The following is a 71,383-nucleotide window of genomic DNA, read 5'->3' as shown; positions in this document are numbered from 1 at the left end:
GACATACAGCACATACATGAATATGTTCTAGAATTTCATGCCGCATCTCTGAATGCTACCACCTTCAGAGTCGGACAGCCTCCTGGGCAGATGACTTGCTTTCCTGCCCAGAGGATGAACCAGGCATTTCCCAGGGGAAAGGAAAAGGCTTGGGCAGTTTGTTGAAGAAACAGTTTGTTCTGCGCATGTAACCTAATGCTGTTCAAGAGAGAAATCTTTAGGGACCTGGAAAAGCTGGAGGGTTATATCTTTCTTTCCTGTAAATAAAGAGAAAGAGCAAGGTGAAGCCAGCCTCACTCTGACACACCAAGGCTTTCACATTCACACGCTCCATATTATCTATTGAAATGCAGCTATTTTCAGCTAAAATGTTTTTAACTCCATATGTTTGTTTTGTTCAAATTATACTGTGTTGTTGAAGAAACATAATGCCTACACACCTTGTTTTAATTAAATAAAGCTTAAATATTTGTTGTATTGGGTGATGTTTGTTGGTAATGTTTGCTGTTTCTTAGTACAATGTGACAAAACAGAATCCACTTAAATATTTATGATTAATGCTAAAATTAGGTATGATACTGTCCAATGACTTCACAAATACTGGTTTCTCTTAGCTTGGATTTTTAAAAATTTTATGGTAAAGTACACATAATATAAAATTGGCCATTTTAAAGTGTACAGTGGCATTCAACAGATTAACAATGTTGTCAACCATCTAGTTCCAGAATTTTTTCATCATCGCCAAATCCATTAAGCAGTCGTTCTCTGTTCTCTGTCTTCCCATATATTCATTGTATGATTCCATTTTAATGAAATATCCAGAAGAGACAAATCCATAGAGACAGAAATCAGATTTTTCGTTGCCTGAGGCTAGAGAGCTGATTGTCAGGGAGAAACAGGGAGTGACTGTCAATAGGTATGGATTTTTTTTCTTAGTGGTAACAAAAATGTTCTAAAATTGATTATGGCGGTAGTGCACAGATTTGTGAATATACTAAAAACCATTGAATTTTAAATTTAGGTAGGTGAATTGTATGATATGTGAATTATATCTCAATATATGCTTTTAAATAAACAACAACAAAACAAGTATCAAACTGAGTCTGAATAAGCCTCAGTTGTGATAGTTATTGTTTTAATTTTTTTAATTTAAAATTTTTTAATCAAGATGCAATTGACATATAACACAGTGTAAGTCTGAAACGTTCCATGTTTTGATTCGGCCCTTGAACAACCCAGGAGTCAATCTCAACCCCTCCACTTCCCGTTTGCAACTGAAAATCTGCTAATCCAAGTATAACACTACAGCTGGCTCTTTGAATCCCTGGTTCTGTCTTCGGATTCAGTCAACCTTGGATTGTGTAGCACGTATTTCTTGGAGAACACCCCCGTATCAGTGACCTGCATAGTTTAAGCTTCTCCAAGGGTCACCTGTACCACGCTTTTTCTTATACTAATGGTGGCTCAGATGGTAAAGCGTCTGCCCACCATGCAGGAGACCTGGGTTCAATCCCTGGGTTGGGAAGATCCCCTGGAGAAGGGAATGGCAACCCACTCCAGTATTCTTGCCTGGAGAATCCCATGGACAGAGGACCCTAGTAGGCTACAGTCCATGGGGTCGCAAAGAGTCAGACACCACTGAGCAACTTCACTTTCACTTTCAATGGGGGATAGGGGTGGATACAGCACAGATACACAGGACAAAGCGATGATTCACGCCCTAGGAGGGATGAGATTGCTCAGAATGGCACCTAATGAAAAACTTGTGAACTGTTTATTTCTGAAAATTTCCATTTCCAGTCATGGTTGACCAAGGGTAACAGAAACCGTGGAAAGCAAAACTGAAGATAAGGGGGGACAACTCTATTGTTTTCTTAATCATTATTCTTATGATTTGGGAGAAAATGGTTGTTTTTTAAAAAGATTATTCAAATGTCAAGTTATCACCTTCTTATGCCACCCTAGCTCTCCAAATTTAGACCAATACACGAATGAAGAGCAATTGATTTGGGGGTGATCTTTCTCTTGCATAAGACCCCAGAGGAGGCTGGGCTGGTGACCTGACTTCATTAGAAAGCAGGTTTTTTTTCAGGCAAGTCTTTATCACGGTCCCTGCTGCAGCATCAGGTACTGAGAACAAGCAACAGGTTCCCTTGCTCACTTGCTCCCCGGGGTGAGGAGTGGTGAGCTTGTTTCTTGCGTGGGGTGGTGGTAGGGGCATCCAGGGATCAGGCCAGAAGTGTGGCTTAGGTGGTTCGCCTGCCCCTCTGGTGGTGTTGAATGCAGGGGGCATGCGCAGTACTCTGCTTTTCTCTCGACACCCTGGTTTTACATTAGCAGGCAGTTTTAACAGCAGGGCCTGGTGCTTGTTTTCTCAGTAAAAGGCTACAAGAGGATGTGTAAAGTCCACCTACTTTCCCTATTTATTTGGGACTCTTGCTGGGACTAATGCAGTAGTTCTAGTTTGATGTTTAATCACGGCTCAGAAATTCTGTTGCCATAGATACAGAGGACCAGGATGATGTCACTGTTGCCATTTGCCTCATGAGCTGGTTAAAACTGGCCTTTAAAACTTAAACTTAGTTATCTTTACTGCCAGAATAGGCCCCTAGGGAATATACCTTAATAAAGTCATATTTTGACAATCATTTCCTCTTTCCTCCTCATTAAAACTGATTTTCTGGGTCTGCCACTGAATTCACATGGGACCTCTTTGAATCACACATTTTCTGAATCCACATTAAGATAAAAATCCTATGTGTGCCCTGCCTTCTCCCTGGAGAGGAAGGAGTAACAGGAGATCCTGGGAGGATCGTGACCTAATTCCTTCTCTTGGTCCTTCCATTCTCTGCATCAGTGGGATTACCCTTCAGGAGCGAAATCAGAGGGTGGGGCGGAGATTGTGCTGATCCAAGGCACACCCGCCCTTCCTCCTGTCTCTCTCACTCAACACAGCACTATCTTGTTTTGTAAATGCTCTGGAAAATAAATTCTCTAATGAAACTCACTGTGGTTTGATTTAAATAAAACTATCCTCACAAATCATGCAAAGTATCATCTCTGCTTCCACAACACAGACCCACGTGCACGGCTGCAAAGCCCGCAGCCCGCAGCTTCTGCTGGTCCCACACTGCTGAACACACATCTTCACTCATTCCTTCTTTGGACAAATGTCCTAGAAACTGGGGAGCCAGCAGTGAATGAAAACGACAAGGAAATAGCTTCGTTGAGCTACGTTAGGTGTTGAAGACTAAAGACTAAAGTGAATACTCTCAGAAGTCACACTACACGCTCTTCGGTGTCAGGTGCTGGGAGGGTGCTCTGAGTACCTGTTTCTGATCTGTGGCTTGGTGTAGGGAGGGAAGTTTTGACAAAATGTTCCCAGCTTTTGAATGGATCTCTTACCCATAAATGGATTTAGAAAAAAATAAATTGGTTCATTGAGTTGTGTAGATTTTCCATGTTTCCATTATGTAGAATTTTAAAATCATGCTTTTTAATATTACCACCAATCCCACCAGAAAAGTGTTGGAAAACTGCCAAGTTCACAGTGGTCAATGCAATTTTTCCAAATGGTAATTTTCACTTGCAAGCTCAAATTTTATCATTGCCAATAAATATTTCAGTTATTTTCATTGAAATGACAGTTTCACTTCATTTATTTTCAAGAAAATGTCTGTCAAATACTCAAGTTTGAATGACCATAGTTTGTAAGTCATACTTTCGAGTAAAAACAATGTTCCATAATGAAGGGGGCTTGTTTGACTGGCAACTCAGTCACAAAGTGCTTTTCCTTGAGGTAACCATCATCCTTCAGTTTGCAAAAGAAGCGTTTTATGCTTACTTCCTGTTTCATTATGCAGAGTATTTAAAAAGCATGTACTCTAAAGTCATGGTTTAATATAATTACTGACTTGAATGACTTCTTCAAAGATGTTATTAAGTGAAAATGTTTTTCCCCCGTGAATGTATGATAGTGAGAAACCAGTCCAAGGTCATATCTAGGACTATAGAGACACATGACATGTACTTTGGAGATCTCACGTTTCCACAGAGACGACACACATGTCCACAAACAATTCTCATGCCTCAGTGGATAAGAGCCAGGACTTTGAATGACAGAGACCTGGGTTCAGAGCCTCAGTCTTAAGCTTTCTGAGTCTGTTTCCTCCCTGTAAGACAGCAATAATATTACTACCCTCAAGTTTATCGTGAGCATTAAATAAGCAAATAATATAGTAAACACATCTCACATATTATTAATAGCAGCTGTTTTAAGTGGGGAAGGTGGACTTTGAGTCTTAAGGACTATATCTATGAATGATGCAGAGTTTATCAGAGTCAGGGAGAGAGGCTGGGGGCAGGGGTAGGGAGATTTCCAGGAAGAGGGTAAAAAGTTGAAAGTCACTCAGTTGTGCATGACTCTTTGTGACCCCATGGACTGTAGCTCCACCAGGCTCCTCCGTCCATGGAATTCTCCAGGCAGGAATACTGGAGTGGGTTGCCATTTCTTTCTCCAGGGGATTTTCCCGACCCAGGGATTGAACCCAGGTCTCCCGCATTGCAGGCAGACTCGTTACCAACTGAGCCACCAGGGAACCAGGGAGACTTCCAGAAGAGGGTAGGTGGGATCGTGCCTGGGCACTGCTAACTGATGTGGTGAGATTTGGTGAGCTGGGTGCTCTAGAAGAAGGGAAGGGATGAGGCTCAGGGGTTGGCAGGAATCAGGTGTGTCTGTGGCCATGCTGGGGCTTCTTTTCTGTGGGAGAAGAGATCTAGGCAAAGCTGCCTGGAGGAAGGTGACTGGCAGCAGAGTGGAGGGTGGGTTGGAGGTGGGGAGAGCAGTGAGGGGGCAGGACCCACAGGAAGTAGTGGAAGGGCAGGGGCAGTGGTGAGAAGCAGACAAAGATGCTGGGGAAAAGCCTGTATTGGGGAGGACATCAAGAGCCACGCTGAGAACTTGAGGCACCATTATGACACTCTTCTTTTTTTCCCCCATCTCACGCAATGGTCAGTCGAGGTATTTTTTGCCCCAGATTTCTCTGTCTCGGTAAGCTGATGTGGATGAATCTAGGATGTCTATTCCTGCAGTGAGTCTGAGTATCTTAACTGCAAGACAGATGGGTCCCCAGTCTCTTCAAGTGTCCTGTTTTATAGTGAGGGACACCTGGAGTCCTTTCTTAATTAGCTGGCGGATTTAGAGCAGAGTGAAAAAGTTGGCTTAAAGCTCAACATTCAGAAAAAGAAGATCATGGCATCTGGTCCCATCACTTCATGGGAAATAGATGGAGAAACAGTGTCAGACTTTTTTTGGGGGGGCTCCAAAATCCCTGCAGATGGTGATTGCAGCCATGAAATTAAAAGACGCTTACTCCTTGGAAGGAAAGTTATGACCAACCTAGATAGCATATTCAAAAGCAGAGACATTACTTTGCCAACAAAGGTCCATCTAGTCAAGGCTATGGTTTTTCCAGTAGTCATGTATGGATGTGAGAGTTGGACTGTGAAGAAAGCTGAGTGCCGAAGAATTGATGCTTTTGAACTGTGGTGTTGGAGAAGACTCTTGAGAGTCCCTTGGACTGTAAGGAGATCCAACCATTCCATCCTAAAGGAGATCAGTCCTGGGTGTTCATTGGAAGGACTGAAGCTAAAGCTGAAACTCCAATACTTTGGCCACCTCATGCGAAGAGTTGACTCATTGGAAAAGACTCTGATGCTGGGAGGGATTGGGGGCAGGAGGAGAAGGGGATGACAAAGGATGAGATGGCTGGATGGCATCATCGACTGCACATGAGTTTGGGTGAACTCCGGGAGTTGGTGATGGACAGGGAGGCCTGGTGTGCAGTGATTCATGGGGTCACAAAGAGTCGGACACGACTGAGCGACTGAACTGAATTGAACTGAATTGAACATTTTATTCCAAGAAAAGATCTCATTCTAACTCTTGCTCAGCAACTGTTTCTTGACTGATAAATGTTAGAGATATGATGTATTTGTTGAAGTACTATAATCTTTGTTAATTATTTGTGAAAGTGAAAGTGTGAGTCACTCAGTTGTATCTGACTCTTTGCAATCCCATGGACAGTAGCCCACCAGGCTCCTCTGTCCATAGAATTCTCCAGGCAAGAATACTGGAGTGGGTAGCCATTCCCTTCTCCAGGGGATCTTCCTGACCAGATCTCCTGCATTGCAGGCAGATCCTTTACTGTCAGAGCCACCAGGGAAGCCCCAATAATTATTTATAACAAAATGCTTAAAAAAAAAAAAAATCTTTTGGCCCAGCCACACAGCATGTGGGATCTTAGTTCCTTGACCAGGGATTGAACCCAAGCCCCCTGCTTTGGAAGCATGGAGTCTTAACCACTGGACCATCAAGGAAGTCCCTATAACAGAATATTTTTAAAATTAACTCTGTTCCTTTGATCTCCATAGAAGTACCAGGGTTTCAGCCTGCGTCTGGTAAATGTTCTTTCCTATGAAACAGTAGTGGGTACTTAAGAGGAGGTACAGAGAGACATGAAGACCAAAGCAAAAGATCCCTACCTCTCCCGGCCCACTACCACCACCACCCCCACCACAGTCTTAATCGATTCCTCGGGGGTATGAATGTGGCCTGTCAGATGTTTTCAATGTCTTATCCTTTCATTATACTTGAAAAAAAAAAAAAGCCAGAGATGAACTCACAGTCCATATCCTGTTTTACAGCTTGCTTTTCTCCTTCAATAACAGATGACCTAGGCCTTCTGGAGGTCCTGGCATGGAGCAGCACCTCCTTGTACTGAAGAGTCCTGTCCACGCAGGCTTTGTTCTTAAAGGCACTAGTAGCCTCAAGCAAGGCCATCTTAACTAGGAAAGATCTCAAGGCCTCAGATGCAATCTGCAAGGGGATCCTTGGGAAATGGGCAGCTTTTGTCCCTTGAACAGTGGTGGCCTGTGGCTGGATGTCATGACCTTGGAAACTCCAAACCTTCAGGACAGCAAGAGGGTCCCAGATGGAACCGGGCAATCGTCAGCCCTACAGTAAGTAGAAGTAGGAGGCAAGATGCGTGGGGTTTGCTGCTAGATCAGATTCTTGCCATAGGGGATCCAGAGCCCCAGCAAAACATATATAGTTCACATTTTCCATTTCCTTCAGGGCATTGGTCATTGACATTGAGAAATACAGTGACAAGTTGATGCATTTTATATGTCCAAGAAAAGTTCCTTCCAGGAAAACTAATTTTTACATTGACTCGGCATAGTTAAGCAATGATGTTTCTTTAGTGTAACAGGGTTACATACAAAATCCTGTATGCTTTCATATGGAGACCTGTACAAAAAAATTTTCTGCAGAATTGTTAATATTTTAAAAATTGGAAATGCCCATCAGCATGAGAATGAATACATACACTGAAATATATTTATAGCTGGAATACTTGACAGACATGAAAATGAGTGGAGTAGATCTTAAAATAACCTGGAGTGAAATAGCAAGCGGCAGGTATGTGGTGTGAGACTGTTTAAAAAGCACACAGAAGCTGCATTGTCTTTATGGGTACCTGTGTGATTGGTAGCAGCTTGACAGTGATGACCTTGGAAAGGGAGTCATCCCAAGGTCAGTGAAGGAGGGGAAGAGACTACCCAGTTGGGCCACATCCCTGGTCCCTGTAATGTTAATGTCTTTCTTTTTTATTGTAGGAAAAAAAATGAAGTTTCCATCTTCACCATGTCTAAGGATACAGCTCAGTAGTGTTATGCATATTCCCAATGTTGTAACACAGTCCTCCAGAACTTTTTCCTTTTGCAAGACTGACACTCCCCATCCACTCTCTCCACAGCTCCCGGCAGTCACTACTCTAATTTCTTCTTAGAATAATGTGATTACTCTAGGTATCTCATATGACTAGAATCACACAGTAATTTTGTGTATGTGTGACTGGCTTATTTCACTCAACATAATGTACTCAAGTTTCATCCATGTGGTAGCACGTGACAGGATTTCTTTCTAAGTCTGAAGAGTATTCCATTGTGGATTCTGGACACATATCCTGGATATACACCATATTTTCTTTTTCCATTTGTCTGTTAATGGGCATTTGGGTTGCTTCTGCCTCTTGGATATTGTGAATCGTGCTTCTGTGAACCTGGGTATGCAAATATCTCTCTGAGGCCTTGCTTTCAATTCTTTTGGATATTTACTCAGAAAAGGGATCACTGGATCATAGTTCCTTTTTTTTTTTTTTCCTGAGGAACATCCGTACTGTTTTCCAAAGCAGCTGTACCATTTTACCTTCCCAAACAACAGTGCACAAGGGTTCCAATTTTTCCACATCTTTGCCAACATTTCGTTTCTGTTACTTTACTATTTTTTATGGTGACTATGATATGATACCTCATTGTGGTTTTGATTTCCCTTTCCCTAATTATTAGTAATATTGAGCATCTTTTCATGTGCTTATTGGCAATTTGTTTATCATCTCTGCACAAGTGTCTATGCAGTTTTTTGTCCACTTAAAAATAAGGTTATTTGATTTTTTTTGTTGTTGAGTTGTAGGAGCTCTTTGTATGTTCTGGACATTAACTCCTTATAAGGTATATGATTTGCTAACATTTTCTCCCCTTCCATAGGTTGCTTTTTCACTCTGTTGATTGTATATTAATTTTTAAAAAAGAAATATGAAAAAAATGAACTTTTGCTCATGCATGTTTGCTGTATTATCCTTTGTGCTTTTATTTTCAATATTTTTTAAGTGAAAAAAGGTGGTAGAATGTCTTGAAGGTCTGGGTTAAAGTTTGGGATCAACTTACTTATCTCCAGTCTGTTTGCTCATATATCAAATGAAGATCATAAAATTCACCTGGCAGGAGTACTGCAAAAAGTAAAATAATATATGTAACCCTCAGAAAATATGTATAGCCCTGCTGTCCAGTAAATGGGGATCATGATTCATCAGTCACGATGATGGCTGGCAGATGGAAGAAGTTTTCAATCACTTTGTACCCTCCTGTAAGACTGAAGCACACATCCTGTTTTACTCTTCTTCTCTCCTGTTCCTCTCCTGCTTCCAGCCTCTGCCCCCATCTTCTCTTCCAGTTCTCAGATTACTCCAAGCTCCAAGCTCCACCCACAGGCGGGCTGGTGTAAGGTAATAGGGAATGGTGGTGTCTGTGGCAGTCTGAGAACACTGCTGATATGCAGCTACCTCTGAGCTCTAAGTTGCCATACTGGAATGTGGGCCCAATGTTATCAGGCATTTTGGGTTGGTTTTCTTTCTTCCTTCTGAGAGCAGTCAGAAATCCATTATTTTATGGAAAATACTTAGATTTTTTAAAAAATAACTTTATTTTTGGCTGTGCCGGGTCTTTGCTGCTGCATGGGCTCTTCTCTCTCTAGTTGTGGTGAGAGGGGCTACTCTCTAGTTACCGTGTGTGGACTTCTCATTGCAGAGGCTTTTCTTGTTGTGGAGCATGGGCTCTAGGGTGCTCAGGCTTCATAGCTGTGCCTCCCAGGCTCTAGAGCACAGGCTCAGGAGGTGTGGCACACAGGCTTAGTCCCTCCACGGCATGTGGGATCTTTCTGGATCAGGGATGGAACCTGTGTCTCCTGCATTGGCAGGCAGATTCTTTACCACTGAGCCATCTGAGAAACCCTGGATTTTTTTTTAATTGTTGGAAATCCAGTTTTATTCACTACTGTGAGGTCCAAACTGAATTCTCAGATAGGCCAGTTCTAACCTGCGGAGTGCCAGCTGGTCATCTCTGAGTGACAAAGGGGCCATGTGCATGATTGGGGGGGGCGGGGTGCAGCGCACAGAAGGAATGGGGCTCTTCACTTGTGTACAGATGTGCAGGCCTGCATGTGTATATGCACATGTGCACACATCTGTACGCATGTACGTGTGCATTTTACAGGCGCCTCCAGTCCTAAGCAATGAGAGAAGAGCTGGTCGCCCTGGAACATTTGGTTTTCATCCCTCCAGGCCTCAGTGGCTGCAGATACATTCGCTGTATGGGACCTGGGTCAATACCTCTGCTCTTAGACCCTCAAAGCTGCATCAGAGACCCTGGTCTGGGAGGTCCGTAGGTCCAAACCTCAAAGATGAAGTTCAAACCTCCTAGTTCCCTCTGCTCTACACATCTTTAATGCCTCTGTGCACACAAACCCATGCCTGCCTTGGACTTTTCTGTCCTTCTATATAGAAGTTTGCTGGTGGGATCTGAGCTTGTTTATGGCAGATCCGAGTGTCAGAGAGGAAGCCTCAGTGAGGCAGTGGAGCTACCACAGCCCGCTGTTGGTCTGGCCCAGTGGCTCCAGCTATTTTGGTCTTTCTGCCCTTTGGCTCAAGACTCGAATTCCAAGGAGGGGAGGATCTGATGGGCCTGCCTCGGATCACAGGTTCACTCCGAGGCCTGTGGGAATATCAGGCCTGTGCCGTGTTATAGCCCCAATTCACAAAAATGAGGGGCTGGCTAAAAGAGTTTCCGTGAAGTTTAAAAATAGTGATAAAAATAGAAGCGTGAATACTGTAATTCAGAATAGGAGTGGCTGGAACCCAAGCGTGATTCACTTCTGCTGGGATAAATGAATCTGAGAGCATGATGAGTTTGAGAAAGCAGCCAAAGTCTAGGTGAGGGAAACCAAACAACAGCAACAAAGAAATCCAAAAGTGAAATAGGAAGTACCACAATGACTACCTGGAAATTACATGTTGCTCTACTGGGAGCCCGTGAGTCCAGTTTCTAACATGTGGTCTGCAGAAAAGCTCAAGCCTTTTTGGTTTTGAGCATCACTGCAGACTGGGTGGTCTGAGGAGCCCTCTTGTTGCAAAACAGTGCAAAGGACACACCCTGGGATGATCTTTGTTCCCACGAGCTTTAGGAGAAGGTTTCAGAAAAATGAGCTGAGACCTGAGCTGTTAACGCAATGGCTTTAGGGGCAAGTGCTCTAAGGGGCACAAATGTTAAAATACTTAACATGCAGTGTGGGTGGAAAGCCAAGCCACAGCCTCTAGTAGTGATACTCTCTGGTGACCAGTGTGTGTTAGTCATTCAGTAGTGTCTGACTCGTTTCGACCACAGGGACTGTAGCCCACCAGGGTCCTCTGTCCATTTCTCCAGGCAAGAATACTGGAGTGGGCTTCCATTTCCTTCTCCAGGGTACTTCCCAACCCTGGGATCGAACCCGGGTCTCCTGCATTGTGGGCAGATGCTTTACCATCTGAGCTACTAGGGAAGTGACCGGAGGCAGAAGCAAACTCTCTGGAAAGACGTGTTCCCAGTTTAGATCCAAAGGACTTCCTAGTTGAAGAAGAAACTCACTTCCATCATTATCAGGAAGGGACTTGGGAAGGCAAGCCATTTTGTCTAAGAGTTAACAGGTAATATAGAAAACATATTTAGAGTTCCTCCACTTCTCAACCAGCAGATCTTGGAACTGTCAGATACCAAATATAAAACAGATACATATGAAATGGTTAAAGAAATAAGGTATGCAGTGACAAAGGTGAGGACCAAAAAGATACAATCAGACAGAGAGACCTTGAAAATAGATATTCGGGAAATAAAAACGTTTCTTGGTTGAGTTGAAAACACTTCCAGAGGATGGTTGGATAGTAAATTAGAGAGAGAGAGATAATTAAATAAGAGAGAGAGAATTAAGTAAACTAGGATGTATGTCCACAGTGATCACCCAGAATGCACCCCAATGACCAAAAGATACAAATATGAAAAGTATATGAAGAATAGAAAGCCTGAAGAAGAGGCAATATTTGAAAAGAGCTGAGATCATTCCAGAATCTATAAGAAAACATAAAAACACAAATCCAGAAAGTATAGCATACCCCAAAAAGCACAAATAAAAAGAAATTCATGCTTCCACTCACCTTAATGAAAGCACAGTATACCCAAAACAAGAAGATTTTAAAAAGGGCCAGAGAGAAAGGACAGATAATTTATAAAGAAACAACAGGTAGGTTGGCAGGATCCTTCTCAAGGCAGTGGGATCCAGAAAACAAGGGGAAAAACACCTTCTGAGGATTGAACGAAATATCTCTTAACAATCTTAGAATTGTGTACCACCAAAACGGTTTCTCAAGAAAAGGAGTGCACAAAGAGACATTTAAAGACTAGCAAATCCTGATACGTTTTTATCTTTAAGAAATCTGTACTAAAAAAAATAAAAATACAAGAAACATGTACTAAAGAAAACTTCTAAAAGAGATTCATCGGGGAAGAGATACAGATGTAGATATAAAGTCTAAGATACAAAATATAGTGAGCAAAAAACATAGTAAATATTGTTTAAATGCAAACAATCACTGAATAAAATCAGAATTGTAATCACAGTAATTTAAAAACTATAATGTATGGGGTTAAAGAAAGAGCTAATATATAGAATGAGAATAGTGTATAAATCATGAGAGGAGATTAAGATGGAAGCCTTCTAAGGTGGTAGTATTATCATGGGGGAGTTATAAAAATTAATATTAGAGGTGATGAAATTAAATGTGCATGGAGAGATAGCTTGAGTGGTACCCTCTACAAGAATAGAAGTAGACTGTAAAAATTTTAAACCAGTAGCAAGAAAATGTGGAATAGGCAAAACAAAACAGAAGTCAAAAAGTCAAGAAAGAAGGAGAGAAAGCTCAGAAAAAGTGGAACAAATTTTTTTTTAAAGGAAGATAGTAAAACAATTCCAAATATACCAATAATCCCAATCAATATAAAAAGAGTGTACATGCCAGTTAAAAAGGCAGAAATTGCCAGACTGGAATTCTTTTTTTAAAAAAATCCAACAATGTACTATTCATAAGGGATACACCTGAAGCATAAAATTACAGAAAGGTTGAAAGTAAAAAAGTAAAAGCATGGATGGACTTCCCTGGTGGACCAGTGGTTAAAGATTCACCTGTCAATGCAGGGGACTTGGATTCCATCCCTGGTCCAAGAAGGTCCCACACACTGCAAGGCAACAAAGTCTGTGTGCCACACACACTGAGCCCATCTTTAAAGCCCACGAGCTGCAGCTATTGAGCCTGAGCTCTGTAACTACTGAAGCCCGTGCGTCCTACAGCCCGAGCTCCGCAACAAGAGAAGCCACCGCAAGCCCACACACTGCACAGATAATAGCCCCTGCTCCCCCGACTAGAGAGAGCCTGCGTGCAGCAACAAAGACCCAGTGCAGCCAAAAATAAATAATAAATAAAATTTAAAAAAAAAAAGAAGCAGCGTCTGCCTGAGCTAAAAAAAAGTGAGCTAAAAAAAAGTAAAAGCATGGAAAAAGAAACACCAACAGATATAAAGTCGGCATAGTTACACTCATGTAGGACAAAGTAAACTTTTAAGATTAAGGGTATTATTAGGGATAGAAATCATAAATATAGTCATTATTTATGACTATATTATAGTCATCTATATTATAAATATAGATACATTATCATGAAGTCTGTATTTGCAAGTTTGCCTACTCATCGAACTTTATTTTAACCCTAAAATAAACACTCGCAGTGCTTTGCAGTCATTCTCAAGTAGATACAGAGTGATGAAATTTTGAGTCACTCAACAAGCTGAGGTTGAACAGCTTCCTGGTTTAGCTCATACTAGAAACAACCATCCCTTTGGCTGTCTATTTAGTGCTGTAGTTTTTGTATTTCTGTGCTTTTTGTTGGTGATTTTGCTGTTTAAAATGGTCCCCAAGCATAGTGCTGGTATCTAGCATCCCTGTGCACAAGAAGGCTTATTGAGAAAAAGCACGGGTTAGAGAAGCTTCATGCAGGCATGAGTTACAGTGTTGTTGGCCACATGTTCAATGTTAATGAATAAACAATATGTACTAAATAAGGTGCCTTGAGACAGAAACACACATAAAACAAGATTCAGTTCAGTTCAGTTCAGTTGCTCAGTCGTGTCTGTCTCTTTGCGACCCCATGAATCACAGCACACCAGGCCTCCCTGTCCATCACCAACTCTCAGAGTTCATTCAAACTCACGTCCATCGAGTCGGTGATGCCATCCAACCATCTCATCCTCTGTCGTCCCTTTTTCCTCCTGCCCCCAATCCCTCCCAGCATCAGAGTCTTTTCCAATGAGTGAACTCTTCACGTGAGGTGGCCAAAGTACTTACATATTGATTAATTGATGAAAACTTTATAATAAGAGGCTTATGCAAACCTAGCCTAATATTTCTCCAAGGAGCAATGGTTCAGTATTCATTAATTCAGTGTTTATCACAACTTCATAGAATACAGCTGCAGAGAATAATGACAGAGAACTGTAGTTCATCAGGAAAATATGACAATTTAAAATTTGTGTATCTAATAAAACAGCTTCAAAACACAAAGCAAAACTGGCTGTGATGCTAGGAAGAAATTGATTTAGTCACCATGATAGGAAGCACCTTTCTTAATTATTGATAGGCCAAACAGACAGAAAATCAGAGATACATAAGATTTGAAGAGAACCGTCGACAAGCTGAAGGTGAACTGATGGGCAGAGACAGTTTGCATTTTCCTCAAGCAAACATGGAACAGTTAAAAAGTTTCTTACTACATATTAAGCCAAGAGCAAGCCTTAGAGGTTTTGAAGAATCAGTATCACAAAGATATTCTTCAACCCAGTTGTGTTAAAAATAGCTAGAAAAAGTTAAATAGAACTAGTCATACAGCTGGAAATTTAAAAACACACTTCTAAGTAGTTCAAGAGTCAAAAATAATCATAATGAAAACATTAAAATACTAGAAATGAATGATAAGGAAAGCACAATGTATCAAACTTAAAAGATGCCAGGGAAGTAGAACTTAAAGGGAAATACAAAGTCTTAAATGTTTATTTTAGAAAAGAGGGCAAGAATATCCATGAGCTGAATGTCCAACCTAAAATTTTAGAAAAAGAACACAAAATAAACCCAAAGAAGGTAGAAGAAAACAAATAATACATCTAAATGCAGAGAATAATAAACCAGAATATCAAGATACAGAGTAATAAGCCGGTGCTAGTACTTCTTAAAAACAGATGCTAGTAATAAGATAGAAAACAAATGTACGAAGATACCCAAAAAATTGTTAAAAAATAAAACCCAAAACCAAAAACATTAAGATCAACAATGACAAAACTTTATTCTGAAAGCACAAGTAAACTGGAACTCTGGCGAAACTAGTAAAGAATAGACAGAGGCATGAATAAACAATACTAGGAATGAAAAAAGGGTGTTAATTTTCATATTACAGATTTTAAATGAGAGTGAGTGATAGCCCTTAACTCCTTTTAATTTAAAAGCAAACAAAATGGAAACGTTCCTAGAAAAACATAACGGAAGTGCCTCAAGACGAATAGTCAGCATAGTCCTGCTACTGCTGCTAAGTCGCTTCAGTCATGTCCAACTCTGTGCGACCTCAGAGATGGCAACCCACCAGGCTCCCCCGTCCCTGGGATTTTCCAGGCAGGAACACTGGAGTGGGTTGCCATTTCCTTCTCCAAGCATAGTCCTAGAGGCACTAAAAATATTAAACAGCCTTTAGAAATTTACCCACAAACAGCAGACCTAGACAGTTTTCAGTTGAATTCTGCAAAATTTCAGAGAATATATAATTTCTATCTCCCAACTAATTCCACAGGACCTTAAAACTGATAAAACGAGAGAGGAAAATTACAAGCCAATCTAACTCACAAACACAGATGCCAAAAATGCTATATAAAACATTGGCATATAATAGTGTATAAAAAGATAAAATATTTATCCCTGAAATTCGAGTGGCTTGAGAAGTTCTGTACATTTTATTAATCATACTAACAATTTCAAGAATAACCATATGATTATCTTGTGTAGTTGTTCAGTCGTGTCCGACTCTTTTTGACCCTATGGACTGTACCCTGCCAGGCTCCCCTGTCCATGGGATTTCCTGGACAAGAATACTGGAGTGGGTTGCCATTTCCTCTCCCAGTGATTATCTTAATTGATACCAAAAAATTATTTGACAAAATTCAATCCTGTCTAATCAAACACCATAAAGAAATCAAAAGTGAAAACATAGGCCACAAATGGTTGAAGATATTCACAATATGTACAGTGGACAATATTCAGAATATATCAAGAATTCTCACATAGCAATAAGAACTCAACAGAAAAAAAAAGGGGGGGGGGCAAAAGACCCAAGCATTAACTCTGGAGGGAATAAATATGTGGGGAAATTACCTTGACCTTATTAATAATTAGAGAAATGAAAATTAGCAATGAGATATCATTTATAACTGTTGGATTGGCCAAAAATTAAGGCTGACAGTAGCAAGAGTTAGAAAGGACATGGATCAGCAGGACCCATATATGCTGCTGGTATGAGTGCAAATAGTTACAACCTCCTTGGAAAACAATATAGCCTTATCTTCTAAAGATAGATATATCCTGACAGATTGGGAAAGGAGTACGTCAAGGCTGTATATTGTCATCCTGCTTATTTAACTTATATGCAGAGTACATCATGTGAAATGCCGGACTGGATGAAGCACAAGCTGAAATCAAGATTGCTGGGAGAAATATCGATAACCTCAGATATGCAGATGACACCACCCTTATGGCAGAAATCGAAGAGGAACCAAAAGCCTCTTGATGAAAGTGAAAGAGGAGAGTAAAAAAGCTGGCTTAAAACAACATTCAAAAAACTAAGATCATGGCATCTAGTCCTATCACTTCATGGCAAATAGATGGTTCAGAAACAATGGAAATAGTGAGAGACTTTATTTTCTTGGGCTCCAAAATCACTGCACATGGTGACTGCAGCCATGAAATTAAAAGATGATTGCTCCTTGGAAGAAAAGCTATGACCAACCTAGACAGCATATAAAAAGCAGAGATATTACTTTGCCAACAAAGGTCCGTCTAGTCAAAGCTATGGTTTTCCACACAGTTGGTGATGGACAGGGAAGCCTGGAAGGCTGCAGTCCATGGGGTCACAAAGAGTCGGACATGACTGAGCGACTGAACTGAACTGATGGTTTCTCCAGTAGTCATGTATGGATGTGAGAGCTGGACCATAAAGAAGGCTGAACACTGAAGAACTGATGCTTTTAAATTGTGGTGCTGAAGAAGACTCTTGAGAGTCCCTTAGACTTCCAGGAGATCAAAGCAGTCAATCCTAAAGGAAATCAACCCTGAATATTCAGTCAGAAGGACTGATGCTGAAGCTGAAGCACCTATACTTTGGCCACCAGATGGGAAGAGTTGACTCATTGGGGAAGACCCTTATGCTTGGAAAGAATGAGGGAAAAAGGGGAAGGGGACAACAGAGTATGAGATGGTTAGATAGCATCACCGACTCAATGGACAGGAATTTGAGCAAACTCCTGGAAACGGTGGAGGACAGAGGAGCCTGGCTTGCTGTAGTCAATGGGGTCACAAAGAGTCGGACACGACTTAGCAACTAAACAACAACAAAATGAAGTGCTTAATTTTTTAATTCTGTTAATTCCACAAGAGATTTTTGAAGTATAGTAAAGCTCTTATTGGCATGTTTAAAAAACATTTTTTACAAAGCGGCAATGGGACACAAAGAAATATTTTCCAGAGGGAAAAGCAACAAAGTGGACTAATAATCCAACCATCACTATCTCCCTAGATGAAACTTTCAGTTTCCCAGAAGAAAATTTCAGCCCAGGCTTTGAGCTTGATGGGCTGGCCCCTGAGCATGTGAGAACAGCCATCACTGAAAAACCTCTCTGTAATTTTGGAGTCCATGTTTAATCTGAATACACTGAACTGAATATCTGATGGAAACTCCAGAACACACTGTGATTTCGGATGCCCTTTAGTTGAGAGGTAAGATTTTCTAACTTAATGAAAATAAAGAAGACAAGTAAAAAATAACAGGTTGAAAAATTGAATGTTTCATGCTGTCACTGTCCTGAACATGAAGCCCTTGGTGTAAGACTGCAAATGAATTTCCTCTCAAAGATATAAAATAAAAATTTTATTATTATTAATCTTAAAGAAACAAATAATTATTTTAAATGTTGTGATGAATTTTTTAAAAATTTACCTAAAGTTGACAGTCTGTATTAAGTGGCCCACAGAGGACGAAAATTTGAGGCCCACTGTCTATAAGGATGGGCTTCCCTGGTGGCTCAGTGGTAAAGAATCCACCTGCCAATGCAGGAGATGTGGGTTTGATCCCTGAGTCGGGAAGATCCCCTGGAGAAGGAAATGGCAACCTACTCCAGTATTCTTGCCTGAGAAATCCCATGGACAGAGGAGCCTGGCGGGCTGCAGTCCGTGGGGTCACAAAGAGTAGGACACGGCTTAGGGACTGAGCACGCATGTACACATGTCTATAAGGTCTGCTGGACACCTGTAGGTTTCTAAGTCTTTCTTATTGTGGGTTATGCTAGCTCCCTCCTGTCAGGAGACAGAGTGTTTCTGGCAGCTTGCACATGGCTTCTTTTCATGCAGAAAATCAGAAGGAATCTGGAGAGAGTCAACATCTTGGGTACTAATTCAGCATCCCCATTCTTCAAGAGCAGCCCCGATCACTGTTTCCGCTTCCATCCCCTATCAGGCATGTGTCCAGGCTGAGAAATGCCGACTTGGAGCTGGGTGACCACTCTGGAGTTGGAAGGATCCGGCTGGAATCCTGCCCATGTTTCCCAGGTGTTCGGCTCTAGGGAAGTGACTTTCCCACCTTGAGGCATAGTTGTTTCCATCTGGAGAGCTTGGGTAATTCCTTCATCCTGGCAAGGGTGACTGTGAGTCCTGAATGAGAAACTGTGAAAACTCTTTGAGACCTGCAAATGCAGAGCATATTGAAGGATTGGCAATTCCGTTTTCTCCCACTGCCAAAAATCTTTCCCATTCCATTCTCCCTCCTTGGGGTTGGAGGTGATGCAGGCTGGCGAGGCACACAGGATGGATGTTAGGGAAGCCAAGAAGGGAAGGAGGCAGTGGTTTCTCTCTCATCAGGCTTTGCTTTCTATCCAGCCATCCTTTACCTATCAGTCATTCATCTGTCCAGTCAATGCCAGCGGCCCTCTGGGTCTGTGGAATTACATCTGACCACAACGTTGTCAACGCTTTTCTGAAGTCCTGGCCCTGTGCTGAAGCCTGGGCTGTTTGGAGCTGCTGGAGTGCAGATCCACTTAACAATTGTGGTCTGGCAGGGCACTTCTGGTAGCTCCACATGGACCCACAAGCTGGGGGGCTAAAGAAAACTGGGCTGAGCCTCCAGGAAACCACACTAGGAGCGTAAGAATGCTGTCGGGGTTGGAAAAACCAAACCCTCCCAAGTCGTGGGCTTCCTCTCTCCAGACAGACTCATGTAGACACAGGGCAGATGCCGAGGAAGCAGACAGACCATGGCCATGACTGGACAGGATGCTATGACCTGGCGAAAGGGAAGTTGTCTCAGCCAGACTTGGGGAGAGGCAGGCTTCCAGAATAGCGTTGCCAAGTTTATGAAACAGGCCGGCTTTTCATCCCCGCTCCTCCCGTGTCCTCGTGTCCAGACGTTTGCTTGGTGGCTCCATGGTAACCGTGATGCCACAATGGAATATTCTTCCCAAGGTGCTAGAAGGAATCCCTCGGTTGAGCTCTGCGGTAATAAGGTCAGAGTGAGTTCACTTCTCCTTTTGCAGGAGCAGTTCACAGAAGAACTCTGAGAACCATCCTGACAGCAAGAAACATCTGGCATCATGAGTGGAACATGGTGAGTGAGGACAGCACGCGTGGGTTCCTAGGGCCCTTGTGCATTGTCTGAGGCGAAGGTAGGCCTGGCTGTGCAGGGGATGGAGGAGCACGCCTGGGCTTTGAGCTCCAGCTCCACCACCGGGCAGCCTCGGCTGACCTTGAGTGGGATTCCTATGGGCTCTGAGTATCAGTTTCTGAATCTGTAGAATGGGGATGAGGGCTTCAATCCCTGGGTCTGGAAGATCCCCTGGAGAAGGAAATGGCAACCCACTGAAGTATTCTTGCCTGGAAAAATCCCACAGACAGAGGAACCTGGCAGGCCACAGTCCATGGGATTGCAAAGAGTCAGACACGACTCAGTGACTTTACACACACACACACACACAGTGGGGATGACGACGGTGTCCACTTCACAGGGTTACTGTGTGAATGAACTGAGCGAAATGCTGGGGTGGTTACTATGTAAAAGTCTGAGCTGTCATCAGTGAAAAGAAACCCAGCATTACTTAAGCCAGCAGAGTTTGATGTGCTCAGTTGCTCAGTTGTGTCTGACTCTTTGAGACCCCATGGTCTGTAGCCCACCAGGCTCCTCTGTCCATGGAATTCTCCAGGCAGAAATACTGGAGTGGGTAGCCTTTCCACTTCTTCAGGGGATCCTCCCAACCCAGGGATCAAACTCAGGTCTCCTGCATTGCAGGTGGATTCTTTACCATCTGAGATACCAGGGAAGCCCATAGGAGGGGCAAAACCAGGGTGGGCTTTTACGTAATCCCCACTTTTTGCTTTTCAGCAGCATCCTATGGCTACAGAGTTAAGGCAAGGGTTGAATTCAACGAGTCAAAAAATAACCTTTTTCTGAGACCTGACGCCATGGGGAAACCTGGGGACCCTGGCTGGGTTGTGCAGAAAACCAACCAGCGTGGCTGCCTCCTCTCCTTGCATCTTACGAGCCACTGGCTGAACATCGGGGCCGGGCAGCTGGTCCTGGCCTCTTTACTGCTCGGAACCAAAGAACAGGGACCTGACAGGTCTGATTCCCGTGTCTTGGAAGTTTTGTGGGTAGAAAGGCAAGGGACAGGGACTCTGATACGGGGGTCGGGGTGGGGGATGTCACCACCTTGGGGAGGAGAGGAAAGGCCAGGCACTTAGCACTTCTGTGTTCACAGCTGCCCATGGTGTCTGCTGCGGCTGTCTCTGGGGATGGCAGCGATGAGAAGGGCGCTCCTGCTGCTGCTCTACGTCTCCCACGCATCTGCCAGTGAGTGTGCTTCTCTCTTTTCTCTTCCGTCACGACTTCAGCTGACTGTGTGACGTGGCAGGGGGAGTCATCCCAGAAAAGGAAACTGTCCTTTTAATGTCCAGAGAGGGACTCGGGGATGGGTGAGTTATGCCGCCTTGCTCTGGGCAGCATGAGTTGGTGGAAGAAACCAGGGGAAGAAGTGGAACGTGGTGGGTGGATGTAGGACACTGGGCTTGAGCAGCCTGGTGTCAGGACTAGTCCTTGGTGAGAGTCTGGTTAGGAAAATAAAGCTTAGGCTACAGAGAGGGCCCCCTGATGGGGGCAGAGGGGATTGACATGAGCTCCTGGCTCCCCACTCACCACCCCTGCCTCTGCCCTCCCCAGGATATATCCTCCAGGCTCCATCCTTCCTGAGCCGGAGTCGGGGTGGGGCGAGTAAAGGGAGGGCAAGATATGTCTTATGCACTTGGGAACCAGGCCTTCCAAGTGTTTCTGTTTCAGCTTCGGATGAAGGCCTTTATCCTTAAACTTTTAACATTACCTCTAAACTGATCCCCAGCTGCAGGGCTGGGCTCAGGGGCAGGGAGGTGCCTTAGAGGCTGCCTGGCCTCAGTCGGCAGAAGTGGCAGCTGCAGTCACCTCCCTGATCCCCAGGTTATAGATTCCAGCCTGGAACAGGGTAGATGGTAGGGCACCTGATGAAAGCAGTCTCTGTGCCAGCTCCTGCCACCCCAGCTGGCTCTCTCCTGTCTTTCTGGAGTTAAATAGGAGACATGAAGGAGCTCCCCGCGCACACGTACACACACACCAAGCAGACCAACCTCCTTCCTGGCCTCCTCCAGCTCCTTGCAGGCCAAGGAGGCAAAAGACAGAAAGGGCCTCTCCGCCCCTCTTAAAAAGCCTCAGGCAAGTGACCTGGGGCCAACATTTCATCTCTGGGACAGATTTCCTCATTATATCCTGGCCTTTCAAGGATCGTATAAGGTCATGAATGAATGAATCAGCCAATTAGAACTTTGAAAAGATAAAAGTCATCGCACACGTATAGATTCTTGCTGCATGAGGAAGGGTTGTTTATGCCTTGCTCACCACAGATGGCCAATATTCTGTGGAAAAACAAACAAACCAGAATTCCTTTCTCTGGTGACCCTGAAGCACCTGATGGCCTTGCAGCCATCATCCTGCTGACAACCAGCTCTGTCACTGTTCCAGCAAAGTCTCCAAGTGTCAGTTCACAGAGATGTGAATCTGATCACATGGTGCCCTGGCATGGAGTGGTCCTTTGATGACTGTACTGAATATTCAGTCAACTCCAGCATCGCGGTTTGGAAACGCTCTGGCATTGGTGGTCACCTCAAAGGTCACCTCCTGGGGGAAGCCCTCCCAGACTTCATGTTCTGGGCAAAATCCATGTCCCCTCTTCTGTGTACTCTGGGGACAGTCTCTTGTGTCACAGGTCTCTCTGTACATCACTCTTCAGCGTGTCTGTCTCCCCCATGCATTGGGACCTCCCCTGGGCTGGGGACAGAACCCTGAAATCTGTCCCGTTAGCCCAGCCCCTAACTCTGCAGGGCTGTGTGTACAGGTAGATGAATGGATGAAAAAGAAGCCACCAATGTCCTGACCTTATCAGCCAGTGCTACCCAGTAGGTGACTCGCAGGGCCCAGGACCACCAACTTAGAAATACACGCTGGGTACTCACATAGAGGCTACCAGAGCAGTGGGGGTAGGTAATGCCATCATCCATTGAGCTAGGCATTATCAGTCATGGGGACACACCTCTCCTCTTGTGAGAGGTGTGTTACCTTACCTCTCATAAAAGGAAACTGAAGCCCAGAGAGGTGAGTGGCTCTCCCCAAGTCCCAACGCACAGGGGCAAACTGGACTTGGGACATGGTGTCCAGATAATAGTTTTAACCTGGCAGACCCCAGAAAGGGTCTTGAGGACTCCCAAAGATCCCAGAGGACACTTTAAGAACTGCTGATATATATGAAAGATTTCAGATAAACAGCTTAGGATAAGCTCAGTGGGACTTCCCTGGTGGGAAGGGAAGGGAATTCTTTTTCACTGAGCCACCTGGAAGCCCCCAGTGGTAAAGAATCCACCTGCTAATGCAGGAGATGTGGGTTCAATCCCTGGGTCAGGAAGATTCCTTGGAGAAGGAAATGGCAACCCACTCTAGTATTTTTGCCTGGAAAAATCCTGTGGATAGAGGAGCCTGGCGGGCTACAGTCCATGGGGTCACAAAGAGTTGGCCCCAACTTAGCAACTAAACAAACAACAACAAATCTGCCAAGTGCTAAGCTTGTAATAAATGAGGGTGATCATCGCTAGCCTAACATTTTTAGATTCAAAGATGTCACCAAGGGTCTTTGATGGGGAAGAAGACCTCCTACAAAAATAAATGAGGGTGGTATGGTTATGGTGAGCCAGGAAAAGTGGGGGAAACGGCAGGAGAGCGAGCGGGTCCTGAGGTCTGATGTGGCAGTGGTAGTGGTGGCCACAGGCTCTAGCTGCTTGCCCAGCAGTCAGGCCCCTGCACACCCCCTCCAGGTTGCGGCATCCAGAAAAGCAACATTGCGGTCACTTCCGAGGAGGGTTTGGTCGAAGAGCAGGAGTTCCCGTGGGTGGTGTCGCTGCAGGATTCCCAGTACACCCACCTGACTTTCGGCAGCATCCTCAGTGAGTTCTGGATCCTCAGCATCGCGTCCACCTTTCAGAACAGGCCAGTACCCCAGCTTTGGAGCTGACACAGCCCACCGAGGCGGGGTGGGCTCTGGGGGACTCTGCTTCCTGCTCAGCTTGGGGAAGACTGGAAGGTGGGTTCCTGGTGTCAGGGCAACACGGCTTTTTTTTACCAGCTCGGGGCTTGCCCTGAGCTTGGGGGTCCTAAAATCACCAGCTGCCAGGGTCGGCGCAGTCTGTGTCTTCTCTGCGGTAAGGACTAACAGCTGCACCTCTGTGGAGTGAAAGGATGTGCTCGCCATCCTCTGTAGGAAGGATATTGGCTCCCGCTTTCTGTACTACAGTCACAAAGGCGCTGACTCTTGACACTGGAGGTCCTTACTGCTTATCTTGTTAAGAGAACTGATAAGAGTCCTAACAAGGAGTCTTCTTAAGGGAATTGATAGGATAAGTTTAAAACACTTAAACCTCAGACCTTAACCATGAGACTGCCATGAATATACACGCAGAGAGAAAAGGCTTGAAGGAAATACACAAACACTTGGAGAGTGCCCATCTCTGGATGCTCAGAGCACCCATGATTCCTGTTTTTGTCTTTGAACTTCTCTGTATTCTCCAAATGGTTTACGGTAAATGGACATTCTTTTAAACCAGATTTTTAAAAAAACACTATATGTGCTATATATATTGCCCTCCAGAGAGGTTGTTTTCTATGTAGTGTTTTCATTACTGCTATTTTCTATCTGATCTGCTGGTTTGATTGATCTCCTTTTTGACTCTGTGTTTTATCAAAGACCATTAAAAAATATCCAGGCGCTAGGACACTTTGCTTTGTTTTCCAACACGATTTAATTCTGAGTTAGATGGCAGGTGAGCTATTAAGGAATTCGTTCACGTTGTCTTTGTGGTCTACTACAAGGTCCATGTGACTATTTTCCGTAAGTAAATTAAAAAGTTCCCCTCTGTCCTTGGAATATAATTTAATATATAAAATTGGGGCATGGAGTCTACTTGATCTTTCCTGGGCTGACCAAGGCAAATTACAAACTCCTGGCTTTTTCTCCTTCTATTTCTTGGAATTTAATTCATGAACATTGTGTCACTTGTTGCAATACATTCTTCATTGTAGATTGAATTCCTTATCACCACCTTTCTTTATCTTGTTGCATGCTCTTCTGCTTTGATATTCAGAATAAAACTCCTGCTTCTGTTTTTCTTGCTTTCTGTTTTCCTTTTCATTATATGGCTTTGTTTCATAGGTCTCTTCTAACAGATTTGGAAAGCTTGAATTTGTTTTCTTACAAATGTGTTCATCTTAGAGCTCTAATTTCATGGAAAATACCCAAGTCTTCTGTTTCTCTCTGGATCATCCTCTCAAGACTCTCCCATGGCTGATGCCAGAATTCCTATCTTTTCACTCTTCCCTTCTCTCCTCATGACCACTCAGTGTTAATAGGTTATTTACGTACTTTCATGTCTGCACACTTGTTATTTCATATATTAGCTGTAAATAAATAACCGTTTAGACTCCCATGAAAGATGAGAAAATTGGTGTATACAACCCACCTCTGCTTTCTTTTCAATTTTTGTTACACCATTTGATTATTGCCAGGGTTTACATTATTACTCCAACCTATGGCTTTAAAAGTTTTTCTTTCATTTTAATTTTAGACCCATAAATAAATAAGCATAGAAGAAAGATAATCAGCCATAACATACCAGATTATCTTCAGGTGGTAGGCTATATGCTTGTAAGATAGAAGAATCTTCAAAGAATGATGGCACAAGTGTAAGGGTTCAGAAATGATTTCCTGACAAACCACTATAAAATTGATAAATGACAAGGTCTTACTGTATAGCATAGGGAACTATATTCAATATCTTGTGATAAGTCATAATGGAAAAGAATATTAAAAATAAAATATATTATTGTAATATATTGTATATATGGAATACATTTTATATGTATGAAATATATTTCATATATGAGTGCTTCATGTATTTCATATATAGCCTATGAAATATATTTCATGTATATAATATATAAAATATTATATATATATATATAAACTGAATTACTTTTCTGTATACCAGAAACTAAAACAACATTGTAAATCAACTACACTTCAATAAAACGAAAAAAAAAATTTCCTGGGGACATGGTTCAAAAAGGTGAGTAAAAAGCAGCCCTAGGAAGATGAGTTGGATGGAGCCAAAAAATCAATAAACATGAAAACAGGGAAGTGTGAAGCTTCCTCGGTGCCTCAGCTTCTCAAGACCTGCTTGTTCTCTCTCTCCAGGAAGGACGCTGTGGCTATAATTGGTATAGCTAAGATGGATGCAAAACTGATTGCTCATGAAGAGTATCCTATCAACACCATCATCATCCATGAGGACTTCGACAATAAGACAATGAGAAATAACATAGCCCTCCTGAAGACAGACACGGCGATGCAGTTCAACAGCCTGGTCCGGCCCATCTGCTTCCTCGGCAGAAAGCTGAACAGGCCGCCAGTCCTGATGAACTGCTGGGTGGCAGGATGGAACCCCACATCTGCAGTTAATGGCTTCCTTCTCCTAGAGGAGGCTGTGTGTGTGCCGGCAGTGGGGGTGACCAGGATGAACCATTCCAGGGCTTAGCTCAGTAATTCAGGTGGCCTGAGGTTCTGGAGTTGGGCTGGAACCCCCACTGAATGGGTCAAGATTCCCAGCGCTTCCCCTCTTTGAGGTCACTTTTACATTGGGTCCTTTTTCTTTTATCCTTACACCCAAATTGGACATACACGGGTAGCGAACGCCTGAAGTGACTTCAGGGTTACTGAGGGGCGAGGGAACATCATTCCCTGAACCAGAGCTTGCAGTCCTCTTCTCTGAGCCATCCTTGTTTTCTCTGACTCTTGGGAAGCAAACAAGGAAAAGCAAAGAAAGGGTGAACGTTCTCTGCCTGCTTCACACTCAGGTTCTTTGCTTTCACAAAGGTAGTCTTCAGTAAAAAGCCAGACACGGGTTGTGATTTATGAGGAAAAGGGGGTTTATTAGGACATTTCTTACTGACTCCCATTTGGATATGTGAGTTGTAGTTGAGTTGACTTGGGGGATGTCTTCCTGTTAATAATTCTTGGGCTCTCTGTTGCATGGTCCAGACAGGAAATCACATGACAATGAGTATCCTGAGGAAAATCTCCGTGAAAGACATTGACTCGTGTCCCTTAAACATAGAGCAGAAAACAGGATGTGGCAACCACCTAGAGATGGAGACTAACGCTGTCTGCTTGGTAAGGACACAGTGGAATAGAAGCTGAAAGTAAGCAGAGGTTACTTGATGGGGGGCTTGGGGACTCCCCCTGGCTGCGTGTGGTCAGGGACTGTCACTTGGGATTCACAGATATCTCTAGGATGAGCAGGACTTGGCAAATAAGCTCAATAACCCAATAATAATAATAAATACATAATAAAAAATAAAATAATAATAAAAGCTCAAGAGCCATCTGCTGAATGGACTAACCAGTCACCATTGTCAGTGTGACATAACTAAGCACGGCTAAGTAACATGTTTTTTCATGAGCTTAAAGTTTGAAAGAATGAGTCCCAACCACACATGGGGATATATGTTGAGTGTGCTCACAGCACAGGCTCACTCTATTTGGCTTCTTTGGAACCTAGACTGATGCTACTGCTCATCAGTCACTGGGTTTCTTTTTTCCGATAAGAAGCCCTGCCCTCTACCTGGATGTGGGCTGTCCTACTGCCTCAGGAAAATGCACAGCATTCACAAACACCTGTCCTTGGCCCTCAGATCTGTACCTGGGGAAAGCGTGGCTTACCAGGGCCACACAGTTAATAAACATTAAAGACGAGAACCCAGGTCTGCCAGACTTCCAAAGTTTCCCTCCTCTACTCCATCAACCACTTTTCTCAAAATAGTCTTCGGGATTTCCCAGTGGGAAAATTTTTTCAGAGGGCTAAGGAAAAGTTTTTTTAAGAGAAAGGGAAAAAAAAATACTTAGATGTGGACAATTCTTTCTCAAAGTCATTTCATTGCAAAAGCACGAAGGACTGCCTTTCATCAGACAGTAAGTTTGCCCTGCCAAAGCTGGTTTAACATTTATCAAGTGTTCTTCATTGTACTGCAGTGTAGTCCACGGGGTCACAGAGTCGGACCCGACTGAGCGACTGAACGGACATTGTACTGAACTCTGTCAGATGCGCGATTGTAGCAACTTCTTAGAGAACGTGTTAAAATACAGAAGAAGATGTAGCTACTTAACAAAATCCTGCCATCAGCCACTCCATCAATCTAGAGCCACACTTCATCAGATCCAGATGCTACCAGCTGTAGAGCACACTATTATTTTATGTAATGTTGAGAAGGAAAAAATGCTGGAAGAAGAGTGAATGGAAATTCTGGAATCAACTGATTAAAAGACACATTCCATTTCAAAGATGGAAAGTTTTAAGAGAATCTTAGATGCATAGGAATATGGTAAACTCCTTACAGGCTTCCCCAGTGGTTCAGTGGTAAAGAATCCGCTGTAATGCAGGAAACTCCAGTTTGATCCCTGGGTCGAGAGGATACCCTAGAGGGAGGATATGGCAACCCACTCCAGTATTCTTGCCTGGAGAATCCCCACGGACAGAGAAACCTGGCGGGCTACAGTCCATGGGGTTGCAAAGAGTCAGACACAACTGAAACGACTCAGTACACAGCACACACAAACTGCTTACAGTCTAAATGATCGTTTCTTTAAACCACTCACAAAATTTAGATTGCTTTTTAACCGCAGCACACCTGTAGACAGTTCTTTGCTTTTTAGATTATGCTTAAAAACTGTCTCGGACCATTAAAAAAAAAACAGTGCTTTGTCTAGCTAGAGTCCCAGCAATTGTGTTCTACTGTCCAGGGGTCCTCAAAGCCACACTTCTCACATGTAGAATAATTCACCCAGGTTCAGTGTCTGCTCTGGGCTTCCCAGATAGCTCTGTTGGTAAAGAATCCACCTGCAATGCAGGAGACCCCGCTTCAATTCCTGGGTTGGGAAGATCTGCTGGAGAAGGGAAAGGCTACCCACTCCAGTATTCCCGCCTGGAGAACTCCACAGACTGTACAGTCCATGGAGTACAAAGAGTCGGACACGATTGAGCGACTTTCACTTTCACTCTTCAGTGTCTGCTTTAATGAGTCCCCAGAGATCCAACAAAAGCAGAATCACTCTGAATCCACCCCTCCTTCTTCCCAAACTGTTAGGGCTTTTGCTGAATGTTGAGGCTGAGGATCGCCCAATGAAAGGGTCGCTCCCCCAGGAGATGAGGTGAGACTGCTCCAGAGGAGCAGCTGGTACTTTTTGTGTCCGTTGCTTGAGCTGCAGAGGTCTCAGCCTTACAGGTTATGGAGAAGAGAAAAAGCAGCGTACTCTACACCTGATTGGAACAGCAGCTTGCAAAACCACCCAAGAGCCAGGGATGGCAACCACACAATCATTTGTCAAACTATTTGTCCTGAATTGCATTCCTTTTCTTCCTCAAGCTGTAAAAGCACAGTTAAAACAAACTGGAAGTGGGTCTGGTGAACACAGTGGAGATTACTCCATGCTTGGCCAGAAACCCTCTGTGCCCCAGGCAGACACAACAGGGTGCAGACGAAAAAGCCTGTTCACCAGTCCCGGGAGGACTGGCCAGAGCTCTGGGATGAAGTTTCTACCTTCTGCTGTTTGGCAGCAAGGGATGAAAACAGTAGAGTGTGAAACGCTGAAAAATTAAGAGTTCCACACTCAAGCACCCCCTTCCATCTGATGAGAGGCACAGAACGAAATCCAGAATGTTATCCTCACACGTGTGTGGCCGTGAGACAACCAGGGAATTATGGCAGCCTTGCCGAGCGCACCTCCCCTGGCCCTGCTTGCGGAGTGGCTCTTGTCTTCTCCTGTTCATTTCTGTTCTGGCATGGCTTCCTCAGGAAAAGGAGGGTTCAGTGAAAGAGGCTACAAGTGTATAGACACCCGACCGGCAGGGACTGACGTGACCACTTTTGCGCCTCTCTGATTCTCATGGTTGAATCTGTTCAGACTGTTTGCCATTGTCAACTGTAAGCCCCCTCCCCCATGCCTCAGTCCAAATAGTGAGACTGAAGTGTAATCGTCCAGCCTTCAATGATAAACCCACCCCTGCCTGGACCAAGATGGACCACGGGCTGGGGCTGGGGAGCAGGTATTCCTTTAAGAGGAGGCCTGGGGAATGGGGGCGGGAGAGGACAGTTAAGATAAATTATTCCTAGTTGCTGCCTTGTTTCTTTTTCTACATTTCTCAGTTTTTCTTGTAAAAACGATGGCCTTTTCTCGACACTAGGGTAATAGCAGCTAATTGTTTACTGAGTGCATTCTGTAGGTCAGGCACTGTGCTAGGACCTCTGCTGGTGTTACAGAGGTGAACTGAGTCCCCAGTTTAGCTCAGAGAATTAGGTAACCTACCAGGGCTACATCTCCAGCCAGGTGTGTCAGGCTCCTGCCCACTCACCTGAAGGGAGATCAGGTCTGTATGGCTCCCGAGGCCAGGGCTCCCGAGGCCAGGAGGACAGCTCTCTAGAGTCTTGGATGGGGATGGCGGGGGCAGGGTGCCTCATTGACAGCTGCCAGGCTGATAAATCTGTGAGTCCAGCCTGGTGGCATATGCTCCCCCACTAGTCTGACTCTGACCCTAGCTGGGCTGTGGGTGGGTGTGAGCAGCTTAAATTGAAACAAAACAGAGAAGAGAAAGGGGAAAATGGGCCCATTCCAGGCCAGAAAGGAACAAAATAACATTTGAGGAGTGAAAAACCAGAAGAGAGGGAGGGTTTATTCAAAGTCCTAGAAAGGGGCAAGAAAATGAAGTGGGAACTAGGAATCTACAGGCAAACTGCAGGAGCCTTGAAATAATTTGTATGATAAAAGGAAAAGTCATCTTGTTGGAATTTGTGGGGACAGTGGCCTAGATTAGAAACAGTATCTTATAATTTACCTCATTTCTAGTGAGAACCAGCAAGAACAGGCCAGAATAGTGCAAAACTTTTCTAGAACAGAGAGTAAATAGCACTAGGACATACTTTATAAAAAGAGAGAGAGAGAACGAGTTTTTTCCCTAAGACCTGAAGCCTTCTATCCTTTATCACAGGGGGACCCGGGAAACCCAATGATGTGCCAGCTGAAGGAAATGAGTCTGTGGGTGCTGAGAGGAATCCTGTCCCAAGGAGGGGAGAAATGCCCTGGCCTGTTCCTGTACATCAGGGTGGAAGACTACAGCGATTGGATCACGTCTAAAACCAGGAAGACCAGCTCTCCCCTGTCTTCCTTCCATCACTGGGAGAACCCCAGTCCTTTACCCAGCTACTCATCACGTGATCTCGTGACACAGAGAAAACAGGCTGGGCTGAGCCAGCTTGTGTGGCCCCGACTATCCTTCCAAGGACAAGAAAGGTCCACCGTGCATTCCACGCGTTCACTGCCAGACAATGGCACTCAAATGAGTCTAGACTTCCGGGAAAAGGGGCGGAGGGAGCCAGGCAGGTCTGAGATGGCCATCCAGCCCACGTACTATGACTACTACGGTGGGGAGTTCATGGCGTCTGCGCCCTCTTCAGGCCAGAACAGGTTACATCAGCCCCAAGAAATTACCTTATTTTTTCTTTGCGCTCGTTTTCTTTGGTAATGGGATCTTCGTCTAGGAGCTAGCCCTCCAAACCGAAGAGGAAGCTCAGAACGCTGAGTGCCAGGCATTCACCATGCTGTTTCGATGTCTCTTTTTGAGAGTCGCGCAGCTAGACTGCCGTGGACAGGGCCGCGCTCAGACTTGGGCCGGCTCCCTCTCCTCTAGCCCCACTCCCGCGAGCGGGAAGGTCGCTTTCGTGTGTGCTTGTGAACTAAACGTAGGCTAACAAGTGTCAAACCATTAGAGTGCCCTGTGGTTCTTTCAGTGTTCACGGGTTCCCGGGGCCAGGCTGTGAAAACACTTCCCCAGGGGGCTGAGGTGGCCTGAGAGGTGACCGGCAGCCTGGCTGGAGAGTTGGGGACCCCAGCCAGCACAGGGAATAGTGAGCGGACCCCATGACTTAGACAGGAGCTAATGACTTTAATGGATCACTTTTTGGTCGGCAGCCGTAGCTTCCTTCTGGCTATTTCCCAGGGCCGGAAATCGCCTGCAACTGCTCATTGGTGGTTTTCATCTTATTCCAAGCTTTGCGGTAGCCTTTCAAGGACATCTACAAAAGGAGAAAGGGGGAGGGGGGGAGAAGGTCATTTGAGACAAACGGATGTGCCAATCGTACCCGCATCCAGCCCTGTGATGGAGCGGATGACCTTGTGTTGGGCGCGGTGTCTGCAAGCAGGCGGTGGCCCCGGCCACCTTGGGGCATCCGAAGATTCATTGTTTCTGTTCAGTGAAGTGAGAAGTTGCAGGCTCCTCCTGTGATTCTCTGCTACTTCTTGGCCCCAGATATGATGGGCCTATGTTTGGACCCTAGTTTATTATCCTGCTGCCAAGTGACCATGGGAAAGGGAGAAAGAAGCACCCTGGAAAATGTACCTGGTGTTTACATGCCAGACCGCTAAGCTTCCCAAGTGACCTGACTGGGTTTTTGCGCTGCTCTAAGGATGTCTCTAGTGTCCTGTGTGTGCAACCTGGCCTGTGGCACTCTCAGTGCTTCCCTTTTATCTTTTTTTTAGACGGCAGCGTTTCATTTGCACTTTTCCTTTTTCTTCTCCACAGCTCACAATGGGCAAGGGGGCTTCCGGGCACACTGTACCGTATGAAAAGGCTGCGGACTTAGTCAACGGAAAGACCCATGTCAACTGTGTAAATGCATGGAATCAGGTTCTGAGTGATATTAAAATCCATTATTATCTCATTTTTTAAAAACCTGGCTTATCCATGTATTAAATAGCAATCACTTAATTATCCACGGTGGGGAGAGGGACTCAAAAGCTTCCAGAATTCAATAAGAAAATAAGCAACTAAAAACACACTATTGCTACAGTGTCTTCCTGATAACCTGAAAAGGCCCTGTCTCTAACAAGAAAAAGGAGCTTTAAGGAAAAAAATTTTTCAAAAAGCCATCTTTTATTTGGTGTAAGCATTGAAGCAATGACTGAGATTTCTCACAGACTACACTTCCAAACACCTGCATTCTTAGCTCAGAATACAATATCCTAAACAAAAGATGGGGGGTGGGGGCAGTGCATAAGACATTGGGGGGTCTTGGGACTCACCTCTGCGATCTCCACTTTCCTCTCCCACATCCTGATGGTCTTCTCCAGGTCCCCGTTGCGGATCTTCTCCCGGATGTATATCATCACCTGTGGAGCTCGGAACTCAGACAGCTGCTTCCGGAGCTGCTTGTTCAGAGCCAGGGCCTTGGCCCGGTCCTGGGTGGGGGAAGGGACCAATTAGACTGTGGGGCTCCCTTGGCAGTTCCAGCCTCCTGGGACTTACTGGCCCTGGCAACTCCCCCTACTTTCAATGTCGTTCTAAACATGTTTACATTTTCAAAGGAGTGGGTGAAATCACAAGATTCTGACTCTTTACAGATCCTGACATGTTTGTCCAGTTCAGAAACACTAAGTGCAGTCTACACAGTCTTTCTTCCTCCCTTCCTTTTTTCCTTCTTCCTTTCCTTCTTTTATTAAGGAATGTGCTTTACTTTTGATTGCTTAGAGGCTTTTTTTTTTTTGCAAAATATACATAACATACTATTGCCCGTTTTAACCATTTTTAAATGTACAGCTCTGTGGCATTCAGTATATTCGAATTGTTTTGCAGCCTTCATCACAATCTGTCTGCAGAAGTTTTTCATTTTCCCCAACTGAATCTCGGTATCTATTAAACACTTAACTTCCCATACCCTTCCCCAACAGGCCCTGACAACTACCATTCTATTTTACGTCTCTATGAATTAAAAAAAAAATTGTTTTTTGGTCTCACTGTGAGGCTTAAGTGAGCTTAGTTCCTTGGACTGCTAGGGGATTCCTTCCCCCATTCTCTATGAATCTGACTACTCTAGATATAAGTGGAATCATACAATAGTTGCTCCTGCATGACTGTCTAATTTCACTTAGCGTAAATGTCTTCAGAGTTCATCCATTTTGTAGCATGTCAAAATTTTTTCCTTTCTAAGGATGAGTAAAATTCTGTTACATATATGTACAGCTCATTTTGGTTATTTATCCATCTGTCAATGGACACTTGAATTGCTTCTATGTTTCGGCTATTGTAAATAATGCTACTACAAACCTGGGTGTACAAATACCTGTTGTTCAAGTTCCTGCTTCCAAATTATTTGGGGTACATACCTCGAAGACAACTTGCTGGATCATATGGTCATTCAGTTTTTTTGAGGAATCTGTCTTTTTAAATTTTATTTTTTTTAATTATTATATAGTAAAATTAACTAGTCCTTTTCTTGAGTGGATTTTGAATTAGCATTGTCCTTTTAACACTTGTTTTGAATAGGCAACACATTCAATCCAAATGGTATAAAAATACAATATTGTGAAGTTAAAAAATAAAATTAAAAAAAATAATAATTGCTGCTACCCAGTGGAATTTTACCTAATAGATTCTCTATTCCTGGGGTCATTCACCAGCATATAAAATATATTCAGAAAATATGATTTGAAAAGAGAAATGAACTGATCACTAAAAAAAAAAAATGTACACAATGACAAGCTCCCATCCTACCCCTTGTCCCCAGCCACACAGGTCCCCTTCCAAGAAGCATATACTGCTTTTAGGTTTCCTGTATCCTTCAAGAAATCTCTCAGTTCAGTTCAGTCGCTCAGTCGTGTCCGAATCTTTGCAGCCCCATGGACTGCAGTACACCAGGCTTCCCCGTCCATCATCAACTCCCAGAGCTCCCTCAAACTCATGTCCATTGAGTCAGTGATGCCATCCAACCATCTCATCCTCTGTCATCCCCTTCTCCCACCTTCAATCTTTCCCAGCATCAGGGTCTTTTCCACTGAGTCAGTTCTTCACATTAGGTGGCCAAAGTATTGGAGTTTCAGCTTCAACATCAGTCCTTCCATTGAACACTCAGGACTAATATCCTTTAGGATGGACTGGTTGGATCTCCTTGCAGTCCAAAGGACTCTTAAGAGCCTTCTCCAACACCACAGTTCAAAAGCATCAATTCTTCTGCGCTCAGCTTTCTTTACAGGCTAACTCTCACATCCATACATGACCACTGGAAAAACCATACCCTTGACTAAATGGACTTTTATCGGCAAAGTAATGTCTCTGCTTTTTAATATGCTGTCTATGTTGGTCATAGCTTTTCTTCCAAGGAGCAAGCATCTTTTAATTTCATGGCTGCAATCACCATCTGCAGTGATTTTTAAGTGCCCCAACCCCCAAAAAAAGTCTGTCACTGTTTCCATTGTTTCCCTGTCTATTTGCCATGAAGTGATGGGACCAGATGCCATGATTTTAGTTTTCTGAATGTTGAGCTTTAAGCCAACTTTTTCACTCTGCTCTTTCACTTTCATCAAGAGGCTTTTTAGTTCCTCTTCACTTTCTGCCCTCAGTGAATTTTAAGAATAATGATCATACAAAGTTGTATCAATTCAATACACCTTCAGCAATATAAACATGTCTGCACACCGATGAGGACCAGAAAGAGGAAGGAATAACGAAAATGTATGCTGCATGAGTAAGGCAAGAGCCAAAGGACCCCTTCCCTTTTTGGAATTAATTTGGTTTTAGTACAATAAGTAGAAATCTGGGGGAAAACAAAATTAGAACATACAAAATTCTCCTAAAAGGAATTGGCATCTCTTGGGGAGCCTCATACTAAATCTGGGATCACTGGGATACTTTGAAATAATAAACTCAGCAAATGCACCCCCTGGAGACATTTTGCGGTGTGGGGAACCGGCCAGTGGATGGCATTGTTTCACCTGCCCTAGGGACCAAGCAGGTCTTTATTGGCCTCAATAATATACTGGGCTTCCCCAGTAGCTCAACTGGTAAAAGAACCCACCTGCAACGCAGAAGATCCTGGTTTGATTCTTGTGTCAGGAAGTTCTCCAGGAGAAGGGATAGGCTACCCACTCCAGTATCCTTAGGCTTGCCTGATGGCTCAGACAGTAAAGAATCCGCCTGCAATGGGGGAGACCTGGGTTCGACCCCTGGGATGGAAAAATCCCCTGGAGGAAGGCATGGCAACCCACTCTAGTATTCTTGCCTGGAGAATCACATGGACAGAGGAGCCTGGCGGGCTACAGTCCATGGCATTGCAAAGAGTCAGACACAACTGAATGACTAAGCACAGACCAGCAATAATATACTAGTGCTTGTTGATTAGTCTTTCTTAAAGATTACTCCTTTTCTTTTCTCCTCCACCTTAAAACTGAGACTCAGAAGCTTCTCAAGCAAATCTCCAGGTAGTTGGTAAATAGATTCAAATCTGCTCCCCATGAACAGCAACATTCCAGGGGAGACACTCTGAGGTGAAGAAGTTCATCTAGCATGAAGCTGGTCTCCAGCTGGGTATACAGTCTCAACTCTGCCAGCTTTTATCTCTAAGAGATTTCTCCAGAAGCATCAGCTTAGATCTCTTCTAGATCGTAGAAGAGGCACTTCTGCTGCTCATTTCCACACTTGTTTCTCTCCCAGTAGGGAAGCTGGGAGGTACAATCTCTGTACAAGATAATCTCTGGCACCGTCACACTTGAGAAGCTGAAGAAGCCATGAAGTCACCATCACCCATTCCAAAATCCCAAACCTTAGTGGTGGTTTTGTAGGACAGGAAGAAAGAGGACTGGATCTTCCAGTTCTGAGAGCTCCTTATCCTAGACACCTTTGCTGAGCTTTTCGAGTGGGGCCCCAACAAGGGTCCTCCTGCCTGGGGTTGTTGGAGCCAATAGAATGAGAATGCATTCACTTCAAAAGCAAAGGAAGGTTTTCTTCTTTGATTAAACAAGTGATATTTAGGAGCACCCACTCCAGAGTGCACCGCTCCCGACAGGCTGCTTTATGGGGATCTCTATTCACTTTTATTTATCCAACTTTTTTCTCCCCCTCAACAAATCTTGAAGAATCTTCTGTATCAGCACATAAAGAATTTACTTTTTAAACAGCTGCATAATTTTCCATTGTATGGATGCACCATAATTTAACAAGTCCCCACCCACAGTCACTTAGCTTCTCCATCTCTTGTTACAACAAACAGTGCTGTGATTACAAATCTTCAGGGTATACATCATTTTGTAAAAATGCAAATATATCAGTAGGATAAGCTACTGAAAGTGAAATTGCTTATTCTAAGGCAGTGGTTCTCAACCAGAAGCTATTTGCCCGCAGAAGACATTTGGCGATGCCTGGTGACACTTTTGCTTGTCATAGTCAGGGGAGTGCTACTGGCATCTAGTAGGCTGAGGTCAGGGATGCTACTGAATACCCTACCATGCCCAGGACAGACCCCACAACAAAGAAGTATCTGACCCAAAATGTCGGTAGTGTCTAGGTTGAGAAACTCTGTCCTAAGCATGTGAGTGTACACAATTTATGGTGCTAACTTGCCTTCTGTTACAATGATCAAGCCAATATACTTCTGCAGCAGTGTTTGAGACTGCCTGTTTTCCCTGTTGTCTCAACACAATCTTACTATTTCATCTTTGTTAGTTTAATGGAGGAAAAATGGTACCTCATTATAGTTTTACTTTTTCTGACCCTTATGGATGAAGAGGAACATTTTTAATATGTTTGAGATTTTTTAGCTTTTTTGTAAACTGTTTAAGTCTTTGGCCTATTTTTCCTATTTTTTGTTAGATTTTTCCTATTAATTTCTAAAATGCATTTATGTTTTAAGAAAATTAGCTCCTTGTGATGTTAGATACAACATTTTCCCAGTTACTTATCTTTTGGCCTTACTTATGATGGTTTTTATCATGCAGAAAAATTTTTATTTTTATATAGTTGACTTTATTGATTTCATGGCTTATGGGCTTTGCATTTTAAATGTCTTCCCCATTCCAAGATCATAATAAAAATGTTCCCACTATATAAATTTAGGACTTTAATGGCTTTATTATTTACATTTAAATTTATGATATGACTGGATTAATTTCACCATTACATATAAGTTCCAAGTTAAATGTTACTAACTGAATAATCTGTTGTCTTTTATTACAATGTCACTTTTATCATAAACTAAATGCATCAATATTAATGTATACTTGTATCAATTGGCTTATATTTTTTCTTTGATCTTCTAGTCTATTCATGGTCTTTTTTTTTTTTTTATGGTCCTGTTTTAAATACTGTAACCTCATGACATGTCTCAGTATCTGGTAAGGCTAGTCTTCTCCTTATTAAGGATTTTAATTTTCTTATTTTTCCAAAAGAATTTTTGAGTCAGTTTATTTAAACCTTTCAAAAACTTTTATTATTTTAATTGGAATACTGTTATTTCACAGATCAACTTAAATAGAACTAACATTCTTATGATGTTGACTCTTCCTAACCAAGTATGTTATTTTGATTCCTTGCTTCACAAAAGAATCACCATCATCTGACACTGGCATCACCTGGGAACTGGGTGAAAATGCAGAGTCTCAGGCCATCTATCCAATCGGAATCTGCTTGTAACAAGATCCCCAGTTATTGATTGTCTTCTGGTTTGAGAAGTGCTATTTTAATTCAGTTTAAGGCAACCTAATAAAATTAATTTTTTATTAACTTGTTTTCAGAATGCAGTAAAAATTTGTCGGGAAGCGTACAGTGCATACCTACTAACTGTTTAGCATGACACATGACTGTGGGGAGACCTAAAAATGTATTCAGAACCATCAGTGGACACTCTTGTGAGGATGATGATTAGAGAATACCGGAGATGAATATAATGAAGTAAGAACTAAAGCATTAAGTACTAGCTATGAGGGGTATGTTCAGAAGAGCAGGGACTGCAATCTCACCCAGCACCCCGCTTGAAGAGCAGGGTGAAACTACAGGAAAGGCAGGCCACTGTTCCCATGCCCAGCTCCAGGGCAGTGGTGCAGGGGAGAGGCTGTAAAACAAAGAGCTCCGGAATGTGGCCTAAGAAATGAACTTTACTTGGAACAGTGTGGGGGGATCATGCCTAAGGACTTTGTAGGAAACAGTGGAGGTCTTTGGGGAGAGTGGTTAAGATCAATCTGATAGTTCCATAGAAGTAGCAACAAGCAAAAAGTAGATCAGTTAGATCTTTAACTTAACCAGAGAATGAGACAATTAAGAAGAGCCTTCCTGAGAGCCTCTTGGACTCAGGGAGATCAAGTCTGCCATTCCTAGAGGAATCCAACCCTGAATATTCATTGGAAGGACTGATGCTGAAGCTCCAATAATTTGGCCACCTGATACGAAGAGCTGAATCATCGGAAAAGACCCTGATGCTGAGAAAGATTGAGAGCAGGAGGAGAAGGGGGTGACAGAGGATGAGATGGTTGGATGGCATCACTGACTCAATGAACATGAGTTTGAGCAAACTCCAGGAGATAGTAAAGGACAGGGAAGCTTGGCGTGCTGCAGCCCATGGGGTCGCAAAGAGTTGAAACAACAAATATGGGGTTAGAGCAAGCCTCAATGACTGGCAATGCTTTACCCCTGTGATCGAGCCTGACGTTAATTAGATCACGAATGTGGAGCAGTTAATGTCTCAGGGTGTTAAGGCAGTAGAGCCATCAGCTAGTAATGAATGGAGGCTAACAGCTACGTGTGGTACCAATAGAGGCAGACCAGCGAGAGGTTTAGCTGGAAGATGGAAGAGTCAAAGAGAACTCAGCTGAAATCACCCTGGTTGTCAGGGAGATAGAATCCATGAGCTGTACCCTCTGAGGAGCCACATCAGAGGCTACTAACAGCAGGAGAGGGAGACTTTACCCAATAGTGCAGCCAAATCACTAAACAACAAGCAAAAATAATAACAAGACCAAGATATTGTTGCTAAAATATATTATCTAAAATGTCCAGTTTGCAAGAAAAATTATGAGATAGGAAAGAAACAAGGACATGTGATCCACACAGGGATAAAAAGAGGCAACATAAACTGCTTTTCAGAGAATCCAGAAGAAGGGCTTGGCAAAGTCTTCAAAGCAGCTATCATGAAGATTATAAAGAAGCTCAAGGAGGGAACTTCCCTGGTGGTACAGAGGATAAGATTCCTCCTGCCAATGCAGGGGACAGGGGGTTGATCCCTGGTCTGGGAAGATTCCATATGCTAAGTGGCAACTAAGCTCATGCACCACAACTACTGAGCCTGTGCTCTAGAGTCCATAAGCAGCAACTACTGAGCCCACATTCTCAAGCTACTGAAGCCCATGGACCTAGAGCCTATGCTCTGTAACAAGAGAAGCCATTGCAATTAGAAATCCTTGAAGAGTAACCCACGCTCGCCACAACCAGAGAAAGCCCATGCAGCAACAAAGATCCAGTGCAGCCAAAAATAAATAAATAAATCTAAAAAAAAAAAAAAAAACTGGGCAAAGGTCTTGAATAGACATTTTTCCAAGAAAGACAGACCTGTAGCCAAAAAGCATATGAAAAGATGCTCAATGCCGTTAGTCATAAAGAAATTCAAATCAATACCACTTCCCACCTATTGCAAAGCATTGAAGAAAACACCTGAAAATAACAAGTGTTGGTGAAGATGTACAGAAATTGGAACCCTCACACATACATTTTTGATGGGAATGTAAAATGGAGCAGCCGGTTTGCAAAACAGCTTGGCAGTTTCTGTAAATGTTAAACATAGAGGTACTATATATATAGGGCTTCCCTGGTGGCTCAGTGGTAAAGAATATGTCTGCAATGCAGCATGTGGGCATGCTAAGTCTCTCCAATTGTGTCCGACACTTTGTGACCCAATGGACTCACCAGGTTCCTCTGTCCATGGGATTCTCCAAGCAAGAATACTGGAGTGGGTTATCATGCCCTCCACCAGGGGATCTTCCCAACCCAAGGACCAAACCCACGCCTCTTACATCTCCTGCATTGGCAAGCAGGTTGTTTACCACTAGAGCCACCTAGGAAGACCCTATGCTGCTGCTGCTGCTAAGTTGCTTCAGTCGTGTCTGACTTGTAGAGACCCCATGGACTGCAGCCTACCAGGCTCCTCCATCCATAGGATTTTCTAGGCAAGAGTACTGGAGTGGCTTGCCATTGCCTTCTCCGGAAGACCCTATGAGAAAAGGCCAATTCACAGAGACACGAAGCTGATTAGTAGTCACCTGTGGCTACCTAACAGAAGCAGAAGATATTAAGAAGATGTGGCAAAAATACACAGAACTGTACAAAAAAGATCTTCATGACCCAGATAATCACGATGGTGTGATCACTCACCTAGAACCAGACATCCTGGAATGTGAAGTCAAGTGGGCCTTAGGAAACATCACTACAAACAAAGCTAGTGGCGGTGATGGAATTCCAGTTGAGCTATTTCAAATCCTAAAAGGTGATGCTGTGAAAGTGCTGCACTCAATATGCCAGCAAATTTGGAAAACTCAGCAGTGGCCATGGCACTGGAAAAGGTCAGTTTTCATTCCAATCCCAAAGAAAGGCAATGCCAAAGAATGCTCAAACTACCGCACAATTGCACTCATCTCACACACTAGCTGGAGAAGGAAATGGCAACACACTCCAGTATTCTTGCCTGGAGAATCCTGGGGACGGAGGAGCCTGGTGGGCTTCCGTCTAAGGGGTCGCACAGATTCGCACACGACTGAAGTGACTTAGCAGCAGCAGCAGCAGCACACGCTAGCAAAGTAATGCTCAAAATTCTCCAAGCCAGGCTTCAGCAATACGTGAACTGTGAACTTCCAGATGTTCAAGCTGGTTTTTAGAAACGGGAGAGGAACCAGAGATGAAATTGCCAACATCCGTTGGATCATCGAAAAAGTAAGAGAATTCCAGAAAAACATCTATTTCTGCTTTGTGGATTATGCCAAAGCCTTTGACTGTGTGGATCACAACAAACTGTGGAAAATTCTGAAAGAGATGGGAACACCAGACCACCTGACCTGCCTCCTGAGAAATCTATATGCAGGCCAGGAAGCAACAGTTAGAACTGGACATGGAACAACAGACTGGTTCCAAATCAGGAAAGGAGTATGTCAAGGCTGTATATTGTCACCCTGCTTATTTAACTTATATGCAGAGTACATCATGAGAAATGCTGGGCTGGATGAAGCACAAGCTGGAATCAAGATTGCTGGGAGAAATATCAATAATTTCAGATATGCAGATGACACCACCCTTAAGGCAGAAAGTGAAGAAGAACTAAAGAGCCTCTTGATGAAAGTGAAAGTGGAGAGTGAAAAAGTTGGCTTAAAGCTCAACATTCAGAAAACGAAGATCATGGCATCCAATCCCATCACTTCATGGCAAATAGATGAGGAAACAGTGGCTGACTTTATTTTGGGGGGCTCCAAAATCACTGCAGGTAGTGACTGCAGTCACAAAATTAAAAGACACTTACTCCTTGGAAGGAAAGTTATGACCAACCTAGATAGCATATTCAAAAGCAGAGACATTACTTTGCCAACAAAGGTTCGTCTAGTCAAGGCTATGGTTTTTCCTGTGGTCATGTATGGATGTGAGAGTTGGACTGCGAAGACGGCTGAGCGCTGAAGAATTGATGCTTTTGAACTGTGGTGTTGGAGAAGACTCTTGAGAGTCCCTTGGACTGCAAGGAGATCCAACTATTCCATCCTAAAGGAGATCAGTCCTGGGTGTTCATTGGAAGGACTGATGTTGAAGCTGAAACTCCAATACTTTGGCCACCTGATGCAAAAAGCTGACTCATTTGAAAAGACCCTGATGCTGGGAAAGATTGAGGGCAGGCGGAGAAGGGGATGACAGAGGATGAGATGGTTAGATGGCATCACTGACTCAATGGACATGAGTTTGGGTAGACTCCGGGATTTGGTGATAGATGGGGAGCCCTGGTGTGCTGCAGTCCATGGAGTCACAGTCAGACACGACTGAGTGACTAAAGTGAGTGAGTGAGTGGTTGGCGGGTGGGAATGAGGTGAGGTAAAATGAAGGACATCTAGTGGATCCGGGGTTTCTTTCTGAGGTGATGAAAATGTTCTAAAATATTCAAGCTGATGGTTACGCAAGTCTGGGAATATACTATAAGCCACTCGAATCTACACTTTAAATTGATACATTATTTGATACATGAATTAAATCCCAATTGAGCTGTTTTTTTAAAAGTTAAGAAAATGAAAATATACTAAGTAGTTAACGCCAGGCTTTTAAAGATTGATCTCACATATTACTTGTCATCTAAGAAGTATCAACCCAAACAAAGAAGGACCACAGGAATTCCACATAGAGAGAACACCCAGATCTTTGCTTTGACTGTGTTACAGGCCACTCTGTACTGAGACCAGCTTTTTTTTTTTTTTTTTGCAAAGGATTTGGGCTCTCCACCAAGAATACGATGCGGATGCCATGGCAAAACTGAGTCAGATACAGTAATCCTGTGGCTTCGGGACTGTTGTAGGCAGTGTCAGGGACACTTCAGACTCATTTGAGACAATGATAGTAATAACTGAACAGGTGGATGGTTGTAAGAGGTTCACAAAGCACCCTGTCTGATCACAACAAAGGCTGTGACATCTTTTGCCTGGATGCGGAAACTGAGTTCTGTCTACTTCAAAGGCTTATTCAAGGCTAAAGACTGGCAACACCAAACTTGATGCCAGGCTTTCAGAATACAAGTCCAGGGCTCATTGTCCCCCATCTTCACCCCCAAAGTCCCTTTTGAGAATCCCAGGTGCATTTAGATTGTGGGAATTCACCTCTATGTGCTCAGCAAAATACTGAGAGCACTCAACCCCCATGCAGATGGAGGGAGCTCAGATGTTCGCATGGTGACCACAGGCCCTAGAGTGCACTGGGACAGAGGTCACAAGTCTACCATCTGAGCAGCCATCGTACCAAGTGAGAGTTCCACGTCTAAAAAGCTTTCTCTCCTTTGCATAGAACATTATCATTTGCTGTGTGTTCTTTTTCTTATATTGGTTACATTATTACATGCATTGTACGTTTTTTTGCCAGACTGAATACACTATACTTTGAATTTGGTACCTTATGAATCACTTAAGGAAGGAATTCTCAAGGGTGATTTGGACTCTGTGGTTTCTAGATGATTTCTGACTCTAGATTCTAACCCAGCAGTAATTAAAATGCCAACACCATGGACTGGGAACTTTCTCCTCTGATGGCCCAGAACTATTTTGATTTTTCTGATCTAGGCTTTTCTAGACAAAAACCAAGGTGGCTGACTCAAAGTCCTTGTTGACAGAAGGAGAAAAACACCAGAAAGAGTTTTACCCTCGCCTACCTCCTCTGCTTGTATGGTTTCTTTTTCAATTTTTTCAAGTAACTCTTTTCTCAGCAAGAACTCCTTGGTCAGATTGAGGGACATTTGCATGGCGTGGTGTAGCTTGCTCTGCAATATAACAACACGGGAAGTCTTGAGCAAAGATGATCGCTATAGGAAAAAGAGACAGACAACTCTTTATTCAGCAGAATAGCAGGACCGTCCAGGAACTTGGGTCTGTCCTTCTTATGACTCCAGATTTTCAGAATCCTGGTGCCTAAGAGGCAGGGGAGGAGAGGACCTCGGGAGGCTTCTCACCTGCAAAGCACCCAGACACACCTGGACCCAAATCCCACCCCACCGTTTACTAAGAGAACCTCTCTAGACTTGGGCTGACTGCTTTGTAGGGTTGTGGTGCTTAGTCACTCAGTCGTATCTGACTCTGTGACCCCATGGACTGTAGCCCTCCAGGCTCTTCTGTCCATGGAATTCTCCAGGCAAGAATGCTCGAGTGGGTTCCCATTTCCTTCTCTAGGGGATCTTCTCAACCCAGGGATCAAACCTGGGTCTCCTGCATTGCAGGCGGATCCTTTACTGTCTGAGCCACCAGGAAAGGCTTAACAGAGACAAATCCTGGTAAAGTGTTGAGCGCAGAGCCTGACACACGGAGAGCACATGGCATATTACCACCACCATTTGGACAAAGAGGTGGATGCTACTGTGAGCATGTGAGATCTCACATGTGAGGTCTTCCCAGACCAGGAATCAAGCCCATGTCTCCTGCAACGGCAGGCAGACTTGCTACCATGGAGCCACTAGGGATGCCCCAAGGGGCTCCCTTGACTGAGACTCAATCATAAAACTCACAGAAGACAAGACACTGTGTCTGTCTCCTTGATGGCCAAACCCTCAGCACTTAGCCCTGGGCCTAGTGTGCCACAGGTTCTCATATATTTAGTAATAGAGGCAAATTATTCTACATATTTTTTTTTATTATTTTAGAAATATGTGTTTATTTGGTTGTGCTGAGTCTTAGATGTGGCATGCAGGATCTTTCCTCTATAGCTGCGGCGGCATGTGGGATCTAGTTCTCTGACCAGGGATCGATCCCAGGTCCCTGTATTGGGAGCAAGGAGTCTTAGCTATTAGACAACCAGGGAAGTCCCATTCTACATATTTTTAATGACGTCTCACACTTGGGTGTTTGACCTTAAAATGAAAATGATCCAACCTGTTGCCCATCCATCCATAAACATACACCTGGATTTTTAGCAGTTTTTTGACAATTCTGACTGAGCACCTGCTTTGCCATTGTCCTCAGTGCTAGGGACACATCACTGACCAGTCAAGCTCTGTCCTGGTGGGCAGTCACAAAAACCTGCTTCTGAGAGGGGAAGCATCGGCCCACAGTTCCCAGTGGAGTCCCCATTCAAACCCAGGTGAGGCGTGACTCTACAACTCACCAGTGCTGGGCCCTGCTTTCCCCAGGAGACCAGAGAACTGAGATACAGAAAAGTCAAACTGTGTCTCTCTCAGCTTCAGGCTGTGTCACCATAGGTCTCCTGTAGGCGTCTCCTCCCACCTTCACCATCTGCTTGCTGTTATTCTCAACAGGCTGACAGGCACCCTAGCCCCTGGGATTTTGACCAGAATGGCTCCCATCCTGCCCACCATTGCCTGTGTTCCAGCTGCTTGGGTATCACCATCAATCTGCACTACGTGTTCTGGAGCTCAAGACCTGGGCCTGGCTGTCATATTAGTATTTTATAGCCAGTAGCTCCACTCCAAAGCCCTGACTTTTCCCCACAAGACCTGACTGGCCCTGGGCCACTTAGTTGATTCCTCAGGATCAGATCAAGGTCCAGGGTGGTGTAACCACATACCTCGCAGCTCTCCAGCTGGACACAAGAATTTCAGAATGTAAGCGTGACCTTGTCTACACACACTTTGCCAGCGGAAGGCAGTGGGTAAGGCAGAACACGCACTGGACTAGGAGCCCCAGCTCCGTCACAGCATGTGGCTTGAATCCAGCAATTACTCTCTCTCTTTCAGCCTCAGGTTTTTCATTTGTAAAAGGAAAACATTGAACAAACATAAGCCTAATATAAACACATTTGAATTCACATTTTTAAATAACACCGTGTGGACCAAATGAAGTTTGCTTGTGAGCTACCTAAGTCCATGGCTGCTGTTGCCACCAAGGCACTAGGCCAAGGGTCAGCAACCTTGTTCTGTCAAAGGTTAGATGGGAAATATTTCAGGCTTTGCAGGCCAAGAGGCAAAATTGAGGACACTGTATAATTATATTAACAAGAGAAGAAAACAAACTGCCACAATTGTTTTATTGATAAAATTCAAAATGAAATAATTAAGTATAATATTTTGGGATACCGGTCTACAAATGAGAAGAATGAAATTTCTAGGGGAGAAATCAATTTTACTTAACTGGGTGTCAAAGGGAGTGTTCTCTATCAAAATCAGTTGCAAATGTTCTTCTGTAAAAACCACCCTTGTCTCCCAGGCCAGTGGGCAGGATAGATGGGCCACTGCATCAGACAGTTGCCAGCAGAGTGACCAGGCCGCCTGGTCTGCCAGGGACAGGCCATGCTCATGCCCACAGTCCCTGCTTAATTGTCAATATTGCCTCTTTCTCGCCAAAAACAGTTCTGTGTAGATAAGGAATTATTTAGTAGGTGTGTTTTTTTTTAATTTATAGCTAAGATGGTTTCCTTTGCAGAGTTTTAAGCAGGGAAGTACTTATCATTGTTTATTTGCTCAGTTGTGTCTGACTCTCTTACAATTCCATGGATTGTAGCCCACCAGGTTCCTTTGTCCATGGGATTCCCCAGGCTAGAATACTGGAGTGGTTTGCCATTTCCTTCTCCAGGGCATCTTCCCTGTTAAGACAGGGATCGAGCCCAAGTCTCCTGCATTGGCAGGCGAGTTCTTTACCACTGAGCCACCAGGGAAGCCCCAGGGAAGTGCTTATTACAGACTAAATTAAATACAGCCCTAATTGTGGCTGGTTCTTAAAACTCACAGTGCATAAAAATCATCTGGGGAGTTAAAAAAAAATGTATGGCTCTCACCTCTTAATTCAATTGGTCGGGGTTGAATTAGTGTGTCTATCTTTTTTTTTTTTTTTAAAAAAAAAGGCTCCTCAACTGGTTTTAACACATAGTCAGGGTTATAGAGACATTTGGGGGATTTTAGGAGATATGGCAGGAGAAGGCAATGGCAACCCACTCCAGTACTCTTGCCTGGAAAATCCCATGGACAGAGGAACCTGGTAGGCTGCAGTCCCTGGGGTCACAAAGAGTTGGACACAACAGAAGTGACGCAGCAGCAGCAACAGCAGGAGATATGGCTTTGTCGGGAGAAATCAGAGAGCAACGGGGGAGTGTAGGATGCCTAGGCTCTCGGGGGAGCGTAGGATGCCCAGGCTCTCAGTGAAGCCACAGTGATGTCCCAGAACCTCGCTGTGGCACAGGAAACCCCAGGCACGGGGGCAGGAGCTTGGACCTTACTTTGTACGCGTTAAGGATCTGCAGGGTGTTTCCAGATGCCAGCTTCATCTGGATCAGCTCTTGATTCCTTGCTTCAATCGTCTCTAAAAACTGAGCATTCTCGATCTTCAGCTGCTGGAAGTCAACGTCGTGGAGGGCCTCGCCTACCTCCTCCTTCTACAGCTCAGGAAGAAGAGTGTCACAAGTCAGAAAGACAAAAACAAACATATATTAATGCGTAAGTGTGAAATCTGAAAGAAATGATACAGAGGAGCCTATTTGCAGGGCAGGAATAGAGATGCAGATGCAGAGAAAGGACTTGTGGACACAGTGGGGGAAGGGCTAGGCGGGATGAACTGGGAGACTGGGAGCGACATGTGCTACCGTGTGTAAAACAGATAGCTAGAGGGAACCTGCAGTATAGCAAGGCAGCTCAGCTCAGTGCTCCGTGATGACCCAGAGGGGTGGGATGGGGTGAGGGGGCCCGGAGGGGTGTATGCATACGTATAGCTGATTCACTTCATTGTATAGCAGAAACGAGCTCAACTTTGTAAAGCAATTATATGCCAGTAAAAAAACAATAATAATAAAGAATAGAACATGGCCAAAAAAAGAAAAAGAAATGATATGAGGTTGTGACTTCTGTATAGCCATACATTCAATTTCAGGTGAGCTTTTGGAAGTCAGTCATCATTCAGTCATTCTACAAACTTGGATTGGGGATCTGCTTGGTGCCAGGCATGGTGTTAGGCCCTAGGGATAGAGATCTGAGTAAATACAGTACTCCCATACTCAATGACAGTTCACAGGCAGATCACAGCATGGTGTTGTGGGACACACAGGGGCAGCACGCAAACAGAAGCCCCTCAGGCAGGCCAGGAGAGTATGCAAGGCCGGGTCAGGGAGGCTTCCCCGAGGAGGTGGTGCCTCAACAGGGCTGTGAAGGAAGAGGCCATTAAAAGTTGTTTTTAACCTGGAAAACTCAGAATAAGCAGCACATAAATGCCTTTCCTTTGGTCGCATGACATTTCTGCACTGGGGGTGTATCAGTGCATTGGGTGGCCTCCCTAGCCCTCACCCCACTTACCTGTCCCATCAGCTCTATGGCATCTCACGTCTGTGGTCACAAAAGCCAACCTCGGGACTGCTCCCCTCACCCACTTGCTATTCAAGCTGTATACCTCCTAAAAGACATCTTCTTCCCTTCCTCCCGAATAACACAACAATTTCCTTAAGCCCTAACTTGACCCATCCTCCAGCTCAAACTGTTCCCATCTTCCACACCAGAAGGCAACCCCTCCCTCCACTCAGTCTCTGGATTCTGTGGCTCCTGGTCATGGCTTCTGTGATCTCCATCTAGCAGTTACACATCTATGCCTTTTCTCACCATCACCTCTCCCTGTGAGCCTGTGAGGACAGGACCCTGTCAGTGTCATCTCTGGGTAGCAATGGCTTTTAGGTTCAAGGTCAGCCATCTGCTTCCTCTCTCATGCTTCTGGATGCCTGAGCTTGCATGAAGCCCAGAGAACCAGGAACTCAGTATCAGGAGGCACATTCTTGAAAACATGGTGGGGCCACGTTCTTTCTTCCACTGAACTCAACTCTCCTTCGCTGACATCTCCACCCTGGCTCCACCCTGGGGACCCTCCCAAGTGGTGTGGTCCTTTCCCACAGCAGCCAGAGAGAGCACTTGGAGGCAGCATGGACCCCTGCTCCTTGGCCCCATGAGTCCCAGGTCCCCTGATGTGCTCTCTGTTCCCTCTCCTATGTGGATGCTAGTTTGCAGATTCCTTCAAGCGTGGAGCTCTCCGTGAGACACGGTGCTCCAGGTGGGGTTACTCAGAACGTCAGAACAGAGGGCAGAGAGACCACCCCTTTGCAAGGGGAGGGAGGTGGCATTGTGGAGTGCAGCCTAGGCCACAGCATGGCCCCCAACTGAACTGACTGTATCAGCTGCTCCACGACTAAGCCACCCAGGACCTGTGTAGGTATTTGGGGGGAATCAAAGTGAAGGATCTCACATTTGGCCTTAGTTACCTCATGTGTTAAAGTTGCCCCCAACCTGTTGAGCCTTTGGGATCCCAAGTCAATCAACCCACAGGCCCCAGACATTAACTCTCCTGCCTGACTCTGGGTCACTGTCAGCGGCCACCTCTGATGCTATGCCATCAGTGCCTGCATTTGAGTTAATGACAGAAGTACTGAGCTCAGAGAGGAGGGAACCATGTAACCACATTCCAGAGGCCTTGTGCCATGTCTGCCTTTAATCAGGAGCCTTTTGGATCAGCTGCTCAAAGACTCAGCAAAGCATACTCCGAACTGTGCCACCCAGGCCACACTCCCCAAAAGGGTCAACAAGTATGTCATGAGGGTTTTTACACATAGTTTTCTTCCTGTATTTTTGGCTGTGCTGGGTCTTTGTTGTTGTGGGGGCTTTTCTCTAGTTGAGGCGAGCAGGGGCTACTCTCTAGTTGCAGTTTGCGGGCTTCTCATTGCAGCAGCTTCTCTTATCGTGGAGCAAGGGCTCACACACGGGCTTCAGTTGTTGTGGCACCTGGGCTCAGCAGTTGCGGTTCCCGGTCTCTAGAGCACAGGCTCTGTAGTTGTGAGTTAGTTGTTCTGCGGCATATGGAATCTTAGTTACTGGACCAGGGATCAAACCTGTGTCTCTTGCTATGGCAGGTGGATTATTTACCACTGAGCCACCAGGGAAGCCCCATGAAGGTCTTTTAAATTCAAGCCAGCTCCATTACAGATTTATCAGCATAGAAACTGTATTAGTTTCCTATTGCTACTGTAAAAGATGACCACAAATGCAGAGGTTTAAAACAATAGAAGTGTATTCTCTTACAGCTCATGAGGTCAGAAGTCCAAAACAGTTCTTTAAAACCAAGGAGTTGGCAGGGTGGCATTCATTCTGGAGGCTCTAGAGGTGAATCTGTTTCCTTGCCATTACCAGCTGCTACAGGCAGTCTGCATCCTTCATTCATGATCCCTTCCTTCGCTTTGATCTCTGCTTCCATTTCCACATCTTCTCTGTCTCTCACTCTCCTGCCTCCCTCTCCTAAGGACTCTTGTGATTACATTGGACCCACTTAGATACTCCAAGATATTCTCCCCATCTCAACATTCTTGATTTCATCACACCTGCAAAATCTTTATGCCACGTAAAGTAACATAGTCACAGACTCCAGGAATTAGGACATGGACATCTTTGGAATTCGGAGACATGGACATTTTTGGGAGGATGTTGTTCTACCCACTACAGTAACCTTAAAAAAAAAAAAAAAGAAAGAAAGAAAGACAAATCCACATACCTGCCTCAATTGTAAAAGCAACTTTTTCCTCTGGACTTTGAGCGAAACATTTTTCAAACGTAATTTATCCTTCATATTATCCTTAAAAATAAAAGCAAATTTTAATCAATTGTCCTCCTTCTTCCCTATCGGCAGGTCTGCCACTGCAAAACTAAACTTTGAGCCCTAACATGCAGTCACTTATTTTTAACTCTTTGATGTCTACTCAAGCTGGTGTTGCTATGATATCCTTGCTCGAGAGCAAGAAGCAGAGGAAACTGGGTCTGCTCTACACAAATTTTCTATTACTTTTAAATTCAAGATAACTTGAGTATATTGTTGGATATAGGGACCTTTCCTGACAAAATGATCTTATGATTCCTTGATCTATTACCCTCTTGGTAATTTACATAATTTTTTATTACATATAACATGTTGGTGTTAGTACCACTACCTATCTGCAGGATCCAAAGCTTGATAGGCTACAAAATCTTTGAAAGTAAAGGAACATTTGTCTCATTCTCACACTAATGGAACTCAAAGAAATTAAGGTTTATTTGTCCTACACTATGTAATCACCTGACTAAACAGGCTCACACTTTTCTCAAGAAGACAGCAGGTCTTGAAACAAACAAGAAAATTAAAAGGAAGAAGCTGATCTGAGATAACTATGAATATCCATTCTGCCTGTTTGATTTTGGCTTTGATAAACTTGCATTTTAAGACACACACGCTTTGAGGGATCCAAAAAATGTTCATATGTGGGCAAGAGTTATGGTGGACCAAACGGAGTGGGGCAGCCTCACGTGGACCACTTCTGTTCATCATTCCATGAAAGTATTCCCCTCTCTAAGCTCTAACCACCTGCCAACTCACTCGCCGACGATTCATGTCCTCAATGTACTTCATCACTTTCTGAGTGGCCAAAATACTCCCTTTCTTCTTGGATATGGTCTTTAGAATATCTTTTTCAAACTCATGCACTTCTTTCTGGACTTCGGTCCATCGAATTTCAGCTTCCTCGATGATAGCCTGGGAGAGTCAGTGCAAAGAGACGACAGTTTGCAAAACTTCTCAAGGAGATATCCATCTAAGGAAACCTAAGGTCTCGGGCCTATTTGGGTCCCAATGCCTAACGTTTCTTCTTAGTCTTAGAAAGATACCCTGAAGATACAAATGGGACCATATGAACCTTGTTATTAAAAAGCATGCCTCAAAAAAGTTACAATATCTATATATATAAAGGGGAAGAACAAACAAAAAAGGGCCTCGAGTATCTCCAGAAATATGTATTTCCTTATCTGAAATGTTATTTATCATTAAAATTATAACACTAATATCTATCATATATCACCATATCATATATATATGTATAGCATATAGCATATATATACCATATCATATATATATATATACACACATATAATATCTGGAAGGTTATATGCCAAAACAATAACCACAGCTGTATCTGGAAAGATGGACTAGGAGGGAGGCAGAGAAGTACTCTTACTATGTACTTTTATAATTTGAAAAAAAAAAAAGTAATAACAAATCTATGTATTGATACAGAAAGACACTGTAAGTGAAATACAATACACTGTAAGTGAAAAACACAGTTCACAAAATAATATGATACCTTTTTATAAAGACATTCACATATACATAGGAAATCTAAACTCTAGGAGACAAATACAGGAACCAACAGTAATTATCTCTTGGTGGATGTTTTCAAATGTTTCTCTTTTAGCTTACCTGCATGTTTAAATTTTGCTACAACAGAGATTATCTTTAAATTTAAAAATGCAAACATGAAGATATTATTTTAAAGAATAAAATGAGTAGCCACAGAGCAAATCATCTTTGATCAGGCTCTTTCACTGGGCACCAAGGTCCAAAAGCATCTTCCTTTGCTGGCCAGCATCTGGCCATAGCCTCCTCCTTCCCCATAAATCTCACAGGCCAGAACATCTATCCACCTTAAATGCTACTTTCTATACATTACTGGAATGCAAAAGTAGGAAGTCAAGAGATATCTGGAGTAACAGGCAAATTTGGCCTTGGAGTACAGAATGAAGCAGGGCAAAGGCTAATAGAGTTTTGCCAAGAGAACACACTGGTCATAGCAAACACCCACTTCCAACAACACAAGAGAAGACTCTACACTTGGACATCACCAGATGGTCAATACTGAAATCAGATTGATTATATTCTTTGCAGCCAAAGATAGAGAAGCTCTATACAGTCAGCAAAAACAAGACAGGGAGCTGACTGTGGCTCAGATCAGGAACTCCTTATTGCCAAATTCAGACTGAAGTTGAAGAAAGTAGGGAAAACCACTAAACCATTCAGGTATTACCTAAATCAAATCTCTTACGACTATACAGTAGAAGTGACTAGATTCAAGGGATTAGATATGATAGACGGTGCCTGAAGAACTATGGATGAGGTTTGTGACGTTGTACAGGAGACAGGGAGCAAGACCATCCCTAAGAAAAAGAAATGTAAAAAGGCAAAATGGTTGTCTGAAGAGGCCTCACAAATAGCTGAGAAAAGAACAGAAGCAAAAGGCAAAGGAGAAAAGGAAAGATATACCCATTTGAATGCAGAGTTCCAAAGAATAGCAAGGAGAGATAAGAAAGTAGTCTCCCTCAGTGATCAATGCAAAGAAATAGAGTAAAACAATAGAATGGGAAAAACTAGAGATCTCTTCAAAAGAATTAGAGATACCAAAGGAATATTTCATGCAAAGATGGGCACAATCTTTAGATTGTGTTAGGTATACCATACCAGAAATGGTATGGACCTAACAGAAGCAGAAGATATTAAGAAGAGGTGGCAAGAATCCACAGAAGAACTGTACAAAAAAGATCTTCATGACCCAGATAATCACGATGGTGTGATCACTCACCTACAGCCAGACATCCTGGAATGCAAAGTCAAGTGGGCCTCAGGAAGCATCACTACAAACAAAGCTAGTGGAGGTGATGGAATTCCAGTTGAACTATTTCAAATCCTGAAAGATGATGCTGTTAAAGTGCTGCACCCAATATGCCAGAAAATTTGGAAAACTCATCAGTGGTCACAAGACTGGAAAAGGTCAGTTTTCATTCCAATCCCAAAGAAAGGCAATGCCAAAGAATGCTCAAACTACTGAATAATTGTACTCATCTTACACACTAGCAAAGTAATGCTCAAAATTCTCCAAGCCAGGCTTCAACAGGACATGAACCATGAACTTGCAGATGTTCAAGCTGGATTTAGAAAAGGCAGAGCAACAGAGAAGGTGATGGCACCCCACTCCAGTATTCTTGCCTGGAAAATCCCATGGACAGAGAAGCCTGGTAGGCTGCAGTCCATGGGATCACTAAGAGTTGGATACAACTGAGCGACTTTATTTCACTTTTCACTTTCATGCATTGGAGAAGGAAATGGCAACCCACTCCAGTGTTCTTGCCTGGAGAATCCCAGGGACGGGGGAGCCTGGTGGGCTTCCATCTATGGGGTCACACAGAGTTGGACACAACTGAAGTGACTTAGCAGCAGCAGAGCAACCAGAGATCAAATCGCCAACATCCGCTGGATCATTGAAAAAGCAAGAGAGTTCCAGAAAAACATCTACTTCTGCTTTATTGACTATGTCAAAGCCTTTGACTGTGTGGATCACAATAAACTGTGGAAAATTCTGCAAGAGATGAGAATACCAGACCACCTGACCTGCCTCCTGAGAAATCTATATGCAGGCCAGGAAGCAACAGTTAGAACTGGACATGGAACAACGGACTGGTTCCAAATCGGGAAAGGAGTATGTCAAGGCTGTATATTGTCACCCTGCTTATTTAACTTATATGCAGAGTACATCATGAGAAACGCTGGGCTGGAAGAAGCACAAGCTGGAATCAAGATTGCCGGGAGAAATATCAATAACCTCAGATATGCAGATGACACCACCCTTATGGCAGAAAGTGAAGAGGAACTAAAAAGCTTCTTGATGAAAGTGAAAGTGGAGAGTGAAAAAGCTGGTTTAAAACTCAACACTCAGGAAACTAAGATCATGGCATCTGGTCCCATCACTTCATGGCAAACAGATGGGTAAACAGTGAGAGACTTTATTTTGGGGGGCTCCAAAATCACTGCACATGGTGACTGCAGCCATGAAATTAAAAGATGATTACTCCTTGGAAGAAAAGTTATGACCAACCTAGACAGCATATAAAAAGCAGAGATATTACTTTGCCCACAAAGGTCCATCTAGTCAAGGCTATGGTTTTTCAAGTGGTCATGAGAGTTGGACTATAAAGAAAGCTGAGCACCGAATAATTGATGCTTTTGAACTGTGGTGTTGAAGAAGAGTCTTGAGAGTTCCTTGGACTGCAAGGAGATCCAACCTGTCAATCCTAAAGGAAATAAGTCCTGAATACTGATGGGAAGGACTGATGTTGAAGCTGAAACTCCAATACTTTGGCCACCTGATCTGAAGAACTGACTCATTGGAAAAGACCCTGATGCTGGGAAAGATTGAAGGTGAGAGGAGAAGGGGACGACAGAGGATGAGATAGTTGGATGGCATCACTGATGCGATGGATGTGAGTTTGGGTAAGCTCCAGGAGTTGGTGATGGACAGGGAAACCTGCCGTGCTGCAGTCTATGGGGTTGCAAAGAGTCAGACACAACTGAGCAACTGAAATGAACTGATACATAACTCTCCTGCTCAATTATCCTCACTGCGGTCCTGCTTTCTAAGGCATCAGAGAGAAACCCCTCTGCCTACTCAACCTGATTTCCTAATACATCCCCCAAAGCACGTTCTTCTCTAACCACACCAACCTCCTCAGGGTTATGAACTTGCTGTGAACATTCCCACCTCCACTTCCTTGTTCATGTCATTCACCTTACTTAGGGTGCCCTTGTTTTCCTATTCCTTAAACAATTGCCGTCATTCTTCACATGTCAAGTCCTATGTCCAGCCCTACCTCCCCAACATGTCTTCTCTGACCACTCTAACCCACACCGTTATGTTTAATCACATAGTTCAGCATGTGAGGACAATGCTACCACATCCTGAGCTCCTTTAACATGTTGGAATTCAATGCAGCATGTTGGGAAAGAGAAAGGAGGAGAGAGGGGGAAGGGCAGGAGAGGTTTATGCCATAGAGATGGTTCTATTAATGGAGACATGAGTTCACTATCTGTCCCTTTCAAGGAAATGAATATGATGCCTTCATTAGAAATGGAAAAAAATTAGAAATAGAACAGAAACATCTATTTTTTTCATACAAGATGGCTATCAAATGCAAGCCAGCAACTTCATCCTATTGGCAACCAAATGAAAGTGATGTTTCTTCCCTGTTGGAAAACTGACCACCTTGGTCTCCCATATGACGTGAACCATGGTCATGGATGCAACCCATGGAAGGTGACAAGGGATTTTTCACTCGACTCACTGACTTAAACCTCAAGCCCTGTATATCATTAAGGAATTATTCTGAATTTTTAAGAGCATTTATGGTTGGATGGCATCACTGACTCAATGGACATGAGTTTGGGTAAACTCCGGGAGTTGGTGATGGACAGGGAGGCCTGGCATGCTGCAGTTCATGGGGTCTCAGAGAGTCGGACATGACTGAGCAACTGAACTGAACTGATGGTTATTGATAACGGGTTTTTTTTTAAAGAATCCATATCTTAGAAACATACATTGAAATATTTACAGATAAACAGTATCTGTAAGATCCCCTTCATAATACCCAGTGGCCAGTTACAAGTGGGAAGTTGGTAGGGTTATGGAGGGAACAAGAGCAGCCACATGTTGATGACTGCTATGTGCGAGTGTTGAATGCATAAGGGTTCACTGTGCTAGCTTCTCTACATTTGTGTATTTTGAAATTTTTCACTTAAAGAGTTAAAAAAAATTTTTTAATTTTATTTATTTATTTATTTTTAGTTGTGCTGGGTCTTTGTTACTACATGAGGGCTCTCTCTAGTTGCGGCAAGCAGAGGTTTCTCTCTAGTTGCAGTGCAATGGGCTTCTCAATGGAGCACAGGCTCTGGAGCCCTAAGGCTTCAGTAGTTGTGGCGCAGGGCCTTAGCTGCCCTGTGGCCCATGGAATCTTCCCAGACTAGAGATCGAACCTGTGTCCCCTGCACTGGAACGCAGATTCTTAACACTGGAATACCAGGAAAGACCAAAAGTTTAAAATTTGATATCCCCTCAGGCAAGTGGTAAGTTCCTTAAAGGTAGGTCCTCAGTTTATTTTATCCGAGTGTGTTTCTCTCAAAGCACCAACAATCATATGAACATACTAAAGATACTTCTTGCCGAGGCAGAAGCGGGGAGCCCAGGGAGGACGGCCCACTGGAAGGTCTACCTCGTGATGCTGTAGGTCGCGCTCAGCGTTCGCTCTCATGTGCCTGATCTCATCCTTTGTGTCTTCCAGCTCCTTTTGCACAAGTTCCAATTTTTGGTCCACACTGAGGCCCATCACACGTTCCATGCCCATGCGGGACTTGGATTTACGCCTGCTTCGTAACTGTAACACAAGCAGTACAAAGCCATTGTCAGGTAGGAACTGGTAAGAAAGCAACCCCAGGTGGGTATCAAAACAACCACTCGAACATGCTAGAAATAATGCTGAATGATGGCCAGAGCAAACCAACTCCATGATAAATGGTGCTGGACACTGGGCCTGAGGAGATGTTCATTTCACCAGTCAACCTAAGGTACTGCACAAAATACTTCAAAGGTCTATGCTTGACAATGAACTGAAAATAAGGGGAAGTGTCTTGAGTGTGGGGAAACCCTGAACTAAAGCAAATTGCTATAGACTAGCAATCAAATCAGTGTCAGGGTAAGAGCTCAGTGCTTCCCGAGCTGGATATAAAAGAGAAAATGCACTGGGGGGCATGGTTTTCAGCAAAAACCAGACAAAAATGTTGGATTTCCTAAGCATTGACATGGTTGGATGACATCATCAACTCAACAGACATGAGTTTGAGCAAACTCTGGGAGATAGTGAAGGACAGGGAAGCCTGGCATGCTGCAGTCCGTGGGGTCGCAAAGAGTAGAACTCGACTAATCGACTGAACAGCAACAACAGGGCAATGAAGCCTAAGGTCAAAAGCAGGTGACCCAGGAAATGTGTGGACCTGAAGATGGCATTGTTTGATCCTCAAAAGATAGACCCCTACCCTGTACTATTTTTTTTGAGTCAGCTTCCTTTTTTTTTCAATGGAGTATAATTGCTTTATAATATTGTGTTAGTTTCTGCTGTACAATGAAGTGAATCAGTTATGTGTATACATGTATCCCCTCCCTCTTGGGCTTCTCTCTCACCCTTTCCACCCCACCCCTCTAGTTCATCACAGAGCACTGAGCTGAGCTCCCTGTGCTATACAGCAGATTCCTGCTAGCAATCTATTTTACACATGGTAGTATATATATGTCAATCCTAATCTAAAGAGAAACCTTGGAGGGAAAAGAACCAAAATTAGAACAGGGAGAAAGTCATATGCCACTTGGCCAAGAAGGGCACAGCAAAGGCAGATAACAAATGCTACTTGCATCTAAAGGTACAAAGAGCTTTAAAGAATTCTTAGATCTCCCTTGCATACCTGTGCAATTTCTGCTCCTGTTATTTTGATTTCTGATAATCGTGGAGGTCGCTGATCCTTGAGCTCCAGTTTATTATAATATTTTTCAAACATCTCCGTCTCAGTTTTGAGAGCAGAGTTTCCATAGCTGCAAAACAGAGGGTGCCCTTGAGAAAGTTCCACCAACTGGAGTTTAAATCCCAAGTACCTAGTATTTAACACTTGCTAGCAGTGTTCTTGCCTGGAGAATCCCAGGGATGGGGGAGCCTGGTGGGCTGCCGTCTATGGGGTCGCACAGGGTCAGACACGACTGAAGCGACTTAGCAGCAAAGCAGCAGCTTTGTATGACCTTGTAAGATACTTAACTTCTGGTGCCTCGCTTTCCTCATCTGTAAAATGGGAATAATAATAGCACCTATCTTTGAGGGTTGTGATAAGCAAAGCAAAGACTCTGGGACAGTGCCTGGCTCACAGTAAATGCTATTTACATATTCTATATATTTTTTTAATATACATCTAATGAGCCATAAGGAGAAGGCAATGGCACCCCACTCCAGTACTCTTGCCTGGAAAATCCCATGGACAGAGGAGCCTGGTGGGCTGCAGTCCATGGGGTTTCGAAGAGTCAGACACGACTGAGCAACTTCACTTTCACTTTTCACTTTTCACTTTCATGCATTGGAGAAGGAAATGGCAACTCACTCCAGTGTTCTTGCCTAGAGAATCCCAGGGACGGGGGAGCCTGGTGGGCTGCCGTCTATGGGGTCGCACAGAGTCGGACACGACTGAAGCGACTTAGCAGCAGCAGCAATGAGCCATAAAGTTCAGAGCACTAGGATTAAAGGCATACATTGGGGATATAATGGATTCAGTTTCGAACAACTGCAATCAAGTAAATAGTGCAATAAAGTGAGTCAAATGAATTTTTTGGTTTTTTGGTGCATTAAAATTATGTTTACATTATACTGTAGTCTACTAAGTGTGCATGCCATTATGTCTAAAAAAAGTACATACTTTAATTAACAATGCTTTATTGCTAAAAAACACTAACCATCATCTGAGCTTTCAGCAGGTCATAATCTTTGCAATAGTAGCATCAAAAATCAGTGACCACAAATCACCATAACAAATATAATAATATAAAGAAAAAGCTTGAAATATTTCAAAAAATCATGGAAATGTGACAGAGACACAAAATGAGCAAATGATGTTGGAAAAAATAGCATCAATATGCTTGCTCAATGCAGAGTTGCCACAAACCTTTGTTTTGTAAAAAACACAATGTCTGTAAGGTACAATAAAGCAAAATGCAATAAAATGAGATATGCCTATATACTGAAAATTGGTACAAGTTTCATCTTCAAGTATCTTCTAACCAATTTGTGAAATTCCTTCTGAATTAATACTTAATATTTTATTTTTAAATTTTACTTTTGGCTGCACTGGGTCTTTGTTGCTGCAAACAGGCTTTCTCTAGTTGCAGCAAGGGGCTTCTCTCCAGTTGTGATACATAGGCTTCTGACTGCCTTGGCTTCTCTTGTTGCAAAGCACAGACTCTAGGTGCACAGCAGTAATTGTGGCTTTCGGGCTCCTGAGCACAGACTCTGTAGTTGTGGCGCACAGGTTTAACTGCTCCGTGGCATGCAGAATCTTCCCAGCTGCTGCTGCTGCTGCTAAGTCGCTTAAGTCGTGTCCGACTCTGTGCGACCCCATAGACGGCAGCCCACCAGGCTCCCCCGTCCCTGGGATTCTCCAGGCAAGAACACTGAAGTGGGCTGCCATTTCCTGCTCCAATGCATGAAAGTGAAAAGTGAAAGGGAAGCCGCTCAGTCATGTCCGACTCTCCGAAACCCCATGGACTGCAGCCTACCAGGCTCCTCCGTCCATGGGATTTTCCAGGCAAGAGTACTGCAGTGGGGTGCCATTGCCTTCCCCGGAATCTTCCCAGACCAGGGATCAAAACTGTGTCCCCTGCATTGGCAGGGATATTCTTAACCACTGGACCACCAGGGAAGTCCACTACAGAATTCTTGAAGTTACACACATCCACAATCTTCAGAGGTTTACTTTGGTTTATATTTCTCAGTTCTTTTATTTCCAGCCACCCAGTGGATGAAGTATTATTCTCTAGAAGTCTATTATAAAAGACTTTGAACAGATGGTTTTTAAACATTAGAGATGACAAAGCTAGTTTATCCTGTATATGCCAAGATTGTGACCCTTTCAACTTATATAACATACCCGTATGTTACATATGAGTGTATAGGGCTTCCCTGGTGGCTCAGTTGGTAAAGAATTTGCCTGCAATGTGGGAGACCTAAGTTCGATCCCCGGGTTGGGAAGATGCCCTGGAGAAGGAAAAGGCTACCTACTCCAGTATTCTGGCCTGGAGAATCCCGTGGATTATATAGTTCATGGTGTCGCAGAGTCGGACATGACTGAGCAACTTTCACTTTCACATAATACATCAATGGTAAAGAACCCATAAGCCAGTGCAGGAAATGTGAGTGCAATTCCTGGGTGGGGAGGATCCTCTGGGGAAGGAAATGGCAACTCCCTCTAGTAGTCTTGCCTGGGAAATTCCCTATGGACTGTAGGGTCGCAAAGAGTCGGACATGACTGAATTGACTTAGTATGCACTCATGGACTATAGCCCGCCAGGCTCCTTCTGTTCCATGGGGTCACAAAAGAAGTCAGACACAATTTATAGACTGAACAGCAACAATATAATACACACATATGTATGTAAGTGTATATAAGAGAGAGAACACCTTTGATATTTTCATATGTTATTGAGCTAAACATCTGTTTACTGTGTTGAAAATCCTGTTTGGCTGAATTTTAATATTAGTGGGAAAGATTCAACAGAAAAGCCTGATACATCAAAGCATCTTTCTTTTTCAGCATATGTCATGTTCCCAGTGTAGGCTGTGGAGTTGCACCAAAGTCTTTTTTTTAATTAATTTTTTATTGGAATACAGTTGACTTACAAAGTTGTGTTAGTTTCTGCTTACAGCAAACTCAGTTATAGATATACATATACCCACTCTTTTTTATTCTATTCCCATATAGGTCATTACAGAGCATTGAATAGATTTCTCTGTGCTATACAGTAGGTTCTTATTTGTTATGTAATTTACATACAATAGTGCAATCTGAGTCTTAATTTTAGCTCTACCACTGACTAGCTGTGTGACTGTAAGAAAGTGACTTAACTTCTGTGTCTGTTTCCTCACCATCTTACTAGGGTTATTTTGTCATTATATTAGTTCATATGTGCAAAATACTTGGTGCATAATAAGCACTCAAGATTGTAGCTGTTTTAGTAATAATACCTCAATTCTGACCTAAACTATTTATAAACATTTTGCAGTAACAGCTATTCAACTGCCAGGCCAGGGTGTTCTATGTGAAATCAGTAAGTTGTACAACTAACCTCAATTACCTCATAGAACTTGATATCCAATTTACTTGCCATAGTAGATATTAAAACAGATTGCTAAAAATATAGAAAATTGGGCTAGTCCTTCTTTGCTGTTCACTTCTATACTTATACTCTGGTTTAGGTATGTTGCTTCATACTAAAAGTATCTCAGTAGCCTCCCTTCTATCTGCTTCCATCTTAATTTTATTATAGAATCTTAGCATTGGAAAGGGACTTAGAGGTCACCTGGTCCAAGCTGTCATCGCACAGTAGAGAAGTGGCTAAGCACACAGCGTGGCACCAGACAGACCCACCAGGCTGAAGCTCTAGCTTCACCAATTACCCTCTAGGCTTCACATCTTTGTCTCCATCAGTGGCTTGTTAGTCCCCTGAAGGTGGAGACACGGGAATAAAGAGCAAAGGTAGGCGCCTTTACCACTTTTTGGTGGTGGGGTGGAGGGGGGAGTTGGGGGGTGGGGGGGGTGGAGGGGGGAGTTGGGGGGTGGGGGGGGTGGAGGGGGGTGGGGGGTGGGGGGGTGGAGGGGGGTGGGGGGTGGGGGGTGGAGGGGGGTGGGGGGTGGGGGGTGGAGAGGGGGGGCGGGTCTCAGTTTCCTCAGTGTTCAGCGTGGACTTGGGAGTATCTCCATGCTGGACCAACCTCGGAGCCCACACGCTGAGTAGGGACCACCCTCAGAATCCGGCTGGCGGGTACCTGAGCTCTTCCACCAGCCCACACAACTGGAAAACAGGCAGATCGCTCTCTTCCTGGGCCTGTGTTTCCGAGGCAGAAGTCTCAGAGTCGTCGTCCGTCATCACTGCCGAAGCTACTCTGGTCAATACCGGGTTGTGGCCAAGAGCGCCTGGGACCAGCGACCGCGTCTCTCGGGCTGCGGGCTGCGACCAAGCAGTGCGTTGCCAGGGCGACCCGACGCGGTAGTGGAGGGGCGGGGCTTCCCGAGGCCCAGTCCAGCGCTTCGGCCAGCCCAGAGCAGACCAAAGCGAAATCGCTGGCCTTGGACTAGATACCTAGGCGCATTCGTGTTTACTTTTTCAACAGTATTCTTAAAACGATGATAATAACAGCTGTTTGCTCAGCAGTTACTAATACCCTTGGCACCACGTTGAGCATAGTTTATAAAAATCCTTTCAACAACCTTGTAATAGTATCTATTCTCGATTTCCAAATGGAGAAATTGAGACCCCTAAAGTTCATTGAATTGGCAGGAGTGCCTTCCTTCTTCCATCTCACTGTGAGGCCTCTACTCTGTTCACCATCTGGACCTTCATACATACTCACTGCAGCTTCTCTCGGATACCAATAATCTGCATTCCTGGAAAGGAAAAACTTGGCTGATTATTAAATGGGTATAAACTCAAGACATTTCTAAATAGGCATTGATCATATTAGTATATGATCCTGAGTATCATGGGGGGAATGTATGGAGCAGACCATTCAGTTCGTCAAGGAGCTCCTGGTTAAATGAGGAGATAGCCCCTAAACTAACTGTTGCAACCTGAAGTAATGGTGGTGACAGTGTTGTGGTTCACACCACTTTATAGTCATCAACTCATTTCACCCTCAAAACAGTCTTATGAAGTTGGTGTTGTTCTCTTCCACTTACAGATCCAGAAACTGAGGAATGTAGTAGCTTAGATGAGTTGCCTGGGCTTTCCTGATAGCTCAGTTGGTAAAGAATCAGCCGGCAATGTGGGAGACCCAGGTTCAATTCCAGGGTGGGGAAGATCCCCTGGAGAAGGGATAGGCTTACCCACTGCAGTATTCTTGGGCTTCCCCGTGGCTCAGCTGGTAAAGAATCCTCCTGCAATGTGGGAGACCTGGGTTCCATCCCTGGGTTGAGAAGATCCCCTAGAGAAGGGAAAGGCTACCCACTCCAGTATTCTGGCTTGGAGAATTCCATGGACTGTATAGTCCATGGGGTCACAAAGACGCGGACGTGACTGAGTGACTTGCACCATTCACCATTAGACTTTCACCAAGACCACTCTGCTTGGTCCTCTCACCATTTTTGCCCCATCAGCTTAGCAGATCTTAACGAGAGCTGAGGGGCAACTATTTTGCATCCCCTGCTCCCACTAGGAGACATTCTGCAGTATCTGGAGAAATTTTTGTTTGTTATAACTGAAAGGGGTACCTTTGACTTCCTAAGTTTAGAAGTCAGAGATAGTGCTTGCAATTAGTTTCCCAAGGCTGCCATAACAAACTGCCACAAACAGAAATTTGTTGTCTCACAATATTGGAGGCTAGGAGTCCAAAATCAAGGGGTTGTCAAGGCCAGGCTCCCTTGGAAGGCTCTAGGGAAGAATCCTATCTAGCTTTTGATGTTTCCCAGCAATCCCTGGCATTCCTTGCCCTGTAACTCTGTCGCTGCAATCTCTTCCTACCTCTTCACATGGCTTTCTTCCTTGTGTCTTGTGTGGCCTCTCCTCTTTGTATAAGGACATGCAAGGATCATTACTTCAAGCAAGGTCACATTCTGAGATTCCAGATGGACATAAATTTTTAGGGATGCTTTTCCACCCACTACAGTAATTCCCCTACATATGAATGAGTTCCATTCCGAGAGGGCGTTCATAAGTCCAACAAAGTTAGCCTAGTACCCAACTAACACAATCGGCTATACAGTACTGTAATGGATTTATAATATTAATACTTTATACACAAGTAATACATAAAAAGGGGCTTCCCAGGTAGTGCTAGTGATGAAGAACCTACCTGTTAATGCAAGAGATGAGAGTTTGATTCCTGGGTTGGGAAGATCCCCTGGAGGAGGAAATAACACCCCACTCCAGGATTCTTGCCGGGAGAATCTCAGGGATAAAGTGGAGGGCTACAGTCCATGGGGACGCCAAAGAGTCAGACATGACTGAGCGTCTGAGCAATGCGTAAAAAACAGACAAACACAGGACAGTCAAGTATGCCACAGCACAACCACACTTGTAGAGGACGCGTGTACATGACAATGTATGGCAGACATATGAACTAACTTACATGATTGGACATGAAAATTCACAACTTGAAGGTTTGTATGTGGGGGACTTGCTGAACTCTGTTAAACACTCTTCAAGGCACAGGACAAGCTCCCCTAACAAATATTTATATCAAAATATCAATAGTGTTGAGGTGGGAAACCTGATTCAGAGAGAGGCATTTCTTCTTGGGGAAGAAAGGAGAATGTGTGTGCTAATCTAGGTAGCTACAAACAGAAAAGGTCTCGGAGAGGCTCAAAGTCCAGAGGTCACACTCACCCATCGTTTTCCGGGACCACTTCTTCCTACAGACTTCAGCATCTCCATGTGAATGCTGCCCCCTGCCTGGCATTTTTGTAGCCTCTGCATTTTGACTTCAGAATCATAGGATCAGATCCATCCAAAGGATTAAGCTTCAACCAGGACTCTGACTTCAGAAGCAGACATTAGTGTTGCCTGTTTTTCTATTTATACAAATAGAATTGTGCAGCACATACGCCTCTGTGTCTGGCTCCTTTCCCTCGCCGTCCTGTTGATGAGAGCCAACTGCATTGATGTGGGTAGTTATAGATCACTCATTACCGCGGCTGCACGATATTCCATTGTGTTTATCCATACCACTGTCCATGAGCTTTGGAGGGGTTTCCAGTACGAGGCTATTGTCATAAACACCACTAGGAACATTTACCACTGGTAAATGCCTTCTGGGAACGTGTGTACACATTTAGTTAAGTACACACTTAGGACTGCAATTGCTGGGTCATAGTCGGTTCAGCGTTAGTCGATATTAGTTGATACTACCAGTTTTCCGAGTGATTATACCAGGTGTTCTGGGTTTCCCTTGTGGCTCAGCTGGTAAAGAATCCGCCCGCAATGCGGGAGACCTGGGTTCAGTCCCTGGGTTGGGAAGATCCCCTGGAGAAGGGAACGGCTACCCACTCCAGTATTCTGGCCTGGAGAATTCCATGGACTATACAGTCCATGGAGTTGCAAAGAGTCAGACATGACTGAGTGACTTTCACTTTCACTCACTTTTTAAAACATTCAGTGACATAGGGCACTGTGCCTTCCTGCCCCAATGGTCAGTCATTTGTTCACATGTTTATGAAGCCTGGGTGTGTGCCAGGCCCTGGATGAGCTGTTGGAATGCCAACGTGGAAAAGCCATGGGCTAGCCTTGGCCCTTGTGCCCTGAGATCTATTCCTTCCCCTTCATCTTCCATGTGGGGGGTGGGTTGGGGCAGGGGATGACAATTAGCCATTCAGTCTGCATTTCCTAGGCTCCCAGGGCAGCTGGTGGACCCTGTCTGGAGCCCAGTGGACAGGTGAAAGGAAGAAGCTTGGGGCACAGGGGTGGGAGGTGGAGGTTGGAGGATGGAGTTCTCCTCTCTCTCTGCCTTTGTTGTTCAGTTACTAAGTTGTGTCTGACTCTGCGACCCCGTGGACTGCAGCACGCCAGGCTTCCCTGCCCTTCACTATCTCCTGGAGCTTGCTCAAACTTGTCTCCATTGAGTCAGGGATGGCATCCAAACATCTCATCCTCTGTTGTCCCCTTCTCCTCCTGCCCTCAATCTTCCCCAGCACCAGGGTTTTTTCCAAGTTTTGGCCACATCTCTTCTGCAGCCCCCAGGGGACAGGCCAGTTGTGGTTGCAGCTTCTGCAGGTGACCATGGCCCTGGTCTCCAGTGACATCACCTGCCCCCTTGCCCCTCCAGCTGCGAGGAGGCCATAACTTCCTACTCTCAGCGGCTCTTTGGCTCCCCTCCACTCTTTCACCATGTGTGTATCTAAGTCCCTGCAGTCATGTGCTTTTCAGATGCTAGAAGTGGTTTCTCTTCTGGTTGGATCCTGACTGATCCTGGCAGGGGCCTGCAAGGCCAGTGGGGAGATCTCCAGGCAGAAGGACAAGTCTCATTCACCCAGACCATGGCACTGATGGTGACAGATGAGACCTGTTGTGGGTTGGGGCAGGGGTTCTGTTAGACACATGCTAAGTTGCCTGGGGAGTCAGTCACCATGAGGACTGCTGCCAAACAAAGGCAGTTGTTTCTTCCAGACTGAGGAGTGATGTCAGCAGGCCTATCTCAGTGTCCTGCTGGCTGAGGCCACTCCCTCCAAGGTGTACCTCTACCTGGTTCCCTGGACCAGATATCCACAGGCTGGTCCTCAATGTGAGATGCTTCTGGTGGCTGTTTACTTTTGTGGGGAGTAGCCTGGGAGTGGAGAATAGAATCTTAGATCTCATGGTGATCCCAGTGCCCTAGGCATAGTAGGTACTAATAATTATTCACACATGAGTGTACAGGAACTGTTCTGAGCATTTGAAGTGTCTTAATAAAAGTGTTACTGTGATTCCATTTTATGATGAGGAAACTGAGGCATGAGGAGCTAAAGTAGCTGGTACTCAATTGATGTCTGTTGATGACAATAGCCTCAATAATTTGCATGAAAGTGAAAGTGAAGTGGCTCAGTCATGTCTGACTCTTTGTGACCCTGTGGACTGTAGTCTACCAGGCTCCTCCATCCGTGGGATTCTCCAGGCAAGAATACTGGAGTGGGTTGCCATTTTCTTCTCCAGGAGATCTTCCCGACCCAGGGATCGAACCCGGGTCTCCCACATTGCAGGTAGATACTTTAACCTCTGAGCCACTAGGGAAGTCCAATAATTTGCATAACAAAGTGTTTAAAAACACTGGCTTTGGAATTCAAAAGACAGTGCTTTGAATCTGGATCCTACCCCTTGCTAGAGTGTGACCTTCCTCAGATTCCTTCTCTGTAAAATGAAGATAATCATACCCACCTGGTCAGGGTCCTGAGACGATTCAATAATGGGTGAGTATCAGTGGTAGTCGAGCTTGCAAAATTTACATATGTATAATATAAAATTGTGGGATTCCCAGGTGGCACCAGTGGCAGAGAACCTGCCTGCTTAAGCAAGAGACAAGAGATGTGAGTTCAATCCCTGGGTCAGGAAGATCCCCTGGAGGAGGGCATGGCAACCCATTCCAGTATTCTTTACTTGGAGAATCCTGTAGACAGAGGGGCCTCATGGGCTATGGGTCCACAGGGTCACAAAGAGTCAGACACGACTGAAGCAACTTAGCACACACACAGCACAATATAAAATTGTACTTTATTGCATGTACACTACCTTCAAGTTTTTTCAATTATGTACTTTTTAATTGGCCTAACAGAAGCAGAAGATATTAAGAAGAGATGGCAAGAATACACAGAACAACTGTACAGAAAAGATCTTCACGACCCAGATAATCACGATAGTGTGATCACTGACCTAAAGCCAAACATCCTGGAATGTGAAGTCAAGTGGGCCTTAGAAAGCATCACTACGAACAAAGCTAGTGGAGGTGATGGAATTCCAGATGAGCTCTTTCAAATCCTGAAAGATGATGCTGTGAAAATGCTGCACTCAATATACCTGCAAATTTGGAAAACTCAGCAGTGGCCACAGGACTGGAAAAGGTCAGTTTTCATTCCAATCCCAAAGAAAGGCAATGCCAAAGAAGGCTCAAACTGCACTCATCTCACACGCTAGTAAAGTAATGCTCAAAATTCTCCAAGCCAGGCTTCAGCAATATGTGAACCGTGAACTTCCTGATGTTCAAGCTGGTTTTAGAAAAGGCAGAGGAACAAGAGATCAAATTGCCAACATCCGCTGGATCATGGAAAAAGCAAGAGAGTTCCAGAAAAACATCTATTTCTGCTTTATTGACTATGCCAAAGCTTTTGACTGTGTGGATCACAATAAACTGGAAAATTCTGAAAGAGATGGGACTACCAGACCACCTGACCGGCCTCTTGAGAAATTTGTATGCAGGTCAGGAAGCAACAGTTAGAACTGGACATGGAACAACAGACTGGTTCCAAATAGGAAAAGGAGTATGTCAAGGCTGTATATTGTCACCCTGCTTATTTAACTTATATGCAGAGTACATCATGAGAAACGCTGGACTGGAAGAAACACAAGCTGGAATCAAGATTGCTGGGAGAATATCAGTAACCTCAGATATGCAGATGACACCACCCTTATGGCAGAAAGTGAAGAGGAACTAAAAAGCTTCTTGATGAAAGTGAAAGAGGAGAGTGAAAAAGTTGGCTTAAAGCTCAACATTCAGAAGACTAAGATCATGGCATTCGGTCCCATCACTTCATGGGAAATAGATAGGGAAACAGTGGAAACAGTGTCAGACTTTATTTTTTGGGCTCCAAAATCACTGCAGATGATGACTGCAGCCATGAAATTAAAAGACGTTTACTCCTTGGAAGGAAAGTTATGACCAATCTAGATAGCATATTCAAAAGCAGAGACAATAATTTGCCAACAAAGGTTCGTCTAGTCAAGGCTATGGTTTTTCCTGTGGTCATGTATGGATGTGAGAGTTGGACTGTGAAGAAGGCTGAGCGCAGAAGAATTGGTGCTTTTGAACTGTGGTGTTGGAGAAGACTCTTGAGAGTCCCTTGGACTGCAAGGAGATCCAACCAATCCATTCTGAAGGAGATCAGCCCTGGGATTTCTTTGGAAGGAATGATGCTAATGCTGAAACTCCAGTACTTTGGCCACCTCATGCGAAGGGTTGACTCATTGGAAAAGACTCTGATGCTGGGAGGGTTTGGGGGCAGGAGGAGAAGGGGAGGACAGAGGATGAGATGGCTGGATGGCATCACTGACTCGATGGACATGAGTCTGGGGTGAACTCCGGGAGTTGGTGAAGGACAGGGAGGCCTGGGGTGCTGCGATTCATGAGGTCACAAAGAGTCTGACATGACTGAGCGACTGAACTGAACTGAACTGAAAACAAATTAGAACCTTCAGATTTAACAAACCAACAATGAACTTATTTTATGTAATAAAATAGTATTTTTGATGAATTTGCCAATGTTATCCCAGACACTAGCCTCGGATCATAAGTTACCCATTTGGGGATCACAATAATAATCCCACTCTATGAGGTATATTTTTAATACAGCATTATTATTATTATTATTATTTTGGTCGCATTTCAAGGCATTTGGGACCTTAGTTCCCCCACCAAGGTTCGAACTTGTGCCCCCTGCAGTGGAACCACAGAGTTTTAACCATTGGATTACCAGGGAAACCCCAATATTGCGTTATTTTTAAATTTTGATTTTGAAATAAATTCAGCTGCAAAATATAGTAAAAAATTACCATACACCTTTTGCCCAGATTTTCTACCTTCTCCAAATATTATCATTTCACTACATTTTCTTCATCATTCACCTCTCTCTCCATGTGAAAGTGAAAGTCGCTCAGTTGTGTCCAACTCTTTGCGACCCCATAGACTCTACAGTCCATGGAATTCTCCAGGCCAGAATACTGGAGTGAGTAACCTTTCCCTTTTCCAGGGGATCTTCCCATCCCAGAGATCGAACCCAGGTGACCTGTATTGCAGGTGGATTCTTTACCATCTGAGCCACAAGGGAAACCCAAGAATACTGGGGGTAGCCTATCCCTTCTCCAGGGAAATCTTCCTGACCCAGGAATTGAACTGGGTTCTCCTGCATTGCAGGAGGATTCTTTACCAACTGAGCTATCAGGGAAGCCCCTCTCTCCTTATAAATATATATATATATAACAAAGTAGACATTCATCTATATTTTCCTTACCCAAACATTTTTCTTGAAATGTTTGAGAGTAGTTACAGACCCCATATACTTGTTTATCCCTAAATATTTCAGGATGTGTTTCCTAATAGCAAGGATATTATCTTAAAAGATAATGTTAATCAAAACATTAACATTGATTTCATACTGTTATCTAATACAGAGATCTTATTTAAATTTTTGTCAATTGCCTCACTAATGTCTTTTTATTAAAACAGACACGTGAATTCTTCTGGTCCAGAACTGCATTTAGTGGTCATGTGTCTTCAGTTTCCTCTGTACGGGAACAGTTCCTTGGTCTTTGTCTTTTGTGACCTTGATATTTATAAAGAGTCGAGGCCAATTATTTTGATCTGTGCTCCTCAGTTTGGGCTTGTCTGGTGTTTCACCATAATTAGATTCAGGTTCTGTATCTTGGGCAGGAAAACCACAGAAATGATACGCCATTCTCGGTACAATGTGTCAGGAGGCATTTGATAGCGTGTGATTTCAACTTTGGTCACTTGACGAGAGTGGTGCCTGCCAGGTTTCTCTGCTTCAAGGTTACTGAATTTCTCTGTCCTTTATAAGCATTTTGTGGAGAGATAATTTATGTCTGTAAATACTCTGTTTCTCATCGTACTCTCACCCACCATCACTGGTAATTCTTGCCTGAACAAATTGTTACAGAGACAGCTGCCAAATGGTGATTTTTCTAATCTTAGGAATCTTACATTTATTAGTCAAGATTGTACTTTATTTATTTATATCTGTATGGACGTATGAATTCTTTTATTCTATGATTTGTAATCCCTTCAGTTCAGTTCACTTCAGTCGCTCAGTCGTGTCAGACTCTTTGCGACCCCATGAATCGCAGCACCCCAGGCCTCCCTGTCCAACACCAACTCCCGGAGTTCACTCACACTCATGTCCATCGAGTCGGTGATGCCATCTAGCCATCTCATCCTCTGTGGTTCCCTCTTCCTCCTGCCCCCAATCCCTCCCAGCATCAGAGTCTTTTCCAATGAGTCAACTCTTTGCATGAGGTGGCCAAAGTACTGGAGTT

At 44.0% G+C, this 71,383-nt stretch overlaps 2 protein-coding genes and 1 non-coding gene across 10 annotated transcripts; 1 reads left to right on the top strand and 2 right to left on the bottom strand.

The window, feature by feature from the left end:
- Positions 1 to 6,305: 6,305 nt before the first annotated feature.
- On the bottom strand, positions 6,306 to 6,378 carry TRNAW-CCA (transfer RNA tryptophan (anticodon CCA)). Its single transcript has one exon. It is a non-coding gene; the product is annotated as a tRNA-Trp (tRNA).
- Positions 6,379 to 19,512: 13,134 nt separating this feature from the next.
- Positions 19,513 to 32,455, top strand: PRSS54 (serine protease 54). 5 transcript variants are annotated; one of them, XM_061387362.1, is made up of 8 exons: positions 19,513 to 19,664; positions 20,439 to 20,673; positions 20,812 to 20,903; positions 23,441 to 23,612; positions 25,873 to 26,131; positions 26,716 to 26,847; positions 30,716 to 31,191; positions 32,306 to 32,455. In XM_061387362.1, exons 2-8 carry the CDS (start codon positions 20,516 to 20,518, stop codon positions 32,364 to 32,366), a joined length of 1,350 nt encoding a protein of 449 aa, XP_061243346.1. In that variant the 5' UTR covers positions 19,513 to 19,664; positions 20,439 to 20,515; the 3' UTR covers positions 32,367 to 32,455. The 5 variants fall into 5 exon arrangements, with proteins under 5 accessions (XP_061243346.1, XP_061243345.1, XP_061243348.1 ...); XM_061387361.1 differs by having other exon boundaries at positions 20,436 to 20,673; XM_061387364.1 differs by having other exon boundaries at positions 19,514 to 19,664; positions 20,436 to 20,673; positions 30,716 to 31,017.
- On the bottom strand, positions 31,650 to 62,636 carry CCDC113 (coiled-coil domain containing 113). 4 transcript variants are annotated; one of them, XM_061387366.1, is made up of 9 exons: positions 62,424 to 62,636; positions 58,309 to 58,435; positions 57,066 to 57,227; positions 51,565 to 51,732; positions 50,722 to 50,802; positions 47,426 to 47,581; positions 43,920 to 44,069; positions 32,806 to 32,961; positions 31,650 to 31,799 (listed from the first exon to the last, which is right to left on the bottom strand). In XM_061387366.1, the coding sequence occupies exons 1-9, from the start codon at positions 62,522 to 62,524 to the stop codon at positions 31,713 to 31,715; spliced, it is 1,188 nt and encodes a 395-aa protein (XP_061243350.1). In that variant the 5' UTR covers positions 62,525 to 62,636; the 3' UTR covers positions 31,650 to 31,712. The 4 variants fall into 4 exon arrangements, with proteins under 4 accessions (XP_061243350.1, XP_061243351.1, XP_061243352.1 ...); XM_061387367.1 differs by having other exon boundaries at positions 51,577 to 51,732; positions 62,424 to 62,635; XM_061387368.1 differs by having other exon boundaries at positions 43,920 to 44,027; positions 62,424 to 62,634.
- Between the last annotated feature and the right edge of the window lie 8,747 nt (positions 62,637 to 71,383).

The sequence above is a fragment of the Bos javanicus genome, chromosome 18 (genome assembly GCF_032452875.1).
Source record: "Bos javanicus breed banteng chromosome 18, ARS-OSU_banteng_1.0, whole genome shotgun sequence".
NCBI classification, from domain to species: Eukaryota; Metazoa; Chordata; class Mammalia; order Artiodactyla; family Bovidae; genus Bos; species Bos javanicus.
This window is presented reverse-complemented; position numbering and strand designations above follow the sequence as displayed.

Coding starts and splice junctions, on each gene's coding strand:
- PRSS54 (XM_061387362.1), top strand. CDS start 20,516: ATGGGGAAACCTGGGGACCCTGGCTGGGTTGTGCAGAAAACCAACCAG. Junction 20,674..20,811: donor AAAGAACAGGGACCTGACAG/GTCTGATTCCCG, acceptor CTGTGTTCACAG/CTGCCCATGGTGTCTGCTGC. Junction 31,192..32,305: donor CCCTCTTCAGGCCAGAACAG/GTTACATCAGCC, acceptor TCTTCTCCACAG/CTCACAATGGGCAAGGGGGC.
- CCDC113 (XM_061387366.1), bottom strand. CDS start 62,524: ATGACGGACGACGACTCTGAGACTTCTGCCTCGGAAACACAGGCCCAG. Junction 58,436..62,423: donor GGGCTGGTGGAAGAGCTCAG/GTACCCGCCAGC, acceptor TCTGTTTTGCAG/CTATGGAAACTCTGCTCTCA. Junction 32,962..43,919: donor AAACCATACAAGCAGAGGAG/GTAGGCGAGGGT, acceptor TCCCCCACCCAG/GACCGGGCCAAGGCCCTGGC.